This window comes from Phyllostomus discolor, chromosome 10 (genome assembly GCF_004126475.2).
Source record: "Phyllostomus discolor isolate MPI-MPIP mPhyDis1 chromosome 10, mPhyDis1.pri.v3, whole genome shotgun sequence".
Lineage (NCBI taxonomy): Eukaryota > Metazoa > Chordata > Mammalia > Chiroptera > Phyllostomidae > Phyllostomus > Phyllostomus discolor.
In genome coordinates this window covers 80926968-80997014 of record NC_040912.2, presented here as the reverse complement: position 1 = coordinate 80997014, position 70047 = coordinate 80926968, and the positions used below count along the sequence as shown (strand labels likewise).

Here is a 70047-nt window from a genome sequence, read left to right as displayed (position 1 = left end):
GGTTTTTGGTTTGGGGTTTTTTTCTGGTGTAATTTACTCTCAGTAAAATGTGAAAACTTAGGTGTATGGCTCAGTCACACACACAAAACCCCATGTGGTATGCACCCAGGTCAAAAGACAAAACACTTCCATCCTTCTAGAAAGTTCTCTCATGCTCTGTGTCTAAGTAGCCACCTCCCCAAGAATTAACCCCTTTTCTACTTCTGGCACCATACTCTAGTTTTGCCTATTCTTCAACTCATCATATAACTTCATATTATTTTGTTCAATAGAATGTTTTAGGCTCATCCATGATGCATCAGTAATTTGTTCTTTTTCACTGTTGGATAGTATTCCATTGTATAAATGAAGCACATTTTTGTTTATCCTTTCTTCTATTTTTTTAAAGATTTATTTATTTATTTATTTATTTATTTATTTATTTTTAGAGAGGGAAGGGAGGGAGAAAGAGAGAGAGAGAGAAACATCAAAGTGCAGTTGCTGGGGGTCATGGCCTGCAACCCAGGCATGTAGCCTGACTGGGAATTGAACCTGCAACACTTTGGTTCGCAGCCTGCACTCAATCCACTGAGCTACGCTAGCCAGGGCTATCCTTTCTTCTATTGGTGGATATTTAAATTGTTTTCAGTTTGGTGACTGTTATGTTTATTTGATTTTTTTTGTTAGTTTCATGTGCCTTTTTAAATTTCTATTCTGTTAAAAAAAAAAGGCCAAAATGGAGTCTCTTTTGCTAAGTCACCTCAACAAACTAAAACTTAGTAACTAACCTAACTGCAGTATTAGTCTCTCCAAGGGATGAAATTTTAAGCCGATCAGTCTGGAATTTCCTGATCAACACTTGGGAGGTAATGTGTCCCGTAAGACCCCTGCTTTCCCCTAAGACAGGGCCTTCCACTCCTTTCTCTTCTTAGTCCCACTCTCTGCCTATAAAACCTTCCATCTTGGCCCTGGCTGGTGTGGCTCACTGGATTGAGTGCAGGCCTGCAAACCAAAGGGTTGCTGGTTCAATTCCCAGTCAGGGCACATGTCTGGGTTGCAGGCCAGGTCCCCAGTAGGGGGCGTGTGAGAGACAACCGCACACTGAGGTTTCTCTCCCTCTCTTTCTCCCTCCCTTCTGCACCAGCGGACCTAATGCACCCTGTTTCTCCAGCTCCTTCAAATCAAGGCTCACACCTCCCACCTTCCACCCACTTTGCTTTCCAAGACAGGGAGTGAAACTGTTCCTGGGATCCTAGTGAGCAGGTGGGGGTCTCAGAGCTCCCCTCATTCACCCTCACAACAGGAAGGGGTGGTACCTGTCTGTTAATTGGCTCCTTCTTGCTCCTTTCCGTAAGCTGGTCTCAACCTTTTCTTAAAATGACAACACCCTGGGCAATCAGCTCCTGAAGCCTCATCCCACCCCAGTCAGCCCCGGCCTGGCCCCTGGCTGACACAGCGCTGCCGGCGCCATCCAAACACTGCTGTATTTTCCTAACCTCTCCCCACCCTCCACCCACCTCTCATTCTTTCAAGAACAAATTCTTTCCCCCCACATTTCTAAATAAGAGGAAAAGAAAAAAAAAGTCCTTCCATTTTGAAAGCTGTTGAAAATAAACTAGTTGTCACTCAGTTACCAAAATCTGTTTCAGCAATGAAACCAGTCCTGGACTGGGTTGGGCTTTTAAGGACAAACCTGAAAAGGTTTCTGAGGTATTTTTTTTGAAAATTCACCAAGAGTGGCCAGGAGGTGGATTTGCTAAGCTGTGGTTATTGGCACTAGGATCACGAAGGCAGGAAATTCTCTGCATGACTAGCCTGTTCCTGAAGCCGGCCGGGAGCTGGAACCTCCAGCTCGGCCCTGGCTATTCCTCCTGGGTTCCCAGCCCAGCCACCCACTGGCTCTGAGCACAGCGGACTCGCCACTTACTGTAAGCTACAGCTTCACCCTGTAGCTTCGCATCTGGTCATCAGCCCTTCTAGGTGAGAGTTCAGGGGACATCATAGGGTTTGAACAGGCAGAGACACCAACCACTTTCTCCATTAAGTCTCACCAGCATCCTCTCCTCCTGTGGAATCTAGCCAAAGAGCAGTGAGAATGCCACGCTGGAGAATTTTCCACTCTGAGACATTCCTTCTGGAATCACCCACCACCACCTCCACCTCTCTGATGCCTACTGCCACCTCCCCCCACCACACACACCCACAGTGTATCAGCTAGGGTCTGGCTAACCACCGTAACAAACATCCCCAACATTGCAGTGGATTGACATCCTGAAGGGTTATTTGTCTCTCACATTTAAAATTATTGCACGCACCAAATATTGCCTTGATTGTGAGTTTTTTCCTAATTCTATGTCTTGCCTTCTAGGTCATAATTCTTTCAGGAGCTGTGACTTATACATTTTTATGTGACTGAGTTGTCTCCCTTTACAGTTTCTAGTACAAATATCATACTTTGGCCAAGTCCTGAAGTTGAGAGTAGCTGAAAATTCAGTCTGTATCTCCAAGGTCCCAACTCCTTTGCCTTTATATGTCCAGAGATATCTGAGTCCTTATTAGCATGTAGGTAAGGAATGGGGGAGAAAATGCAGAGAAAACAAAGTGTCTTGGGGAAGACCCAAATCTTACTTAGTCCTCCCTAGCTGGCCACCAGCAGTGGCAGGCAGGTAGCTGGAGTGAATTTTCACTTTCCTGGATGTGTAGTCAAGATAGGCCAGTTGCCTCCTGGAAGCCACAGCTGTGATCCCTCAAGGTTATGCCCAAACGAGAAAACTACACCAACGGCCTGAGCTCCTCCCCAAAAGATTCCTTCATCTCCTTCCCAGGGTGAGCCAACCCCAGAGGAACTGGATCAGGATGGGCTCCAGCAAGCACCTCAGGGACCCAGAACCATCACCCCTTTCTCTTCTGCCTCCCTCAGATTGTCTGTCTGTCTGTCTGTCTATCCCAAACTTCCTGGTGACTTCATTTTGGAGATCTAGTTGCCCACCCCTGCAAATGGCCATAATTACAGCCAGCCTGCCGCCAACCCCAACAGGTCTCCCTAATTCTGAAGCTCAGGAGGAAGGTAACTACACTACATTAATGCTCACGAAATAGTTCATTTTTCTGTCCTACGGGAGAATTATCCAAGTCTGCCCTGTTCACTCATTTCACTCCTTCATTCTGGGGCCTTGTTTTCACCATTTAAATGTGAGAGGAATTGAGACGTGGGCTGTGCGCCACTTTGGAGCAGAAATGGTAAGAACCAGGGTGTGGTTATATGACTTTTCCCCTCTGCCATGATGACTAAGCAGGGCTTCCTATAGAAGCTGCTCCACTGGCCAGGCCCCAGAATGAAGGCAACTGGAGGAAAGCCATGGTCAACTCACGATGACTATGCTACATGAGGGACAAACACACCCTTGCTGTTGTTGTAAGCCATTGAAACGCTGGGGTTATTTGTTAAAGCAGCATAACCTTGCAAACCCTGACTCATAAAGTGACTATCTAGCCCTTTCCTCCCAGAACATCCTGGGACTCCTTGTGTAAGCCAGACATTTCCTCCCCAGAGCTTTTTACACCAGAAGAGGATTCTCAGAGAAATCATGTTGCATCTTATCTTCAGGTCTCCTGCCTGCGTTACATCTTATTCACAAGTGAAGAGTCTCCACATCTGCCCTGAGGTGCTGGACTAGTTCTGCTTCAGCATAAACTGACTGGCATTCCTTTTGCTGAGAAAAGGAAACAGAGCAACCCCTCAGAGGCAGGTGCCGCCACTTAACGTTTTCACCACGGAGCCTTGCACGTGGAGGACGGCCGGGACCATCTGTTGTCTAAAGACACCTGAGATAATTCTGAGGCACATGAGTAGCATCACTCATAAAGCTGAAAACTCTGTGGGGAAGAGGGAACAACTAACGTGTAGTCCATCTAAGTCTCTACACGTGCTATGCCCCCGTTTCAGCAACCTACTGAAAAATTAAGTTAAATTTTCAAACCTAGAATCAAAGGGTGTGGTGAGTTATTTTTAGTCTGAGAAACACACACACACACACACACACACATACACATCCCAGGTTAGGCAAGTCAAACAAAAACGCAGCCTCTCTTTTTTTCTGGCCTCCCCTAGACCAGGGACCTGCCTTTGCAATGGAGAGTCCGCAGCCACAGGGTCTATGCGAAGCCAAGCAGCTGAGCTGATTGCACTGCAGATGTTTTAGTGACTTGTAAACCGGCTTCAGAGGCTTGGCCAGGGCAGCCTGACCGGGACAGCATTTCCACTAGAGGAGAGGTCTGGCCCATTTTGTTCACTGGGCCCATCAACCGGTGGGCCTGACCTTTACTCCCCTAAATCCCTGCTCTGGCCAAGCAGAGCTCGCAGCAACTGGATGTTGAGGCCTCACATCAATTGATCAACACAGGAGCTGAATTAGCGGAGTGTCCCTTTCTCTCTGTGCACAGTGGAGCTCCACGTTGCAGGAGGATGTCCCGGCCTGGCCTGGCCCAAAGGTGTATGAACTACTGAGTCACTTCTGCTGGCAACTCTTGAGGGCCGATGACTTTCTGCTCTGGAGGCTGGCACTTCATAATTACAGCTGCGTTACTGTTGTCAGACCGAATGACCTCACTTACAGCCTTAAAATAGAATCCAGCCTCAAGGTGCTGGCCGCACAAAGAGGGAGGCTTCACATCTCTCAGAATGTGGGTGCTGAGCCAGGAGGCAGGGCTCGAAGCTGGACACAAATTCCTAATTGTTTCAAAAAATAAATAAATAAAAAATAAAAATAAACCTAGGACTCCTCTCTTCTCTTCTCAGGCTGGAGACAGAGCAATGCCCTCCAATTGTCTGTTTCCAAACTAGCAACTAGAATTAACCTGGAGTTCTGTCTCCCTCACGCTCCCATTCATGCATTCATTCATTCACTCACTCACTCACTCAACATTGTATTTGCTTACTAGATGGGATCCACTCCACTTGCCTTCCAGATCTCTCCCCCTTGGCTGCTCTGCCCTGCACCCAGGAGCCTGACTTCTGTAGACTGTATCACCAAGCTCCATGGCCCTGTGGCTGAAGGTCTGGGCTAATGGGAGCCAGGAGATGGAAATTAGAAAGTGGGAGGAGAGAGAAATCATGGCATTTATTCCCTGTTCCCTTCCTGCTGGGTCATAGTTGCATTCTTCTACCTGGACCACAGTTCCTGGCAGGTGGCCCCTCTGCCACAGAACACTGCAAAGAGGTCATCGTTCCCTCCCCTTGTCCCTTCAGGCCCAGGAGTGGTATTTTACCTTCCTAGGGCTACTCTCACAAAGTGCCACATGTGAGGTGGCCTGACACAACATACTTGTACTGTCTCACAGTCCTGGAGGCCAGAGTGTGAAGTCACGGTGTTGGCATTAGCATGCTCCCTCTGAAACATGCAGGGGAGAACCCTTCCTCGCCTCTGCTAGCTCCGGGTAGTTGCCAATAGTCTTTGGTGCCCTTGGCTTCTAGACGCCGCTCCCCAGCCTCCATCTCCAGCATCACAGGGCTGTCTGCTCTGTCTGCGGCTCCTCTTCTATTCTTACAAGGACACCGGCCATATTGGATGGGGGCCCACCGTAACGACCTCATCTCACCTTGATTACACCTGCAAAGACCCTATTTCCTAATTAAATCACATTCACAGGAGCTGGGGGTTAGGACTTCAAAATACCTTCTTGGGGGACACATTTTAATCTATAGCAAGTAGTAACAGCCTCCCACCATGGCTAGTCCCTGGATTGGACGCTTAACCCTTCCACTCCTTGATAAACAGTCCCTTCATTGGACTCCTTCCAATTCCTTTTTAGACTGTGCCACCTGTTCCCTGCCGGGACCTTGACCAAGAGCCCTACTGCCTGACTGCCATGCTGGTAGAGCATCTGCTAAGTACCAGAAGGTACTAGGGATACACTGGGGAGCAAAACCTAACATAATCCCTTCCTTCATGGGGCTCACAGTCTACAGTTCAATAGCTTTAATCAAAGCATCACAAAGTTAAAGTGCAGTGGGACTGAGATACAAAGGACAAATTCATGGTGCTACGCCCATGTGTAATCGGGGTAGTCACCGTAGTCAAGGAGCCCAGGGAGAGGGACACCTGAGCCAGAAGGTGAGGGATGAGTGGAGTCAACCAGATAGAGGGGATCTGAAGGCCCCCTCTGGGCCAAGGGAGAAGACCCAAAAGAGTTATGTCGCAGTGTCCATATTCCCCTCCATTGGGGGATCTGTTGTCATTCATATCTCAATCCATCAATGAGTGACACCTCTCTCAGAAATAATGTATACTTCCTCCCACCCTCGCAGCTGCAAATCACAGCAGAGGACCCAGATGCAGGAGAAAGCAATCAATCTAGAGAGCAAGAAGCCATCCCCAGACCAACAGGTCAAGTGAAGCAGCAGGTCACGAAGGGCAAGACAGGGAGCAAGTGCCACAGAAACCAGGTAACAGCGACATCCAGCACACACCTCAGACTCCGTACTTCCAACACTGACGTCACACTGCCCACGCAACCAGCACCTCCTCCTTCTGTGCTGTCTCTGCTGGGGACACCCCAGAATTCCTTGCCTGCTCCCCCTCTCCCAGCTCCTCTTGTGTGTTTCTGATTGTACCTCCTCGAGCTTTCCCAAATCCGTGCCCTCCTGTCCTTCAGCACTAGCTCCTGCCTTGCTTCAGGTCCTAGCCATCTCTCCTGGAACATCTGTAGGTGCTCTGCCCCCATGGCCCAGCCACCTCGGTCCCCTGATGGCCACCCTCCGTGATTCCCAATTCCCAGTAGGGTATGGCCCTGCCTCCCACGGCTGCCTGGCTCCTCCTCCCTGACCTTCCCACAGGGCCAGACCACTTTCACTTCCTCATATCCATCAAACTGCCTCTCCCCTCTGTGCCATCTTTCAGGGTGTCCCATCCCTCACCATACCTTCTCCCAGTCTAATTAAATCCACCTCACCCTTAACAAATTAATGCAGGCGTCAACCCCTCCAAGAAGCCTTCTCAATACCCTTCCTCTCTCAGTTTCTACATGGGATCCCCCACCCTTAAATCTAACATCATGCATTCTAAATATCTGTGGAGGGGTCTATTTACCCATTAGAATGATGATTCTCGATGGCAGGAATTCTGTCTTATTTGGCTTAATATACCTATTGCCTGGCACAGAGAAGATACTGGAACACTAAATGAATGGATGAGCAGATGACAAACAAATGGGTGTTGACTCTACCACCTCTGTGCTGGAGCCCTCGGAATGGACACACTGTTCCCCCCAACACCTATTGCTATTAAGCACCGTCCCCCGCACCCCACACCTGTGACTGTTGTGTGGGGCCAGCCCAGCACTCCCGCTACTGCATCAGGCGCCCAGTGTGTAGGAGAGGCTTTCTTGGTGTTCTGTTTTCATCCCAGCCCCTCTAGTCCATATAGGGGCGTGTTTACCATTTAGTAGTTGTTTATCTCTTCTAAGCTCCAGGTGCCATATGTAAAACGGACTCTGTGATAGTATCCACTGAACAAAATTGCCATGAAAATTGAATGAAATAAAATAAGGTCAGAACTCAGTTGATGGCGTGTGTGCCTAAGCTGGGACATTGTTGATTTTGACGAGAGTATATGCATAGGCGCAGCGGGAGTTCAAAGGTGAAAATGAACTTAAAAAGTGTTGCCTGATGTAGCACATCTCCCCTAAGGTATTCTTTACATAATCCATGCACTGGGGAAGCTCCACAGTCACGGTTGTACTGTGATCTGTTGCGAAAGACTGTGCTTTTCATTTGCTTGCCGGGCTCAACCAGAGCATGTAGCATTGCAGCAAGAACAAGAAAAACACGGGGGAAAAAATCAGTGCACCGAGCCAGGTTTCCCAAGATCCCTTGAGAACAGTAGACATCTGCCTCTGGCTGCCAAGTTCAGTGGTGGAAGAGACAGCCTGGCTTATCATCTTATGAAATGAAATGAGTTACACACACGTTTGTTCCCAGCCCAAATTCAGAAGCTAATCTGCATCCCAGCTCAGTAATTAGTAGGTGACAGTTTGGCGATGTGAGCCTCCAGATGAAAAAGTCCAAGACTGGAGGCCAGCACAGGGATGTCTGGTCCTGGCTTCCCCGTGGCCCGGCGAGCCCGGTCCATCTGCCCCTCCCAGCTCCTCCCGCCCTCACTGGGGTTTGGGCAGAATGGCAGGGGCTCGGGAGCTTTCCCAGCTTCAGCGCCAATCTCCAGAGGGTAATGACAGGAAATTACCGAGGCACACGCTAGGCCCTCTGGGAAATCCTTGCAGATCTAAAAAAGAAGCACACTGAACAGCACAGGCAATAAAATGAAAAGGCAACCTACAAAATGGGAGAGAATATTTGCCAGTTATACCTGATAAGAAATCATGTCCAAGATTTGTAAAGCTCTCATATGACCCAATAGCAGAGATACAAACAACCTGATTTGATTTAAAAAATGGGCAGAGCAACTGAATAGACATTTTTCCAAGGAAGATGTACAAATGGCCAACAGGTCCATGAAAAGATGCTCAACATCTCCAGTCATCAGGGAAATGCAAACCAAAACCACAATGAGATACTGCCTTACATCTGTTGGAATAACTATTATCCAAATGACAAGCGATGAGTGTTGGCAAGAACGTGGAGAAAAGGGAACCCTTGTGCCCGGCTGGTGGGAATGTAAATCAGTGCAGCCACCATGAAAACCAGTATGAGGGTCCCTCAAACATTTAAAAATAGACCTGTGCTAAGATCTAGCAAGTCCACTTCTGGGTGTATATCCAATGGAATCAAAACCACTGTCCTGAAGAGACGCCTGTGCCCCATGATTCTCGCAGCATTATTTGCAACAGACAAGCTGTGGGAACAACCCAAGTGTCCGGCAATGGGTGAGTGGGTAAAGAAAATGTGATAAACATATACACATGCACATACCCACAGTGGAGTATTATTCAGCCATAATAACAAAGAAGGAAATTTTGCGGTTAGCAGCAACATGGATGGACCTGGAGGATGTTATGCTAAGTGAAATAAGTCAGCCAGAGAAAGACAAATACATTATGACCTCACTTACATGTAGAATCCCCCCAAAAAACAAACTCACAAAAACAGAGAAGAGATTGGTGGTTGCCAGGGGCAGGAGATGGGGGATATGGGTAAAGGTGGTCAAAAGAGGCAAACTTCCAGTTATAAGATAAAGAACCTCTGTGGACACAATGCAGAGCATGGAGACTATAGTTAATAGTACTGTATTGTATATTTGAAAGTTGCTAAGAGAGTAGAACTCATTACAAGAAAATAATGTGTAACTATGTGAGGTGGTAGATGTTAACTAAACTTGTTGTAGTAATCATTTCACAATATATACATGCATCAAGTGATTATGCTGTACACCTGTGTTATATGTCAATTACATCTCAATAAAACTGGAAAAAATAATAAAATAAAATAAATAAGAGTAAAAATGCTTGAAGATAACTTTTTAAAGATTTTATTTATTTATTTTTAGAGGGGACAGGAGAGAAAAAGAAGACGAGAAACATCAATGTGTGGTTGCCTCTTGTACAACCCCTACTGGGGACCTGGCCCGCAACCCAGGCTTGTGCCCTGACTGGGAATCAAACCTGCGACCCTTTGGTTCATAGGCAGGAGCTCAATTATCTTTATCAAGGGCTAAAGGTAATTTATTTAAGAAGGAAATACAAAAAGAGACTACAGCAGAAGCAGAGGAGTCGTCGGAGCCTGCAGAACTGACCGTGTGCGGGGAGTGGCGTGCTGGGCTAGCTCAGCTGGGCTTCAGAGAGCCGATTGTTACTAAATTCAGAAATTTTGCAGGCTATTCATTAAACCATCAGCAGCTTGAGATCAGCCCCAGTGGGAGTATATTTGCCAGGAAAATTGGCAAATGATATAAATCAGGGCTTCCCCTGCCCCTCCAGAACTGGTTTATCAGCTTCAAGGCAGGCCAGGAGAGCAGGTCAACATGCAGCCCATGGAATCACTCAGACCCAGGTTACAATCCCAGCTCCATCGCCTACTAGCTGGGTGACCTTGGGCACGTTACTTAACCCCTCTGAGCCTATCTCTTCGTGTGTAGGTAGCACCCATGTATGTGCCAGGTACAGCTCTCAGCACTTTAGACATGTTACATTCATTGATTCCTCACAGCAATGCTACAAAAAAAAAAACTTATAACTCCCATTCAACAGATGAGGAAAATTGAGGCAAAAAGAGACTAAGGAGCCCTGGCCAGCGGCTCCATTGGCTGGAGCGTCATCCCAGGTACCAAAATGGTTGGGGGTTAATTCCCAGTCAGGGCATGTACCTCGGTTGCGGGTTTGATCCCTGATGTTTCTCTCTCACATAGATATTTCCTTCTCTCTCTTCCCCCACCCCCACCTCCCTCCCTCCCACTCCCTCTCTCTCTCTCAAATCAATGAACAAATCCTTGGGTGAGAATTTTTTAAAAAGAGAGAGAGATTAAGGAATTCAGCCATGATCCCACAGCTGGTAAGGGGCTGAGCCAGGTACCAGACAGGCAGTCTGGCTCTGGGTGTCCAAGCTTTTGGCATCTCTGGGCCATGCTGGAAGAATAAGAGTTGTCTTAGGCCACAGATTAAATACATTGCGACACACAATTACAAAATAATCTTACAATGGTTTAAGTAAATTTACGACTTTGTGTTGGGCCACATTCACAGCCATCCTGGGCCGCATGCAGCCTGTGGGCCGCAGGTTGGACAGCCCTGCCGGCCTGCCCTCTCACCGTGCAGCCTGCCCTCTCACCTTGCAGCCTGCGCTGCCCAGCACGGTGGTAGCCACTGGCCACACATGGCTATTGAGGGCACGAAAGGTGGTTGGGCAGAACTGAGATGTGCTGTCAGGTGAAACACACACTGGATTTCAAAGACTTAGTATAAAAAAAAGAATACAAAATATCTCATTAATAGTTATACTGATCACATGGAGAAATAATATTTCAGATATATTTGGTTAAATAAAATATGTTATTACAAATAAATTTACCTGTCGCTTTTCACTTTTTTTCAACTTGGCTACTAGAACATTTTTAATTAATTTTAAATTTTAAACTATAACATGTGACTCACATTATATTTCTACAGAAGAGTGCTGTTCTGTACTGATCTCATAGCTTGGTGTAAGTATTAAATCAATTAATACAAGCAGAGCACCGAGCAGTGTGCCAGGAAAAATGAACAGCCACTAGCTATTCTTAATATTAGTGAGATCATTGGTTTTCAAGTCTCATAGTCACATTTTTTTCAAGCAACTTCTAACAGATAAGGAGGAGTGGTCTATTCACGCTGGGCACCGCCTCCACAGGTGGGAAACCCACAAGGCTCGCCATCTTTTTTTTTTGTTTTATTGATTCTAGGGAGAGGGAAAGGAAAGGAGAAAGAGAGGGAAAGAATCATTGATTGGTTGCCTCTTGCACATGTCCCGACCGGGAACTGAACCAGGCATGTGCCCTGACCGGAAATTGAACTCATGACCTTTCGGTTTGCAGGATGATGCCCCACCAGCTGAGCCACACCAGCCAGGGCCAAGGTTCACCACCTTTAATTGTCCTTCACGTTGTGGCATTGCATGTCTGTACTTTCAGAAAAGGTAAGGAAGTGCTATCAAAGTCAAGGTGTCTACGCCAGTGCTTTGAAAATGATTGTGGATCTTAAATGCTGTTACCACACAAAAGAAACGAGAATTCTGTGATACAGTAGAGGTGTCAGCTAACACTACACTGAAGGTCAGACTGCAAATATACACGCACATCAAAGCCACACACTGTGCACCTAAAACTTGCACATGGGTACATATCAATTATATCTCAATAAAAATAATTACTTCATTGAGTAATTAAATAACAAAACAATTATCACAGAAAAGTACTATGATTTTGCTCAGGAAACTCCAAATACCTTGTTCCCAGGCCTAGACACTGTCCAGAAAGCAGGGGGTCATGCATGTGAGTGGGGAGAGGGGGTCACCTCTGGGACCCTGGATCATTACCTGCACGCGCTGTACAGGTAATGCAGGATGGCACGCGCTGTACAGGTAATGCAGGATGGCACCTCTCCCCACTTCTGCTCCCGACACCCCACTGACTCCCCAGCCCTGCAGACCCCAGGGAAGGCTCTAGCCCTGGCTGTAGGCCCCCGGATCACCAGGTCTGACTCCAGGGAAGGACTTATGCTCAGTCCAGACACGACAAAGAGTTTGCTGTCCTGAAGGCAACTTGGGGCTCCGTCAGCCCGGCGTCTGAGAGACAAGCCTCCCAGCTCTTCCTGCAGCCCTCGCCCTGGCTCTGGTATGTGTGTGGGGATGGGGCCAGCAGCCAGCTCTTCGCCGGGCTCTCTAACAAGTTCCACGAGTCTGTTTGTTAAAGAAAAATTCCAGTGGGTGCATCCAACACATGGAACTCAAGTACAGAATTTATATTTATCCGCCCCACTGCCAAGGAGATCACATGCCCCGTGAGTCACTCCAGATGTGCTCAAAAACAGAGTCTCTCTGTGGCAGCCCAGTCCCCTAATCCCAGCGAGAGTCGGAACCAGAGAGGTCCCCACTCCTGTCCCCCAGGAGGCCGTCTCCGCCTCTACCTTCCGAGGAGGGAGAGGGCATCCCCTCTTCTGAAAAGGGAAGGGTGGTAAGAACGGTGCTGTCTCCCGGGGAGGACCGGTTCGGGCTCACCTGTGGCTGCTGGGCCCCCCCCCGCCCAGGTTTGAGGGCAGCTTCTCTCCCTCCTGGAGGAAGGATGTGTTGGAAGCCCCTGCTGCTCCTGCTGCTGTGCTACGATGCTCAGGCCACTGTGCCCCACAGGTGGAGCAGGGGTGAGTTGCTCTTGACTTATTTGTCTGATGCTCATCATTCTTTTTTAAATACAATTAAGAATTTGGGGGAGGGGTGTCATGAACGGGGGGAAGGAAATTAGAAGCCCCATACCCTCCTCTGCTGATTGCTTTCTGCTTGTTGACGTGTGAGAAGGTGCTAGAAGGTGAGGGGGAGATGATGGGGAAAACAGTCCCCACGGCTGAGGGGACTTGAGCATCCCTCCCTGACGTGCCAGGGAGAAGTCAGCCTTGTGCACAGGCTCCCTCGAGCTGCCCCGGGGCTGCTGCAGCTGGGCCGGGTGTGCCCAGGTCTGATGCTGACACGATGGGACTGTGGGTGCCTAGGGGCTACCTGGAGAGGCTGACCAGGAGTGGACACATCCTTCCAGCCAGGTAGAGCAGGCCCAGTGGCAGGAGAGGAAGGGGAATTCTTCAGCATCCTCATGCCTACCTGCCTGCTACCCCCACCGGCCACCAGTCCTCCCCCATAAAGGAAGGGGCTCCGGCACCAACGTGATCCTCACAGCTGACTTCCCTCCCTTCGGAGGTAGCTCCCCGGTGCTGCTGGCGTGCCTTTTCTCTCTGCCCCAGGACCAGCTCCAGGTGGCAGACGGTGGCAGCGCCTCCAGCCAGTGAGGGTTTAGCACTGTCAGGAAGCGAGGGGCCCAGCGTGCTGGCCGGGCTTTGCTGATCCGAACTGAAATCTTTCCGCCCACCACCTAAAGTCAGCTGAGGTCTCTCTCCCAGGAAGAACGGGGAAAAGAGGTCAGGCGCATAGGTGCTTCTAGGGTCCCAACCAGGCTGAAGACTGGCACGGTGGCGTGAGGGGGAGCCTCCGACCCCCAGGCAGAGGAGTGTCGGGGAAGAAGGAACAACCATGTGGGAGCAGAGTGGGTGGACGGGGAATGGGGGGCGGGGGAAATAGGGCACTGCACTTACTTGGGGGTTTATTCCACCTTTTTTAAGCCTGAGACTGGGGACTTGCCAGTTTGCTGAGCTGAGCAGGGAAGTGACCGTTGCCCTGGGGCAAATAAGTCATGTCGCCTTTTCCTCTGTTTCTGGTGAGACCATTCCTCACCCACCCTCCCTGCTCGTGGTGGGCACAAACCCTGGGGGCGACCCGTGGAAGCAGAGAGCAAAGAAACTCTGCAGTCATGTTCTCCCCTTGACCCCGTGTGACACGGGGGGTTTTACTTAACTCGCCTATAAAAACAGGGGGTGATAAAAGCCAGTCTTCCAACACACAGCTGCGAGAAAGCCAAATGAGGTGGTTTGATTGGTAACGAGGCTGGTGAACGCGATAACCGCGGGGTGAGCTAGGGCTGGAGGAGCTGGGGCAGCTGAGTTCTGCCTCTAACCCGCTGTGTGACCTCTGGCGCGTCTCCGAGCTTTAGCCCGCTAACAGGTCACGTGTTAACGGGACCAGAACTTCCCTTCTCTGCGTCGTTGTGGGGGTCAGATCCAGAAATGTCAGTAGAAAGCTTTGTAAACAATGAAGCGCTATGTATGTGTTGGCCACTTAAAAGTGAAATAATTGCATTAAAGAAAGCTTAAGATCCTCAACAGACATCTCTACAGCCACATCCCAGCCCCACCCGGTCCTGGCTGGGGCAGGTCGCCCCCATAACAATCACAATCTTCGCAGAGACCCGCGGCTGCACAGCTGCACCAGAGCCACACCGCCCCCCCCCCCCCCCCCCCCCCCCCGCACCGCCGCTGATAAGCGCTAGATTAGGGGTCCCGTCGCCATCCTGGTTTGTCAGTCAACAAATGCTACGGAGGCCCCGCAACATAGCCGACTGTGTTTCACGCTTTTTCTCATTTTAAAAGGAATACACAACGGACACCTTATTTCAAAGATGGGATGGGATCACACCCAAGTAAAAACAATTTTTCCACAAGTCCTCCCTGTTCCCTTCACCTTCATCCTCACCCCATCCCCACCCCCAGTGCGGCCTCACTTCGGGGACTTCCCCCTGGAAACAGTCTCGGGGTGACCGCCCCCTAGAACACCCTCCTCCTCCTCCTCTACAACGCCGCCGCACCCCCACACCGCCACCCGGCTTCCGCCTCCCTCTCCCCCTGCGCCCACGAGTGGGACTGCAGAAATCAACCCAAACGGAATGCACCCTGCGGGCAGGCCACCGCTTTTCCTACCGGGCAGGCTCGCTGAGCAGCGCTCTCCAGGATTCGGCCTGAGAGGCAGCTTTCGGCGCGCCAGAATCGCTGCTCCAGCCCCACGGACTTGATTGAGTGACTCACCTGTGGTCAGCGGGGCCAGCCTGGACTGGACACACCTGCTGGCTCACGTCCCAGCCCGCGCCAGCTCCTGCCACAGCAAGGCTCCGGGGGCTGGAAGGAACAAACCTGTCTTTTTTAAAAAAAGAAACCTATGCCTCAATGACTATGTAAATATCTGTTTTTATGAGATACGTATACATTATTTCCTTTCAAAGCAGTTTAACAGGGTAGGGAAGCCCTGCTGGTATGAGGGGGGGTTTAGGTCATTTTCAGAGGTTCATTTCAGTGTGGTGCGAGTTTTCAGTCGTGCGCGAAGGGAAGGGCCTGCCGTCGGTGTTGAGTGAGTACCGCTGGCCTGGGAGCTGTGGTGCTGAGTACACCTCGGCTACTCCAGAAGCAGGTGCTATTCCGCCCACGCACAGGGAGTGAAGAACCCTGGAGTGAGGCAGGAAGCGAATGTGCCCCAGATCGCTCCACAGCAAGGGCAGAGCTGGACTCTGACGCCCCCCACCCGCCCACCCCAGGCCTGTAGCCTCACAGTCTCACTGTCCTTCAGCCCTCCCGGCCCCTCCCAGCCCCTCCCAGCAGCCAGGCCCCCCTGGGTGGTGGGGCAGTCTGGCCAAAGGGAGCTGACTCACAGAAGCCCTTCCAGAAGCACTCCCATTGGACCCCAGCACCCGGGCCAGGATCCTGGCTCGCCCAGAATATCACTGGGTTTCTAAAGGGCTGGCCCAGGAGCCAAAGAGTACATGACATCAGTAGAGCCTGGCAAAAGACCTTTTATAAACCAGAGCGTTTCCTTTCCACACCCACTGCCTTTTCCATAGAGTGGCTGCAACTGATTCATTAAAAATATGGTTGTATTTTGGCCTGAAAAGGCCCACAGTTGGAGTCCTTTTCAGCAAGCTCTTTGGTACAAACACTGTGTGAATTACAGCAGAAATGGTGCTTAGCTTTAATGCTGCTCTGTCATAGGGAACCTACTGGGCGATGGGGGGGAAGAAGAGGCAATTTTTATCCCAGACTATAAAAAGTCAGAGAAAGGCCAGGCTCAAAGTGAAAACAGCTCCTTCATTTAGGAAGGCAGCTGCCTGTATGTCTGAGCAAGAAAGCGTGGACGGGCTCAGGCGCTGGGGAGACAGGTGCTAGCCTTGACCGAGAGCATTAAAAGTGGCTTCTCCCAAGCCCTGGCTGGGTAGGTCAGTTGGTTGGAGCGTTGTCCTGTTACACCAGGGTTGTGGGTTCGATCCTGATCAGGACACACAGAAGAAGCAACCAATGAGTGCCTAAAGAAGTGGAACAACAAATCAATGTTTCTCTCCCCCTCTTCCTCTCTCTCTCTCTAAAATCAATAAATTAAAAAAAAAATTTAAGTAGCTTCTCCCAGGCCAGAACAGGGTCTCCTTGGAGACAAGGGCATAGGAGACATCTACTTTCTGATAATTAGCTGGGACCTATCACTGCAAATAAGTTCTAAAAGTGCCCTGATAGAGAAAGATTAAGTGACACACTCTGTTTGAAAAGGATGGTGACAAATGCAGTTAATGTGTCAGTTAAATGATTTATACGGAATAATTTATTCATTCAACAAACAGTCATGAGCGGGATGCTAGGTCCTGGGAATACAGTGACCACAAAGGACAACATGCCTTGCCTTCGTGGAGCTGACATTCCAGTGAGGGGAAACAGACCACAGACACATACAGTAACATCTGGTTTGTTGGGTGGCAATAAAGTAGGAACAGGTTGAAGGGTATCGAGGATTATAATTTTTTCATTTTTTAAAAGATTTCACTTATTTATTTTATAGAGAGGGGAAGGGAGGGAAAAAGAAAGGCAGAGAAACATCAGTTACCTTTTGTGTGCCCCCAGCTGGGGACCTGGCACACAATGCAGCATGTGCTCTGACCGGGAATTGAACCGGTGACCTTTCAGTCTGCAGGCCATCACTCAATCCACTGAGCCACACCAGCCAGGGCAAGTATTATAATTTTAAATACAGTAGTTAGGGAGGGCCTCCTTGAGGAAGTGACTAAAACTGAAGGCAGAAGGAACAGAAGTGCAAGGGCCAGTGGCAGAAGATGCCTGGGGCACCCGAGGGACAGTAAGAAGGCCCGTGGCTGGCGTGGCATGAATCAGGGGAGAGGAGCAGGTGAGTTCAGACATAGCGAGGACTCAGGTCACATAGCACCTGGTGGCCGTTTGAAGAACTTTGGCTTCTCCTCTGAATGAGATGGAAAGCCGTGGAGGGCTCTGGGCAGGGGAGTAACACAACTGACCTGTGTTTGCCCAGAAGCACTTCAGTTGCTGTGTTAAGAACAGAATGAAGGCAGGAGCCAAGGATGGAAGCAGAGGCACCGTTAGGAGAGGGGCTCCAGGCGTGGACCAGGGAGCCCACAGGGATGTGGCCAGAAGGAGCCAGGTTCCAGCTCTGCTTTGAAGGTGGGACCGACAGGACATGCCCATCAGTTGGACGTGGGATGCAAAAGGAACAGTTGAAGGTGGCTCCCAGGCTTTGGGCCCAAGCAACTGGGAGAGATGGGGAGGCTCAGTTGAGATAAAGCAGCAGATATGTGCATGTGGGCACACGTGTGTGCCTGGATGTGTGTGTGCATGGATGTGTTTTGGGAGCTGGGATTGGGCTGGGGATCAGGAGAGATAACTGATACATGTCCAAAAGGAGATTCCATAGGCAGTTGGACGTGTGCGTACAAAAGTCTGGCCTAGAAATAAAAAGCTGAAAGTCAGCAGGGAAGTGAGGGTGTCCAGCAGGGAGGAGGCAGCCCCAGGTGAGGCCAGAACTCTGCAATCTGAAAGGGGTCGGAGGAGGAACAACAGCCAATGAGGAGGGATTTCTTTTTTAATAAAAGAAGGAACATGTTTTCATGTTAATGTGAAAGATCCAGTGGCGAGGGGGAAGTAACCGTGTAGGAGACAAAGGTAGAGAGGTGAGTGGCATTTTTCTTGGGGACGTCAAGCACGTGGAGGAGCTGGGTTTGGACAGGAGCATGCGCACCAGAACAGAAGTCAGCACCTGCACTGGGGCGGTGACGGGTCAAAGGAGCAAGTAGAAGGGGTGGGATCATCATCGTCCATTTCACGGTGAAATAGACAGAGAGGAATCGGGAAGGAAGGGAAGTGCCGGGCAGTACGGAAGGGCCCGTGTGAAAATACCACCCGAATTTCCGTGAGACCACGGTTGCGTTGGCCACCAGCCACATTCAGGTGTGGGACAGGTAAGGAGATGGGTTGCACTTCATGCCGGGTGATCGCAAAGGAACACAGAGGGGCAGAGGAGGTGTGGATATGGGTAAGAGTGTGACCCCATTTGACCTGGCACATCACACGATAGATCCAAGTTACAGGTTTGTTTAAATATCTGTGCCTCGTTTGAGAATATGATTCATGCCATGTTTATTCACTCACTCATTCCCGACTAACACCATCCTTCCTGTGGTTACTCAGAACTGAGGACACCCAGTGTCGGGGCAGACGGGCCTACGAAAAGACAGCTCTGCTCGCCTTATTGGCGAGATTGGGTTCTGGGCCTGTGAGATCCGGGTTTTAACGTCAGCCCCATCGCAAGCCCAGTGGACGGCCTAGGACACGTTTCTCGATCTCCAGGTCTCTCCATGTCTAAAATGGGGTGTGAATAGTTACCTCACAAGGTCCACCGGGAAGCACAAACGCTTTGGCGGGTCACAGGGGGCTCTCAAGCCATCGTCACATCTGACCTCCAGGTTTTAACAACTTCCGTCGGGGGTCCAAACGTGGCTTTCAGCAGAAGACACGGGCAGAACGCGCTGTGACACATGATTCCTGCTTGTCTTCGTCCAATTCCAGGGCTAACTCAGTGCATGTGGCATAACCTTTTGCCAGTGAATCATTTGTTCTGTGCTGGTCTGTCCAAGGAATCGCAAACAGTCCGTTTCTGCCCGGGGCTCATCTGTCCGGGGTCTGGAGGAAGAGGGAGGGCATCCTAGTTCTCCACCCGAGGCCAGCCCGTGCAGCAGCCCGGCATGCAGGGCGACGTGGGAATCTGGCGACGTGGGAATCCCCGCTGTCCCCTGGGGACACTGAGTGGCCCGAGTGGCCCAGTCACATCCTGCAGAAAGAGCTAGAGAGTGGGCTGGGTGTGGAGCACTGAGTGGGAAGGACACAAATCAGCCCAGCTTTACACCAAAAAAAGTATGCAAAGTCAGTGATTTCGACAAAACCATCCCAGCAATCTTCTTGCCAGAGGCTTAATGCTGGGGTCGTGCCTGGGCAGGCTTGGGGTGCTTCTGCCAGTCCCTGGGCTCCCCAGCCCACCCCCTCTCTCCTCCCTCAGGGAAGGGGTCCTCGCCAATGGCAGTCGGTGGGGGCGGGGCACGCGGGCCCTCCCTCCTCTCTGCCCTGTGCTGACCCATGGCTGCTGAGAGCAGGGAGCCGAACTTAAAATGACCTCCATAAATCTGGGAGATGGGACAGAAGGGAGGGGAAGAAAACCCAGCAAGGCATGAGTGGAAGAGTCTCCAGGGATGTCTTATTTTGTTGTTGCTTTTTTAAATAGCGGATGTTTTCAAAATCATTCTAAAACACAGCTACTGAGCCAGCACGCGGGGCCCAGCTTCAGTGGACACCAAGGTCAGGGATGGGAAGCACGACGCCCACTTCCCCCCAGGAGCTGGCGAGAGCCAGCAGGACCTGAGACGTGTGGGGTGACCCGAAACCACAAGGACAGCGAAGGAGCAACAGCAAGTGACGGGCTCCCCGGGGACGGCTTCCTTGGGGAACAGAGCTGTTGTTCTCACCAAGTGGGAGCGAGCCTAGTTTCAAGCTTTGCATGCATGCCTCCCGGGGCTGGTCGGCCCATGCTTCCGCCATTTGTGTTTCTGGCAGGGTCCTGATGCCACCTTTGTGGGCAAAAATACCTGGGGTGACTGTATGGTTGACTTTGTAGCCGACTGTTTGGACGTGGAGCAGGCACGACCTGCAGCCTCTCTGGGGGAGGGGAATTCATCCTCATCCCATGCCTTTAACTCCGCAGTAAGAGAGAAATTCTGGAGGAGAATTAAAGAAGTTGCTCTCAGATCCCAAGAAGAGGGTCCCCCTGCCCTTTTGCAAGAGGGACCCACATCCTGGTCTTGGACCAGTTCTGGTCCTTGTGCTGTCCCCCAGCAAGGGGAAGGCAGGATCCAGGTACACACTCTCTCTCAGAGTCTCTGGTGTCTCTACTGGCTTGCCTTGGTCTCTTTGGATGGCCTTGTAAGGCCTCAGAGGAGAGTGAGCTCTGCATTTTGGCACCACGTGTTTGGCTGCGGCTCTGGGCAGCCCAGTGGTTACCAGTCCTGCCTGCCCATTATAATCACCTGGGAGCCACAAAAAGTCCCAATGCCTACATCTACCCCAGAGATGCCCATGAACTGGCCGGGGAGGTGGCGTTCGGCATTCAGGTTTTTAAAAAGACTCCCAGGTGGTTCTCCTGTGCCGTCATGGGTGAGACCCGCTGGGCTAACCTGAGCATGGAGGGACAGCTGAGGCAGCACCCTCTGCTGCTCAGCCGTGGCTGCCGTTGGAAGCACCTAGGAAGCTTCTGACAATCTTCCCGGCCCAGTTGTCCTCTAGTTCAATCAAACCCAAGCATCTGGAGCTGGGACGCAGGCATCAGCGTGTTTTAAAGCCCCTCGGGCGTCCAACGTGGGGTTGAGGAGGAGACGCCTCACTCTCCAGAGTTCCACCTAAAACGACAGGGGGAGGCAATCAGTGAACAGAGGCAAAGCCCCAAAATCTCTGGTTCTGTGGGAAATGGGCACTTTTCTGGCAAAGAGACCAATTCTCTTAAAATGCTAGGCCACAAAATGTCGCCCTGGAGAGGACTGGCTCCTTCCCCACAGTGGTCTGGGGAAGCAGAGGTCCCCCACCTCGCAGGGCCTCCCCTATGTGTGGATTTGGTGCCCCCGGTGCCTCCCGCACCCCCGTCCCCAGCCACACAAGGCCTGGAAGCCTGCCAGGATCTGGTGGGGGTGCAGAAACCTAAGACCGTGTTTATGCTAACCGCAGAGGGACCTGCGGTACAGATAATAGATGAGCACAGAAAAGCAACATTACAGCAACGCCCCACCCAACCGGTTTTTTCCAGGAAGTGGGAGATTCCTACCACTGAGCTTTTCAGGAAATGTCTTTCTATCAAAGACGTGTCATTGTTATCACTGCAGCTGGATTTTTTTCCTAAAATGCTAATGCAGTTCCCTGCCTTCTAAACACAGCACACTGGACACCCAGGGGCCCCTTCTTGATGGCCCCAGGATCCCGTCATTAAGCTGCAGAGCTGTGGTGCCTGGTTATGCACGTTGTGTTCTGCACAACTCCAGGGGGCGCTGTTCAACTCAAAGTCTCAGATTTTTTTTTATAGTTCGTTGCCCAGTTTCCTGGCAAATCACAATGCAGTGTCTTGAAGAAACTGTACTTTTTTCTTTCTTTTTTTTAAAGATATGATTTCTTTTATACTTCCAAGACATAAATTTCTCAAATGGTGGAATGTGTCCATTCTGCTTCTGGGCCCAAGGTACCAAGCCATATAGAGAACCTTACTTCCTTATTTATGCCTTTGAAAGCATCTCCTGTAACATGAGACTTCACCCCAGTCACTCTGTACAATTCTTTATGTTTTGCTTTTCATTGCTGCGCTGGTGGTTCGAGCCCAGTTGGGACTTGAAGGGTTGTTTTGAAAGGCAGCAGAAGAAAGAAGAAAGAATGGTCATCTAAGATTAAGGGAATCTGACTTACGCTTTACTATTTGACAACTACGTTACCTGCAAGAAACTGTTCCTTTTTCTTCCAGCTGGCAGCAGGCTTGCCGATCCTGTCTGCACAGCGACCAGGTGCACGGAGGGGCACCAGGGGTGGGCGGGGCTCTTTGCTCGCAGCCTGATAGGACCCTGGGAAGCTGCAATTTGTAATGATTATTTCTCCACTTGGCACCGTTCTGCATTCTCCCTCACTAGTCTGCAGTAAGGTCCTAATTCTCGCTACCCTCTCTGCCGTAGCAGCCCATCCATCTTCCTTCAGCTACTGTTTCTAAATGCAACCACGAGCAACAGCATCTTAGCAAGTCCCTGCCTGCCCCAAATGCATTTCTGAGTCCCCTGGCCCTTGCGGGAAACCCTGAGCCTGGTGCCACATACCTAGAGCCACGTGTCAGAATCTTTCTTTTTTAATCTTCACCTGAGGATATGTTTATGGATTTTAGAGAGAGACAGGAGAGGAGAAAGAGTCAGGGAAGGAAGAAGGGAGGGAGGGAGAGAGAGACAGAGAGAGACATCCATCAGTTGCCTCCCTTACTCGCCCCTGCAGAGGTTCAAACCTGCAGCCTTTAGATGTTTGGACAGCGCTCCAACCAGCCGAGCCACCTGGCCAGGACCACGTGTCAGAGTCTGGGGCAGCTCTCTTCCTCTTCACCTGTGTTCCTATCCTCGGCAGCCAAATTTCAGAGGGCCGGGGAATAGCCAGAAGTCTCACCCTCTGATTAAACGGGCTGTCATTGCACATAAACCAGCACTTCATATGGATGAAATGCTAACAGGTGCATTACTGTTAGCGAACAGTATTGCTCGGGAATGCATTTGTTGAATTTGTAGGGGTTTGTGGTCTGCTCATTTGTGTTTTACTTTAACATGAGTGCCCTGGACATACAGGGGTGGGCACAAGCAGGCCTCCAGTTGTGAGCGCTTGAAACGCAGAGTGCACAGAGCTGTTGTAATCATCGTAACCCGCATGTCTTCTTCCACGTGGACACTGTAAACCTGCCTCTGCCCACCCCTGCACACTGTACAGGTTTCAGAGCTTCCTGGGATGAGCCATGTTTGAAGTCACTGCTCTGAAGTAGTACCACCTGCCACGCCCGGGAGCTCTCTGGGACACCAGAGGTGTCCGTCATCTCCCCTGCTCTATGACCCCCGCAGCTTCGAATCATCACTTTCAAGACTGGCTGGCTGACCTCAAGGTTACGGGAGGGGAGGCCAAGTGCGTGCAGCCCCCGGAGCTCATTCTCTTGTTCCTTGCAGCTGTGCTCTTCCCTGCAGCCCACCGGCCGAAGAGGTCCTCCTCCATGGCCTTGAACCCGGTCCTGCAGAACTCCCTGGAGGAAGTAGAGCTGCTCTATGAGGTAGGCAGAGGTGCCAGTGGCCACACCACTTCAAAGGCGTTGCAACTTTTCTGTTTTTTGGAGACGTGACCAGAGCCCCTGAAAATGAGTGTCATCTGCTAATGTAGGGACCCTCCCAGACTCCCCTGTGGAGGCCAACACATCCTGGCCATCCCAAAGTGAGGTGTCCCTCATCTCTCCTCTCCTTCCCCACATGCCATAACCAGGGATGATGGCTGTAAGAGGTGATGGAGGCCAAGTTAGATTTAGGTCTGGCCACTCCCAGTGCCCCAGCAGCAGAATGGGCCGCAGTCTCAAGTGAAGGCTGTGAGGCCGGACCCGTCACAGGGTCCTGGCAATGCCACGCCCGATGTCTGAGTGGAGAGCCCCGTCTGCAGTAACCACCTGCTGTGACAGCCCAGGTTCTGACCGTCTGGGGCCATCCCAAGGGCTGTGTCCCTCTGCCTCTCACACCTCCCCCACGCAGGCCCCGCTTCTCTACCCACAGGTCATTTCCCAGGGCCGCTTCGTTCGGTTCGGTGGTAAAATTCCAGGTTCAAGATCAGAGTGTTAGTTCTGGTTCTGCCCCCCATCGGCTCTGTGACCTTGCAGAAGCCCCGTGTCTCTCTGGGCCCTAATCTCCTCCTCTCTCCCCTCCTGCCTGGATGTCCCCCATGCGCCAGAGGTGCCTGGCTGAGAGACAGCCTGCTGCAGCCAAGCGGTGGAGCCTGGGGGAGATGGCAAGTCCTACCACAGGGAGCAAACGGGGAAATGCACAGCCTTCCCCAGGCCTTGCACGCGGAGGTCATGTGGACAGATCTGCTTTGGAAAGATAACAGTAGGACAGAGACAGACAGGAGCCGGGGGAAGCTGAAAACGGAGGCAAGAGTTAGAACCCCAAGTCCAAGAGGATTTGCTAGGTCCCTGACGTGAGCCTGGCTGAGCAGGGGATGCACAGGGCAGACCCCACCCTGACTCTTAAAGAACAGGTGAGGCACGAGGATGAATCTCTGCACCTACTTAATTCCTGGCACAGTTCTCTGAGTCCTTTGATCCCCAGCTTCTGATTTAAAATCATCCAAAATAGTCAGTTCATGTTTTAGAACACCCTCAGTGGCTGGGAGGGGGAAACAGAAGAGTGGGTTAATCTGTGACACTAGACGTAATAAGTAGTCATTCAATAGTGGCTTTGTACCAGGGACAGTGTTAGATGATGTCCGTATTGGCCTTATTTACATCTCTCAAGAGACCAGTGAAGTATTCTGTTGCTAACCATTTCACAGAGGAGGGAAATGAGGCCCGAAGAAGTCAGTAGCTCCTCCAAGGTCACACAGTTGGTGGGAAGGGCGCACCTGGACCCCAGGTCCCTTGGGTTCTGAAGCTCTTTCCGCAGCTGCCTCCCCATGCAAACACAGGTGATGCCGAAAACAGCGATGAACTCAACAGTGCCCAAATGCTTCATATGTTTCCGCCTCTCGTGTTTCTCACCAGTTCCTGCTAGCCGAACTTGAGATCGGCCCCGACCTGGAGATCTCCATCAAGGATGAGGAGCTCGCCTCCTTGCGGAAGGCCTCGGACTTCCGCACCGTCTGCAACGACGTGATCCCCAAGCGCATCCCCGACATCCGCCGGCTGAGCGCCCACCTCTCCAGCCACCCCGGCGTCCTCAAGAGAGAGGACTTTGAAAGGACCGCGCTCACCCTGGCCTACGCAGCCTACCGCACAGCCCTGTCCCAAGGGCATCAGAAGGACATCTGGGCCCAGGCCCTCCTCAGCCTTTTCCAGGCCCTGAGGCAAGACCTGGTGCGGTCCTCAGGCTCCAGACTGTCTCCCTGAGGGACCCGCCCGCAGCCGGACTGCCCAGCAGGGCCCAGCACGCGCCGCAATCCAGAAATTCTTCATTCTCCACTCCATTTACAGAAGCCGGCCTCAAAGCACCCGCCTCCGCCTCAGAGCGGCAGAGATAAAATAATGAAGCCCCGTGTTCTTTACCCACGTAGCTTCCTGACAAGCACACCCGACTCATGTCATACTGGGGACCTGGGCTGGAAGAAAGGGCTGGAGTGAGGGGTCATTCTGGATGTCCTCAGAGGCCAAATGGTTTGCCCGGTGACATGCAGAGTCTCAGATACACACTTTGACACTGAGTGGCTGCCACAAACACGCAAGAGGGAGGACAGAGCTGGAGCAAATCACAGAGGTTTGAGCACAGTGGAGAGATGAGGGACAGATTTCTTTGGTCCGGAGAGGTCAGGGGGCTGGGTGGAATGAACATCTCTCTGGAAGTTCTGTAGTAAGATACACAGGAGCTAGAGCTGCAACCAAGCCAATGCATTGTTAGCCAAGGAGCTACCCTCAACTTTTCTAAAGGTCACCGAGAAGGATCAGGTAGAACGTTGGTGGTTGTATGACCCACATGTCCTATGTCTTCCTATGTGAAGGCCGGTCCACGACACACAGGCTGGCCCAGTCTTCTGAACGGAGAAGCCAAGCTAATGCGGAGAGGGTCATCCTCCCAAAGCAGGGCCTTGCCCTTCTGTCATAATGCTCAAATTGTTTAGTATCATCAGAGAATTATGTGCTCCCAATAAAAAATGATTTTGAGATGACAGATTTTTACCCTTTCAAATGCCAATTTTTCATCTTAGCGATAATGACTTGATATCTTTGAAAACTACGCATAAGAAATGCCTTAAGCTTGCATTTGGTATCTGTGAACCACTGAAAAGAAGGAGCTGGATAAGACAATTTCTGAGACTCTTTGACTTCTGAGGTTTTCACAATCATTGAACTACCTGGGAGGTATTGCAGGGAGGATCCCTGGACCCGAGAGGTCTGCCGGGCCATCTGTAGCAACCCTGGGAGCCCCCAGCCTTGGCTAATTCTGTGCTGGGGGTGAGTTCTTCTGCTGCCTTCCTCGCCATCTGGCTTACAAAAGTGCACTTTTCTTGCCCTTTGCTTTTTGCCTGTTGCCCTTTGCCTTTTGTTCTATGCTAAATGAGAGTTACTAGATGAAGACCTCTGCTAGGAGTGAAGTGCCTGCGTTCTAATAAAGATCCCTCACTGCTCTGGCCAGTGTGGCTCAGTTGGTCGGAGCGTCATCCTGTAACTGAAAGGTTGTGGGTTCAATCCCTGGTGCAGGTGCACATGGGAGGCAACCAGTTGATGCTTCTCTCTCGCATCAATGTTTCTCTCTCTCTCTCTCTCTCTCTTCTCTTCTTTCTAAAAGCAATGAAAAAAATGTCCACGGGTGATGATAAAAAAAAATTTTTAAAGATTCCTCACTAGCTCAGAGATCTTTCTGGCTTCTCCTAGGTTTACAGCCTAGTCCAAGAGGCTAATGTCACAAGTAGTCTGATCTTTGAATGAGTGAGGTTTCACTGGGCTCACCTTGATTTTGAAACAGGTATTTAACAATCATCATTGAACGATGGCAAAAGCTGGCCTGGACTTCTTTAAAATCTTTGAACAAGTGAGCTCAGCTCAGCAGCACTAGCTGCGGGGTCTTTTTGGAGAAACACTGGAATACCAGGAAACCACAGCTTTGCACCCTGACATTCTCAGGCTTAGAAGATTCATAACATGCTCTCATTTATTCCCTAATCAAACTGCTCATGCACCTCCCTCCACTGCAGGCTGACACATGCTTTTTGCTCAACTTTTTCCTTTCTAATGTTACCTGTTCTCTTTGATGGTCACTGTGCTGGTCTCCCTCTGTTTTTTTCAAGTGTTAGTTCGTGTCTCTGCACTCTCTCTCGGGGCCTGATTCTGCTTATCTTTGCATCCGTTTCTTGAAGCCTCTCCAAGTGTCTGGTGACTGACATCTGCCAGCCCGCATCCATGCTCTGAGCTCACTGGCTTTCGGTCTCCCTTGGGCATCACTGTCAGGCTAGAACAAAGGTCAACGTGGAGACACAGCTGGGATTGCCCAGAAAGCAGACTGGCCTCGTAACCTGCCTTCGCTGTTTGTGCTTGTCCTTGCTGGGGAGTGGGGAGGGGTCAGCAGAGGGCCTCAGTCCCTAGACGCTGGACAATAAACACCCAGACAGCCAGTCCTGCACCCCACCCTGGGACCCTGCCCCACTGGAAGGGCTCTGAGAGCCTTCAGTCACCAGCTGGAAGGAAAAACCAACCCTGTGGTCCCTGGTCCCCATGCCCTGAGATGCATGGCTGCTCCCAGTGGGTAGAGATCCATGAATGGCGGGGAAGGTTCCCAGACCAGGGACAGCAATCGTGGTTCATTCACCCTATAATGAAAAATTAAAGGCACTTTTGTATTTGTAAACCAAAACCCACATTTATGTGGTAATTCATGATGGAAAAAACAGAAACAAGAAAGGCATGGCTTTTTTTAAAGACAAATGAGAATTTCAATTTCAGTGACTAGATACTTTAATAACACTACTTTAGTCTGACTACAAATTAATCGTGCACCCACAAAAAGTCTTATAACAATAACTTTATTTACATGCAAAATCAAATAGCGTGCTCACAATTGCCACCCAAAACCCCGCCTCTCTGTCCAATGAACAAGAAGGTAGAAGCCTGGACAGAAATAGAATCTTCCATTTTGCCTCCTGAGTGCTACTCTGTACATAACACAATCACAACCAAGTCACATGTCGTCATGTTTACTCACAAACAGAATAATTTCGGGTGTGATGTTTGTAGTGGAAACTTGCCTGTGACTTAGGGAACCAATTCTGCTGTGTCTATATTGCTGGGAAATTCGAGGATCTAGAAATCCTGGAAGTTTCCTCTAGAGTTGGCATCCTCAAGGTTACCTCTGGTGGCACTCAAAAGAGACACTGAAAAACATCCATGTGCTGAAACTTTCATCACTCTGTCGCCTCACCTTGAATCTCACTGAAAGAGAATCAATTAAGTGGCAGATCAGCCAGAAGGTATTTCCGCAGGTAAACTGATCTGAAATCAAATGCTGGTTCAATGACTTCACACCGCACCCCTTACTTTCCTAAACCATTTCGTGTCTTATTCTTTTTACTGTAGTAAACTCGAGCGTGCACGCATGCGCACACACACACACACACACACACACACACACACACACAAATGTAAATTTACCATTGAGCCATTTGTAAGTGCACAGTGGTGTTACTTATATGTACATCACCCCGTGACAGATCTCTGGAACTTCTTCATCCCTGACACATGGCGCCTATGGGACAGGAACTCCCCTCGTCCCTGTCCCCCCAGCCCCGAGCAACTACCATTCCGTGTTCTGTTTCTAAGAGTTTGACTATTTTCAACACCTCCTCTAAGTGGTATTTGTCCCCCATCCCTTAAGCCTTGTCCTCTGGAGAACGTTTTCTTCATCTGAGAAGTGGACAGAGTTCTGAGGAACTACTGGCCCGACTGTGTCGTTCACTTTACCTAATTTTATTTAACAAATGTTTACTGATGGTGGAATAAATATGTCATGATGGAGTTATTGGGCGTCAGTGGAAATCTTTTGTTATCTCGGATGACCTCACCGAGGAATTTGAAGTGGTTCGTGGGCTGAGCCGCAGTGTTGATTCCCACAGCCATTGGTGACTATCTGGTCTGTTTCATATCTGCCACCAAAACCTCACACATGTGTCATCGCTCATTGTGCGTTTCAAAATCATCACAAAAATAAGGCCCCAATGTGGTAAACACAAGAGTCTTTAACATGCATTTAAAAAGATAAGTCATCACAGCCCATCCTGTAACAGCAAGAGAATTTCTAAGGGGACCTTGGAAGTCCAGAAGAACTGGTTTTCTGGAGTTTCTTCTCCAGTCGCTTTCATGTTAGCCTGGGGACTATTTCCAACCAGTACAGCTATAGACCTTGGAACGCCATTCCTTACATTCCGTGAATTCAAGAGGACTTGGGTTGCATTACCCTTGACGCTGTTCAGCCTATCTCAGATCAAGGCAATGCCGCGAGGGCCCCCCCACTTACAGAACATTTAGATTTTCTCTTTCTTTTTCTTTTCTTCCTTGCCTCAAACCCCCATATCCTTTCTGAGAAAGGCCAACTGTTGCTCCTGGTCTGCAAGCAACAGAGGTCCGGTTCCCAACCTGCAGCGAAGGCCCTGTCCCTGAACTTGTCAGCTTCTTCCCGGCCCTCCCATCTCCCCCTTGCGGCCCAGCCAAAGGAAGCATTCTGTTTGTTTGGTTTGGTTTGGTAAAAAACCTCCGACAGAGAGCATTTGAGCACTCCAGCCAGAAAGACCACTGACTCTGCGATCCAAGGACCCCTAGACTTTTCCAGAGAGGCAGGTATCCTTCCAATTCTCCCTGAAGAGCTCTGGTCTTTCTTGCAGGTTGAACCCTCTGCTGATTCAAGAGGACTTGCCCTTTCGCAAATGCCCTTTGCTACCAGGAAAATCTGAAGGGTTTAATAGTGTACATTCTGGGGCAGTTTACTCCAGAATTAAGGTTTTGTTTTCTCCCTGCCACCAGACACATCATCTTCCTAAGGACTAGATCAACAGTGGCCCTCCTGAGAAAGTTCTGTGTCCTAGGGTCTCTTGCGACATGGCCATGCCTGGGGCAGTGTGATTATGCTCACAGTGACGGCCATCACTCAGGGGCCCCCAGGATGCTTGAGAAACAAAAATAAGCTTTGCAAGTTGCCTAAATTCTGCAGGATCAGCAGGCCCCTGCTGGCACCAATCAACAAGTGCCTTGGGAAGAGATACGGACTCATTCTTTCCGACACGCTGATTGGCTGTGGAAAGGGGCGGGGCTACTGCTTCTGTCCGGCTTCCCATAGGTGAATGCAAGTTAAGGTGGGTCTCCAGCAAGATTTTGTCCCGTAACAACTAGGAATGTCTTAGGGACTTTTTTTTTTTTTCTTCTGCTCGGGAGGCCGAGGCTCAAGGCAAATTATAAGTGGGAATCAATTTGAAGGAAAGAAATTTGAACTCAGTTGAGGTGCCAGGTCCTGGGAAAGGAGCCCAGTCCTATCTGAAGTCTGCATCCTCTGCTGACAAACTCCGAGGGGGGGCCTGGTTTAAGGAAAGGGGGTTACAGTGAGCACAGGTAGGAAGTGCAACTGCCTAAAGCAGGCCATCAGAGAGAGGAAACATGATGGACGGCACGCAGTACTCTTGGTATCTTTAATTTTTTTAAAGCCTTTGAATGACTTCAAGGCCGAACAGCTACAGCAGAGGTGGCATTTTGATTGATTAAGGGGGCTCCTGCTGGCCCCAGAATGAAGTCACTCGATTACTAATCCAGCAAAGAGGGAACCCACTATGCCCCGGTTTGCCATCCTCTCCCGGTTCCTTTTGGCTGGGCATAAAACCATGCTCGCCAATCCCACCTAAAACAGGAGGCGAGGAGCGCAGCCTTCTGTGCAAGCAGCGGCTGTAACTGCCCTCCTATTCTGCCCCAAGAAGAAACAGGACTCTGGGAAGCCGAGAGAGGTGTAAGAAGTCTTTCTGGACCGAGCGCGAGCGCGTCGCCAGGAGCAAAGACATTTATCTGGCCAGCCCGCGGGCTCCGAGGGGGCCAGAGCGCGGAGGTCCAGGATGGGCTTGCTAAAGGGCCTCCTCCGGGAAGGAAAACTGCTGCTCTCCCTCTCGGTGCCTTTCCTGCTGCTGCCGCTGCCCTTGCTCCACCCCACCAGCGTGAGTACTGGCCTGTCCCCTCCTGGGGACGCTGGGTCAGGAGGGAGGTCAAGCAGGGGAGGTGGGTGGAGGGGAGGGGTGTTCATGCTGTTCCCAGAGGTGCTTCTCTGTGGGTGTGAAGACATGGAAGCAGTTTCCTGGGGTGGGGGTGGGGGCTAAAATACTTCCTAAGCACTGCCATTTTCGTCCCTCTATCGCATCCTAGTCCCCCTTCCCAGCGCCCCCAGCTGGGAGTGAGACTAGAAAAGAGACCGCTGAGCTGGCTGCTGTGTGTCACACACGTCAATGGGCCAGCCTCCCCCGGTGACAGGGCTGGGCCCATGTGCTGATAAGAAGGACACCCTTGTCCCATAGTTGTCGGGGCTCAGCAGGTGATTGTCCGTATGTGACAGCAACTGGAGAGGCAGGGAGACCTCGCCTCAATGGCACTGAGGAGTGCCTGGGGGACAGCAGGACTGGGGTGGGGTGGGGTGTGGCCCCGAGGGGGCTTTTGTGCACGGAGCATGGGCCGGTGGGCGGGCCTGGGGCTCTGATAGCCAGGATTTGAAAGTTCACCTCCAAAGCTCCCTTGGAACATTGAACTGAAAGCAGAGCTCAGCCCCTCACTCTGGTCCCCTGCGACAGCCCTCTCCTTGCTTGTACCCTCCGTGTTTTCTTCCCTGTGTCCTGGAAGGAGAAACACCAAATGACGTGATAAGAAAGAAACAAGAGCCCCCACTTCGAGACCATGACCTAGTTTTTGACTGTGAGCAGAAGCGCTACAGCTTTGACTCTGCACTTGGCTTGCTTCTCAGACCATCATTGGACTCCCTTTCCTTCCTTGTCCTCTCCCCCCTCCTCCTCCTCCCCTCTTCCTCTTCCCCTCTTCCTCCCCTTCCCCTTTCCCCTTTCTTTCCCTCCTCCCCCTTCCCCTCGTCCTCCCCTTTCCCCTCCTCTTCCTCATCCTCCCCTTGCTTCTCCTTCTTTTCCTGCTCTTCTCCCCTCCTCTCCCCCACCCAGTGGCTTTACTTTTTGCCTCCCCTCCAGTACCCCTGAGACTTTAGGAAAAATAAGCTGAGAGAGGTTATCGTGTTTGTGGGAGGGAGAGAACACCCCCCCAACACACACACACACACACACACACAGCTCCCTGAGTAACCTGGTAACCAAGATTAAGCCGTACAGTTAAAGAGAGGGGATTAGGATGCTTCTTGAAAACAAACTGGCCGAAATCTTTAGTAGAATAAATACTCCAAGTGCCAGGGAGACGCTGATTAAGACGGGGCTGGGATTAGCAGACAGTGATGACTGCTGACAGTTTCCTGGGCTTGCACACCCGTCCGTTTTCTGCTTTGTCCAAATGAGCTGATTTTCCTTTTCCTTTCATGGTTTTTCTTTTGACCCGGTATCAGATGGATTTAAGGGAGTGCCGACCGAAGACTCATTGCCCTCCCCCCCACAGCACTATCGGGCACCCTCTGCGTCCCCTGAAGTCAGTCCCACCCATGGGGACCCTGACTGTAGGATGCCGTGGTCCCCTCATTTCACTCTAGGACCTTGTCTTTGAGCATCTTCGTTACCAACGACTAGTAAGAAGTACCCACAAAATAATAAGTTACTGAAGTAGGCAAAATAACCTATACATTTGGGGGGAAGGGTATGGGGGGAGTACCAGAGGAGAGAAAAGGAAGGATGGGTGAGCCTCTGCTTGGTTTGGGTCCATAAATAATTTTTGCAGATTTTGTTGGGGTTTTTTTTAAGATTTTATTTATTTAGTTTTAGAGAGGGAAGGGAGGGAGAAAGAGAGAGAGAGAGAAACATCAATGTGCGGTTGCTGGGGGTCATGGCCTGCAACCCAAGCATGTGCCCTGACTGGGAATCGAACCTGTGACACTTTGGTTTGCAGCCCACGCTCAATCCACTGAGCTACGCCAGCCAGGGAGATTTTGTTTTTTAAGCTGGACTTTTAAGGCCAATGGACAGAGCCCTTTCTTGACTTAGCCCTTTTTTTCAGACTCAGTTTCTCTTTCCGTCGGGACGGGGTTTCTCAACAGCCGCACTAGGGGTTTGGGGCCAGATATTCTTTGTGATGAGGGAGCTGTCCTGTGTGCTGTAGGATGTTTAGCAGCATCGCTGGTCTCTACCAACTCGTGCCTGTAACACACATGGCGTGCCCCCCATTATGACAGCCAACAGGGCTTCCAGATATCACCAAATATCCCCCATGGGGGCGGGGCAACAGCACCCCCAGGTGAGAAGCAGAGCCTTCAAGAACCAGAAATATGCTACCTCAGAGCTTCCCAGTCAGTGCGTGTGGGTTGGTGGAGGGCAGATGTTTTGACCCCCATATCCCTTGGGGCAGCTAGATGGAGCCTGGGGTGGCAGATGCCCTGGGGTGGCAGCCCAGCCTGCGTGCCACCCACCCCAGCGTGACCTGTAAAGATGACCTCTGTGTGTATCATGGTCTCGACAAGGACCCTGCTCTTCTCCCTCTCTGAGGCTGGAAAAGCACTTGGAGGTCACCGTCCTTCCTACCTTGCACCAGACTTTTAGATTCTGATTATAATCCTGAAGGGTCCTCGGTGGCCTGCTTGCTCCGAGCTGGAGCTGAGGGATGCGGTCTGGGACGCAGCTCCTCGCCCGCTGGGGGGGGGGAGGGGGTTCTGCGGGCTCTTCAAAGTGACATTTGAGGGAGAGTTAGAATGCCCTCCCTTTTTCCTGCCCAGCTCTCTCAAACCAGGGCCCAGACTCAGTTTACCATGTTGCAGAAGAGGGTCTCACAGGGGGATTCCACAACTGAGCCCTGCTTCGGTGTCCCGGGGGGAGGATAAAAGTAACACCCAACCCCCAAGGTAGATTTCCAAAAGGCCTCCGGGTCATTCATGACAGCGGAGACCCAGACCACAAGCCCCTCCCAGTGAAGCTGGGACGGTCGACATTGCAGCATGAAAGGAGCAGAGGCAGCTGTCCGATCTGGGGAGATGCCCCCCGTGAACTCTCTCCCCAGTGTGCAGCGGGAGCACAAAAACAATGGACGGCACTATCCCTCGAATGTCACTGCCCAAACACTGGCCGCGCCCTGCACATCTGTGACCAGTGGCGGTGATGAAGGGCCTGGGATTCTCCGAATATTTTCTCCAGTAGGTAACAGCGAACTGCCGGCCAGCAGAGCAGCCCGGTTCAGTTCCGCCCACATCGACTGAGCTGCCGGCCAGATACTGGCCAGCTATGGGGGCACTGGCCCCTGTCATCAAACCTCACAGAGAGTTTTGGGGTGTCCGGATGTAAGCTGCCCTGTTGAGGAGGTTGTGAAGGGACAGAAGGAGGTCCGTGTGAATTCCATGGGTAGACTGAGTGAGGAGGGGGCCTCCCGGCCTGTCGCCTGCTCTAAGGAAAGTCCAGGTAACAGCGACGGTAGCTTATCTGGTTCCTAATGCTGCCGGGTGGAGGCGGCTCAGTGACTCCCTCCAGTAACCATTCTAGTTCTTAACAACAGTTACAGTCAAAAAGTCTGCCTTGTCTTACCCAAAGTGGTGCCTGGGACAAGGAAAGTTTCTGCCTCTCACTTACAACCCCTTCCTGTCATGGGTCGCCCTGTCCTAACGAGGACAAGAACAACCGAAGGTTCTCAGGAAGGGACAGTCCTGTGTCAGCGAGGGAGGGACATGCTGTCCCCTTTGTCTGCAGCTGGAGTCCAGACCTGCCACTCCGTCTCCGTCAGAGGACAGGGTCGGGAATCAGTGAGCTCGGCGTGTTAAGGGCCTTTGAACTCCTTCTGGTAGTTTTATTTCTGCAACCAAGGGGATATTTCTCTAAACTGCATTCTTTTCCAAATGGAGCCTTTTGATTTTTTCCACTGCTGATTCTGTTGCCTTATCAGCACTTCCAAAAAAATGTTAACTTCTCTGCGATCTTTTGGCCCCAGAGGATTGTCAGCGGGAGCGACAGCCAGCACTTGCTGGCGTCAGTTCCCGTTTCCCAAGCCCCGGCCCCATCACCCGTGGGTGCCCGGAGGGAGCCAGGGCCCCTCCAGCCGAGCTGGGCTCAGCTCTCCTGATGACTTTCGCTGGCCACGCGACCTTTTGTAACTTTGTGCAGGAGAGCGAGGACACGAGTGCTGAACCCAGGGGAGAGATAAACAGAACAAGACTTGTCAGGTTCCTTGGCCGCCAGCCAGCCTCAGGGCAGGGCAGAGCGGAGCCCAGATGGCTTAGAACTGCGTGTAAACGGAGGAACACACAGCCAGCTTGGATCTTCTGTACTGAGGCCCCCTGAGTCCATCCTCAAGGATGGACTCTTGGACAGTGACCTCCCCCAATAGCACACCAGTGACCATTCATCCACACTATTTCAGGCAACCAGCATTACTGGGGGCCAAGGTTAAGAAGGGCTAACTTTTTATGAGGATGTTGTATTAATTTATTCTTTGCACCCAAGAAGCTGTGCAACCAGTGAAGTGAGTGGCCCTGGGGGAAACGCTGGTAAATTTCCCTGCCTTCCGGGTGACAGCGCTCAGGACTTCCTTTGTCAAAAGAATGCTGCCCTGTGCTCCCAGCAGGGGGACTGGGGTCCCAGAGCGAGGACAGCCAGACACTGCTTAGGGTGCTGGTTTTCCCCACAAGGGACATTTCGCAATGTCTGGAGACATTTTAGGCTGTCACAGCTGGGGAGGTACTCCTGATACCTAGTGGGTAGATGCCAAGGGTCCTGCTAAACATCTTACCACGCACAGGGCGGCTCCCCACGGCAAGGACCTGGTTGGCCCCCAATGGGCCGGTCTCAGAGCTCACATGTGAACGGATCACACCAATTGGTTCCTTCCTTCAGGTACCCCAAGAACATCTAGTGACTGCTCAGCTTGACAGAAAAATGTCCTGCCCCAGTCCATGTTAAAGCTGGGAACGCCACCTTTATATATGACCTTGGCCCTGAACACCAGAGAGCTATAGTCCCTGCCCCACACAGTTTCAGGAACCAGCAGAGCTGTGATGTCCCAACAGTGTGGGAGCCACCCTGGCGCCAGCCTGTGCAAACCACATGTCGGGCATCTGTTCAGCCAGGAGCAACCACTGCTTCACACACCAGTATAGGGGACCCACACGTCCCCACCACACTCCCACCAGGGCCCTCCTTGTGCCTGCCAGGGCTGCGTCCCAGTGCTCCTGTCTGAGTCTGGGTGCCCGCTTCCTCTGTCCTGGGTCTCGTCTGGATTCTCAGTGCCAGTGGCCACCCCTGTGACTAACTGCCCCCTCTCGTCCCCTTCCAGGAGGCGGCGTGTGCTTACGTGCTGATCGTGACCGCTGTGTACTGGGTTTCCGAGGCAGTGCCTCTTGGAGCGGCAGCCCTGGTGCCCGCCTTCCTCTACCCGTTCTTCGGAGTCCTCCGGTCCAGCGAGGTGAGGCCCCTTGCAGACCAGCCCCCTGCTCAGGTCAATGCCAGGCCAGCGAGAGAGGGTCCGAGGGGAAGGGAGATGCACAAGGCACTTTAGGGGAAGGCTCCTTCATCCTCCGGAACCACCCCTGAGCACTGGGCCTTTGCACCGGCTGCTCCAGACCCCGTGTTCCTCTCCCTCTACCCTTGACCTCATCTCCCTCATGGCCCCTCGCAGTGGTTTGCGAGGGGATGTGACTTTGAGAGGAGAGAAGGAAGTTAGTCGTCGTTACTGCTGGGGCTGGAGAGGGGCAGCACTGGGGGAGCCAGAGGGCACGTTTTATTGTTTGGGGTGAAAACTCCTACGCCATCTGTCTGCTAAAGGGGCAACTGGGCTACAGGGAGCAGTTTAGGCCAAACAGAGTCTGTTTAATTGGACTTCAAACTCAGATCCAAAGACAGTGCCAACAAGAGAGAGGACATGGGTTACAGCTCATTTCGAGCCAGTTAACGCTGAGCCGCAGGTGCCAGCCACCACCCCCCTCCCCACGCCAGCGTGTGCCATGGTCACTGGGGAGAGCCAGCCTGGGTGTCAGCAGGAAGCCCCATTCCAGACGGACCACCCCTTGTCACACAGCCCCTTGCCATGCGTGACTCAGGCCGTTCTCCCACCTTGGAAAGTTCTCTCCAACTCCTTCAACCTTTAGAACCCTACCCATCACCCTCTTCAGTGAGGCCTTTCCAAAGCCCTTGGCTACAAGTGTGGCTCCCTTTAGCCTTTAAATGGTACGTGAGATGTACCAGATGTCAACTTTCTGCAGACATATTCCCTCTGCACCAAGATTCCCGCCCTCCAGGACATATAACACCTATGGCTGGTGGGCCCTCAGTTGATGCTTCTCGACTGCAACGTCTCTGGATGGTGTGTCCATAGTGTGCTCTCCACACGGAGTCAGGCACGGGAATAAGGGGGTCAGTGTGACCCTGGGACTCTGGCTTTCGTCTCTCATGTTATTCACTCAACTTTCAGAAAAGTATTTTCTGAGTTTTGTGCCAGCCACGTGCCATACAGGATGTACAGATACCCGAGGGTGACAAAAGTGAAACCTGTCATTTCTGCTCTCTTAGATCTCACCACTGATGCTTCTGAGTTTCCCACTGTCGGCTCGTTGCGTGCTGGCACGGGGTCCCTTTTATGGTGACTTGTCGGTCCCCAGGTAGTAAGAGTTTATTGTGCACAAAGTGTAGACTGCCTTCCCTGTGCAGAACTCGGGAGCTGGGAAAAGACGTGAGCTGATAGAAATGACGCCTGACCTTGAGAAGTTCCTATTCTGGCAGGGAGAAAGCATAAAGCGCGTGGAAAAACACAGCAGACCCGAGGCGAGAATGCCTCATTTTCTGGCATTGCAGAGGATTTACATAATTCCCCGTGAAGGAATGTTGTAGATAAATAAAATTCATTCTGTCAAGTACCCAGACTTCATGTTGACCATTTCTTTGATTAAAGCCTTTCTCAAAGGCTTTCTAATTTCCCTGGTCTTTTAAACAGAAGTCGCTGCACAGAAATTAACTTTTCCTTTGGATCCTTCACAATTTCCAGGGAGAAAAAAAAATTCTCAATCAGGGGAGCCAATGTGGGCCGGACGATCGCACAGTTGAGCAACTTGAATGCTGGTTGCACAGCTGAACCTAAAGAGTCTTGAGTAACATATTGGCGTCAGACTGGAGAGAGAGCCCAAATGAAAATAGAAAAGGCATGTTATTGGATTTGCAGATGACTCAGCGATGGGTGGTCTAGCTACTGTACGGCGACAGAATCAGTGCTGACAGATGAGACAGTGAACCCGAGCTCACGAAATGAGGCTGAATAAGGATACACGTCAGCCGGGCACGTGAAAAGGACCCTGGCTCTCAGGGGTGCATGGACTCGGCGAGAGTCTTCTCTTGGTGCCACGTGGCTGCCAAAATCTCTGGCATTTCCCATAGGCCAGGCGCTGTGGGAGGCCTTTGACATGCATTCGGTCATTGAGTCTCTCTAAAGTGGCTGTTATTTTTACCTGCACTTTACAGAGGAGGACACGGAAGCTCAGGGAGGTTAGGTAACTTGCTGGAGGTTGCACAGCTGTGCGTAGTGAAACTTGAACCAGGATTATATGATCCCAGACCTTTGCTCTTCCCCACTGGCCAAAATGTCCTGAAATGTGCTGAATTGATAAATGCATATGTTCAGAGCATCTGGGTCTGGATAAGGAGCTCGTTCAGGGGTAGGTGGGCCAAGACACCAACCACTTAGAACAGGATTCGCATGAGGAAAGAGAAAACTTGAGGGGCAGGGTGACTTCTGGTTCCTACAGCTCATCACACCAGGCTCACAGGTCAAAGCCGAACCAAAGACCCAAAGCGCTGTAAGGGAGATCCGCCCTGTGGAAGGGGATCTGCATGTTCCCATCCTCCACGTGTAGGCAGGTGACCGTGTCAGGGAGGCGAGAGTGGGCTTTGTGTGTCGGCAGAGGGTTGGACACTAAGGGCCCTTGGGCTTTAGGATTCCGTGATCTTCTTGTGGGCGTCCAGCCAGTACCTTCCTGCACTGGTATGCAGAGCTCGGACCCGTATTTTAGTTTTTAGGGTTTCGTTTTGTTTTGTTTTGTTTTGCCTCCATGTGACTCTCACCACTGTCATTCTGTCTGCTTCTGAAGTTCTGTAAGCCCTTCTGATGTGTTGCCATAGCCTGGGCCAGTCCCCGTGTCAGTCAAGCCAGCTCAGAGTTACTGTTGAAGGGAGACTGGCATAGAGGAGGGGGCTGAAGGGCTCTCTGGGGGAGCTGACAGCGTGGTTTGAACGCTGGAGCTTGGGACAGTCCCCAGCACGCCCAGGGTCCAGACTGCTTCTGGGAGTGGTTACCTCTGCTCTCTATCTCCACCCACCCCCACATCGCCCCACCCCAGTGCACATGCACGTGTGCACACAGACACCCCCCCCCCCCACGCCCCGTGGCCCTCCCTTGCAGGCCCCCGGCAAGCCTTGCTCAGATCCCAGCTCCTGCCACGTGGAGAGAGGCAGAGAGGCAGCTCTGGCTGGGATAACGAAACCGCCGCCGCAGCCCAGTGCTGTGTGAGTCCTGTGGCCTGAATCTGCTTCCCTGTTTGTTCCCCATCTTCCTGGCCTCGCCGCACCCTGCAGGCTGCCTGCTCTGCCTACAGGCTGGGGGGTTGTAAGCTGAGCCTCCGGGCCCAGCCACCTGCCTGAATCCAGGCTGCCCGTCACCCACAGCTTTCCAGGCACAGCACAGAGCTGAGCCCCACACCCAGGCCTCACGTGGGGACTGAGCAGGCACCTCTAGAACCCACAGCCTTCCGAGGACAAGCTCGTGTTTCTGTGGACAGGCCTGCTCCCTGACAATGAGCCGCCCTTGGCCTCTGGGCCCAGACCCCGGCCCGGTGTCCCCCACTGGGCAGCTCAGACAGTCCCCGAAAGAACTGGGGGCTCTTTATGTCAGCACCCCCAGCCACACCGGGGCTGGGCCCGGTCGGCACCCATCTGGACTCTCTGCTTGAGACTTCTCTAAGTTACCATGTGCAAAGAAATATTTTAATGAAACGTTTTCTTTAGTGCAAATGTTAGGAGACCCAGCGCGTACCATGGATGGGTGAGGAAGACCCACTCAAACAGGGGACGGGGGCCCAGGCTGCTAGGGCCCTTCCCACAGGCAGCGAGTGGGATTCGAAAGCCTCTGCCCTCCAAGCAGGTGACCCAGGTGATCCGGAGGAGCCCACACACCCTGGCCCAGCAGAGGCTGCATTCCTGCCCCCGGGCCAGGCTGAGAGCCAGGCACTCCAGGTTTGGCTGTGTGGCTGGGGCACCAGAGGGAATGACAGAGATTGGGGTTCCGGCAATGACAGGGAACCGTCCAGGCGCCCCCTTCTGGGGTCTACAGGGTTTCACTGCAAAGTTGTGTGGGTGAACCATAAAACCCTCCACACGGGTCATCGCCAGAGGCCACTGCAGGGCTTCTGAGGGCTGGGGACCTGCAAGGAGAGCCTGGGTCTGTGAGGCCAGCAGCAGGACGCTGGTGGCCATGCTTTTGAGGGGACCTGCCCAACACCACCAGATGCCCGAGTCGGGGGATGGAAACAGTCAGACCCAACACCTGGCCGGTCCCTGGCCGCCCCCAGCAGGAGCAAGCAGAATGGCCGTGGGGATAGGGTCGGGGTCCACGGTGGGAGCAGGGGGTGCCGAGCTGGAATCAGCCTTGCCACTCATTAACTGGTCTTGAGCAAGTCGTGTAACCTCTCTAAACTGCCATTCACTCGTCTGAAAACTGAGGATATTAGGAATTCCTGCCTCATGGGGAGTCGTGAGGATCTGAGACAGTTCTGAGTGGGAATCTGAGGTTAACAGCTAGCCTCCCGTTCTCCTTGAACTTCTAGGAATAGAGCCACAACTCCCCTTCCCCCTTTTAAAAAACTGTAAAAAAAAAAATTAAAAACCTATCTCGAGCACAATCTGTAACTGTGTCCAAAGAAAGGAGGGCTCTTGGAAGCCCATCACTAACCGATGCCACTGGCAATTCACTAACAAGGAACGGGTGAGATAACGGACTTCGTTCACCAGACATCTGTCCGTCTGTCCATGTGCCGCTCAGTCCGGGCTGGGCCAGAGTGCCCTGGCAATGCACTTGCCCTTCACTTAAAATCCGGAGGAGTCTTTGTCTTTTAGCTCCACGTGGCTCCTTATTTCATTTCTTTCCCTTATTCCCCCATTTGATCGTGCTGGAGCACCTGATTCCTCACCCCCGATCTCACCTGGAAGCCTGTCGTCTTTTCCCGCCTCTGTGATGATTATGATGAGCGCGTACCGAGCACTTCCTGCGTGCCAGGCACTGCTCGAAGAGCCCACCGGCGTGAGCTCACCGAAGGCCCCTGCCATGACGGATTAGACGAGCTGTGTGTCATTGGTCACCACTGCAAACAGAGTGACAGGTCACAAGGAGGCTGCAGTTTGCTCAACAACACACAACTCATCCAGCCAATCAAACATGTCGCCAGTAAAGCAACCACCAAGCTCTTTGTTTTTTCAACCTTCACCTGAGGATACCGTATTTTTCAGACTACAAGATGCTCCCCCTGACCTCAATTTGGGAGGAATAATGGTTGTTAATGCTGCTGTTGAGTTCTGTTTACATTTACATTGGTGAAATATTATGTTACTTGTGTTTTTAAATATTTTACCACATTTTTTGCTTCAAAATTTTTTTTTCCTATTTTCCTCTAAAACCTAGGTGCGTCTTATGGTCCAAAAATACGGTATTTTTTTTATCAATATTAGAGAGAGAGAGAAACTGATGTGAGAAACATCAATCAGTTGCTTCTTGTATGTGCCCCCACCAGGGATTGAAACTGCAACCTAAGTATGTGCCCTGACCAGGAATCGAACCCACAACCTTTTGGTGTACTAGGTGATGTTCCAATTCACTAAGCTACCCGGCCTGGGCTGGAACCCGAGCTCTCAATTGCTATACTTGGCTCCACCTTTTCAAAGCAGCCTCGCTGAGCCCAGCCCTTCTACAACACAGTCCAGAAACACCTCTGCTCTCCAAACCCAGTGACTTGGCGCACTGAGAGAAACCACAGAGCAGAGAAGCAGAAACGGCCATAAAACCACCCACGCCAATGTCACAAAACCCATGCATTCTGCTCGTGGGAGGAGCACTCATTTCAAAATCTATTTTCTCTGGGCAAATAATTCTAACAAGCTTCATTGTGGTGTTTACCAACTCACAGAATATTAATCTGGGAAATTAGATAGTGGGGGGAGAAGGCTTAGTGAGAACGTGAGTTCTAAATGCCACACGTTTTAGAAAACGATTAAGATAATCCTCAAGAATCCTAGAACTCTGGTGCTCCTGAGGGGTTTTATTGTAAAAGAAACTCAGTGGGTTAGACGGCTAACAAACACCATTGCTGGAAGGGATTTTAATTATCAAAGCGAAAAGGCAGCTTTGTGCCTGGGCCCACTCTGCATGCTAATGAGGTCCGCCTTTGTGTGGCCCGGCTTAGTGTCAGGGAGCACCTCCAGGGCCCCCGGTGGTCAACTCGGGGCTGCCCGCTGGCATGCATGTGTCATTTCATCTTTACAACAGCTTCACAAGAGGTAGAAGCGCACATAATCCTCATTTATTTTTACTTTTTAATGGTTTTACTTGTTTTTAGAGGGAGGAGAAGGGAGAGAGACAGAGAGGGAGAGAAACATCGCTGTGGGAGAGAAACACGGATAGGTGGCCTCTCACACGCCCCCAACCAGGACCTGGCCCGAAACCCAGGCATGTGCCCCAACCAGGAATCCAGCTGACGACCTTTCCCTTTTCTTTTCAGGAGGATGCCCTCCCCCTGCCCTCCCTGAGCCACACCAGTCAGGGCCTCATTTGTGTTTAGATGAAAGAAATGAAGCCCAGAGAGGTCGAACAGCTTGCCCGGGTCACACAGCCAGGTCCTGGCTGACTGCAGAGGCCCCATTCTTTACAACTTGCCTGCGTTACTTCCTAGTCACAGACGACACCCAGGCTCGTCGCCCAAGCGTGTGGCATCACTTCCAGGGGCAGGGGAGGGCACGTGAGCAGACACGAGCCCTCCAAACAAAATAAGAAAACAGCACATCCTGCTAAACAGCTTGTCCTGGCTCCAAGTATTTATTTTGGAGCCAGCACCAGGACTTCCCTCCTTGGTAGACAGAGGAACTAAAAACACTGATTCCACCACAAAAGCGACCTCCTAGATATCCTGGGAAGGCGAGGGGAGGGTGCCGTGAGCGGGGTCCTAGGTCCCCAGCTCAGCGCTTGCCCTCCCCTGCAGGCTGCCACCTCCCACTAGGGGGCAGCATCTCCCCCTATAGGACCCGCCCATCTGGTGGCGTTCTCTGCCCTCTGGGAGCACAGGGACAGTGTTAGTGAAGACTGGGGGTGAGGACATGGACTAGGTTGACCAGAGCAGAGGGCTCGTCCTCCAGACAGTGGTCACAGAGAGGGCACATGTCCCCTCTCCTACGCAGAACTCATCGAGCAGGCACAGCAGAATCACCAGCACCAGGGCCAGAAGGGGCAATGGGCGCCGGCTGCCTTTATTTTGACTGTTATGTTATCAAAGTGGCCCGTGCAGCGTGTAAAGATCAGAGGACACTGAAAAGCTCACAATGGAAAACCAGCAGTCTCCTTCCCTGCCCTCCCGGCTGCACGCCCCTCCCCCAGGTCCACCTCTCCCACCCTGGGTCAGCAACTTCTAAGTGTTTTAACTGCTTCTTCTGGTATTAAGCTCCACATTCCTGTATGCGTTCTGACTTTAATTCTTGAGTTCTCACTTTCAGACATTATTATCAGTGGACTCCCCATGAGGGCAGACAAGGCTTTTGCTCTCTTCCGTCCCCGTGTCCCCTCCCTGCATCCTCCCCACAGGTCGTGAGTCCGTCATGACCTTTGTCACTTCGACGATCCGTGTGTAACCGTGTGACTGTATGAATATCGTTCACTTCAAACACAGTGGAATCTCACTATTCACTTCCTCTTCTATCAATGTTTAGTTTGCCTACCATTAAAAACATTCTTGTTTCCTCCCTGGAAGAGGGTTTCTAAAGGAAAAGTTAAACTTTTTTGTATATCTTCTCCTCTCAACCTCTGTCATGGTCCCACAGTTGGGAACAATTCTCATGTCTGTGACAAATACTTAGGGAGCATCTACATTTGCCCTGTTATTCTACTAGGTGTTAAGAGATACAGAAAGAAGCCCTGGCTGGCGTAGCTCAGTGGATTGAGTGCGGGCTGCGAACCAAAGTGTCGCAGGTTCGATTCTCAGTCAGGGTACATTCCTGGGTTGCAGGCCATGACCCCCAGCAACCGCACATTGATGTTTCTCTCTCTCTCTCTTTCTCCCTCCCTTCCCTCTCTAAAAATAAATAAATAAAGTCTTTAAAAAAAGAGAGAGATACAGAAAGAAACGCAATATAAAAAGAAACATGGTCTAAATTTAATGGGCAAGAGAAGTTCACACAGAAAAGCAAAGAGCACAAGCATGAAGCAACAAGTCGAGCACTGCCCGGAGTGCTCTGTGGTGGGTGGAATTAATGGTGCCCTGAGGGAACGTTCTGGAGTCAGACGGGCTGGCTAGTCGCCAGGGAGTATCCTGGAGGGCACCGGCCTGACCTGGGCTGCGGAGCCCGACCAGCACAGACGAGCAGGGAGGAGAAGGCGGCATTCCACTCAAGGGGAGACCGAAGCAGAGCTGGCCCTCGGACCCCAAACAGGCCTAGGTCTCAGTTTCCTCATCACCTAAAAGTGGGAGGAGCTGATGCCTGGGGCTGTGGTTGTGTCTTCTTTGGCAACATACATATAATATAAAGCGCCCTTTACCCCTGAAGTATCCAGGGGTAAACGGCCAAAATGTATGTAACTTACCCTCAAATGGTTTAGGGGAAAAAGCAATTATGTACACAGGTATTGTGTGGGTAGTCTTTGTACTATCATCATTTTGGAACTCTCTGGAACTTTGGATTATTTAGAGTTATTTAAATTTGAAGATTTAAAGCTAGTTATAAAGACACCTTAAGAGCTCTATCCTAAGGAAATAAGCACAATTATGCGAGGTTAACAATTTAAGGATTTGTAGTAGGAAAAAAACCCCTAAATATTCAACATAGAGCAAATGGCTGAATAAATTTTATGGCACGTTATGCTACCATTAACTTGAATTTTCCCAATAAATGTAAATCTAATAAGAAAATGATCGGGGTGTGCTATAAAATGAAAAAGAAGAGCAGGCTACCAGACTGTACATAGTGTACAAATCTAATGATGTACCAGCACAGATGTTTTAAAAATGGAAGAACATATACCAACATATTGAGTACTAGGATTCAGGGTCATTTTATCTTTAAATGTCTATATTTTGAAGTTTTCCGTAATGAGCATGTATGGATTTTCTAATGAAAATAAACATAGTTTCCTAAAAAGCTAAAGAAAAATGAGACTTGGGGGGCAAACCCAGGGTTACTTAAATAATTTTTTAAAGATTTTATTTATGTTTAGAGAGGGGAAGGGAGGGAGAAAGAGAGAGAAACATCAATGTGTGGCTGCCTCTCACGCACCCCCTGCTGAGGACCTGGCCCACAGCCCAGGCATGTGCCCTGACTGGGAATTGAACCAACGACCCTTTGGTTCACGGGCCAGTGCACCATCCACTGAGCCACAGCAGCCAGGGCTACTTAAATAATTTTTAAGGACTAAGATAAAATTATAAGTATGTTTATTCTTTGGAATCATATTCATAGAGTTTTTATATCTAAAAAGTAAAGAAGACTATTGACCTCATGCAGTTATTGCCAGGATGAAAAGAAATCATCTTTGTAAGTTCTTAGTATACTGATTGCTCAAGGTAATGTGTGTGTGTGTGTGTATGTAAATTTTCAAAAAATTTAATGTATATAGCAATAGGCTATTTTAATAACCCTCACCCCCTGCTCCTTGTTTGCCGGTCTTTGCTCGAGAATGGGTTTTAGCCAGTCCCATGCTCCCTCCCGGGGCAGGTGAGGGGGCGACCCCGGGCAGGGTGGTGGGTGACCGTGCTGCCCCCTGCAGGTGGCGGCGGAGTACTTCAAGAACACCACGCTGCTGCTGGTGGGCGTCATCTGCGTGGCGGCCGCGGTGGAGAAGTGGAACCTGCACAAGCGCATCGCTCTGCGCATGGTCATGATGGCCGGAGCCAAGCCGGGCATGTAAGTGGCACTTGGGGTGTCCAGCCGCAGTGGGCCACCTGTACAGTGGGCCACCGGGGCATGTCCACTTAGGGTTGTGTCTCTACCAGAGGGGATAGGAGGCCACACCAGGGCCACGGGGATCCCACCTGCCCCTCCAACGACAGGACATGTAACCATGGAGTCGAGATTGGAGTGTGTGACTCTGGTGTCACTTGCTGTCACAATCTAAATAACTTACCCGAGCAACCCAGATAGCAAGGGCAGCAGGTTACCAAACAAGGAGGGGTTCATCAGGTAAAACGAGGTGCACCAACATAAGTTGTTTCTCCTCCTTTTTCTGGTACATCAGGGAACAGGCTGGACGGGAAATGGTGGCTTCTCCTCTGTCATCTAAGGAGATGCAAGGGTTCCCTCCCATGCGCCCCAAGTTTCTGTCGTCCCTGACCAGACCCAAGCATGTCGGTGTGTTGCATTTAACCCGGCACCTGCTGTGCCCGCCCACCCTCAGCAGCCTCCTCTTCTCTCTCTGCTGTCAAGAAGTCCAGTCTGGGAGCAGGGTCTGGGAGCAGCCTCGGGGGAATATGCAGGAAAGTCAGCACTGACCGTCCAGGCTTAACCGTGCCCCTGCTCCGCTGGGTAGCCCTGCCCCTTCCCTTTGGAGAAGCTTCTCTCCTCCTTTTAGGGCCCAGCATTCTCGCTGTTTTATGCAAAGTGCTGCGACTGCTTTGGGAGTCAAACAACCCCTTTGGGGTCTGAACAAACACTGTGGGGTTAATTTGCAATGTCAGTCATTAGATGAACACAGGTTTTGCTTAAAAGGATGTCTCTGTCTCCCTCTTACCTGCAGCTTCATTCGGCACCGCTCACGCCTCACTAGTAACACTCGCACCCACCTCCCAGGCCCACAGTGGCATTCCCTTACGTCATCTTGAGGCTCTGAGGCACTTTAAAACCCCTGCGTACTATCTTCAGGAACCTAAATCCCATTGCATTTCCACTTGTCTCTTTAGTTGCCTCAAGGGCTGCCCGTTTGCAGCCCCTGTGGTGTCCTCTGCCCTTGACAATCCAAGGCAGGCGGACTCATGTCACTTGCAAGCTAAACAAAAACACAGTCAGGACTTCCGCCCACCGGGACAGGGACCACGTGATAGGCGTGCGGGGGGGCCCCCCCAGTTGTGGGAAGTCAGTGGTTCCTCCCACCGTGATAAACACGCTCCTTCAGGCTGGCTTATCTCGGGGGAAAGAGAGCCAGGTCTGCGCAGACACACTCTGTGCGTGTTCAAAGTCAAAGACAAACGCCTGGGGAGTTATCTTTTGCTTTCCTCCAAGCCGGGACTCTTTAAGATAGGAGCTGAAACAGGGCGCTCAGTGGCCTGGACACTTCTGTGACTTCCGCAGGCTCACGGTGGGACAGGAATGGGCCGAACTGTGAGCCCCAGGTTGTGGCCACTAGTAAGCATGGTGACATGGCTGCAAAGCAAGGAATGTCATGGGACTCATAGAACCGCTGGCTGCAAGGGCAAAACTAGAGTTCCTTTCTATGCAAAACATACACATCATCACCGAGCTAATGTCCACAGAGCCAGAGAGCGATCAGTCAGTCCGTGCCCTCTGACCCCACTACCACAGCTGTTCTTTGCCTAACTACGGGCTTTTTTCTGGCTTAAGGCCGCTAGCCCATAAAGTGTGAGTCATTCATTCAACCAGTGTTTATTTACTGTTTACTCGGTGCGGAGCCCTGGGAGGACAAAGCTGAATGTGAGACCTAAAAACTGACTTTCTGGGTTAATGCTGGGCACGGCAATCCGGGCCAGCACCACAGGGTTTGCAGGGGGCCCCAGGAAGCCCCCCTGTGAGCCCACAGTGGGACGGCGCTGGCCCTGCCACCGCGCCCTGCCCGGCCCGCCCTGCCTTCCAGGCTGCTGCTCTGCTTCATGAGCTGCACCACGCTGCTGTCCATGTGGCTGTCCAACACGTCCACCACCGCCATGGTGATGCCCATCGTGGAGGCCGTGCTGAAGGAGCTGGTCAGCGCCGAGGACGAGCAGCTGGTGGCCCAAGACTCCAGCCCCGAGGAGGCCGAGCCCACCGGTACCGTTTGCAGAATTCATTCATCCTTGGCCCCTCTGCCCTCCGCCAGTGCACCTGCCCAGCTCTGGGCCTCATCTGCTCCTTCCCCTTGCCCCTCCCCACTCCACCCCATACCAGGCCTTGTAGCCTGAAGCTTCCCTGAGACAAGGCCCCCCCAGCCCCAACCATTGCTAGATCTTCCTTCCTTCCCTTCCCCACTAACAGCAGCCCCCCTGCTCCTTTCCCCAAACGCTTAAAGGGTGGGACATGCCCCACGCCCAGAGTAGTCCCGAGGGGAGCTGGGAGTTGTCTTGCACCAGCCTCCAGCAGAAGCCTCACGCTCTGTCCCCACGCAGCCCGAGCCCGGAGCCTTGCCCTACGGGGGCGGGTCGGCCTCCACGTCTCACCTCCTGCTTTCCCTTTCTACCGTAGGTCTCGATGTAAACTGTAGCCAGCCGTCCCTGGAACTCATCTTCGTCAGTGAAGAGTGAGTATGACTGCCCTCCTCGCAGGCAGAGCCCCCCAGGTCCACTCCGAGGCCTGGAAGGCTGGGACCAGAGCCCTCAACGGCTCTTCCTCACGTGTGGGCCACACTCACATCTTGCCACGCCATCCCCGCCCCTGCCCCAATTTCCTCTCCATCCCTGGGAGCCACCTGCTGAGATCTCCAAGGCAACTCCCTTCAGCGGAAGGTATTGCCGTGATGGGGCGAGAGATAAAAAGACCACTGAATCCGAGGGGTATATCGATGATGGTCTATGTATCTACCGAGTTGAATTTCTCTAAACTGACGTCCCTCTTAGGAGAGTAATACGTTCATTCTATTAATGGAAAAAGACTCACACAATAGATGTCACCGGAGGTTCTTAGAGAATCACAAAAGTTTATAGATACGGTCTTACTAGATCTGGTCTTCCTAGACATGGCCGAGAAGAGCTAGGTGGCGGGTGGGGATTAGAGGACGGTGGTAAGAGGGCCATGGGACGATGGGGAGAAGGAACCAGAAAAGGAGAAACAGTCTCGAACACTCGTGGGAGGTGGATCCATTAGCAGCGGGTTTCTTTTGGAGTTTCGATATCAAAATGTGGACTTCAAGGTACTCAGCGATGAACGTCACACTTTAAAAGCTGGATTTGTGCTGGGGTGCAGATTTGCATTTTGCTCTTTTCACAAAAAAACGGCCTGCTCACCTGAGTGAAACCAGCATGGGGGAGGGGAGAAAGGCCCCATCAGAGTGTATTGGGCCCCTCCCCGAACCCTGAGGACGCCTCATGCGAGTCCTGTGGCCCTTCTGGCTCCTGTCCGACATTAGCACACTCCCGTGTTCAGATCTTCACCAGTCTGGCCCGGACTCCCCTGAAAATGTCCGTCTGTCACCCAAAGCCTCTCCTCTTCCCCTCTCACACTCACACCCGCCCCCTCAGCCCAGGTCTGCAGAACAAGAGGCAAACGTGAGTGGGGGAGAGTGGGCTCCTCTCTCTCTCTTCCTCCACCTGCTCTTCTCCTCTGTCCCCCAACTCACTCTGCTGCGCTGACTTCTCCAGGGTGCGGGAAAGATAAAGGGGCAAAAAGGTGTGGACTGGAGGTGTCATAGGGGCAGTGTGTCTGAGGCCTGACAGCGGCAACACCCCCTTGGACCACCACTCATGCTCCCCTTGGTTCTGTGTGCTGATGGCTCCCCGCACACAGCCACCTTTTCTCCTGGGGTCGCCTCTGCCTCTTCAAGATGGGTCTAGCCCAGCTACCTGCTGCGTGGGCCCTGCTGCTGCCCCGAGCCTGCCGGGCACTGAGAGCACAGGCTGGGGCATCCCCCTCACACCGGCCGCCCAGGCAGCACCCGCTGGCCTCTGCCTTTGCTCTTTTCCAGATGAAAATATGTGTCCCCAGACTCCAAAGGAAAGGCTCAGGTTGTCCGTAGAACTCTCTGGCGTGAGGGGTCCTCTCTTGGGGAGAGCGTCTCCCATGCTGTCCGAGGGGTCCTCGGCCACCCTTCTCACCTGATTTGGGGAGGAAGGTGGCCGTGCAGGGGACATTGCCACACTCCTGCAAGGTGAACGACTTTCTCCAAAAATCGATTCCCTCCGTCTTCACTTCCCCACTCACTCCTTACCCTTCCCTGAAACAATCTGGAGCTGAGTGGCGACCACAGGACCCCAAGTCCTGCACGTGGGCTCGGCACCTCTCATTTGTCTGCACAGCGGGTGAGGTCACAGCACCCGCTGTTCTCAGAACTAGGACAAACCGGAAACATGCGTGTACTACTCAGTGTACGTCAGTGACAGGTCAACGCTCGCCTTCCTCACTACTCGAGGCCAAGGTTGGGGACCACCAGGCGTGCGAGGGGCAGGCACTGATCAGAACCTCGCCCCCATCCCCGCGTGCACCGCAGGCCCTCCCGTGCCTGTCCTCTCAAACAAGCATTTCAGCAGTTTCTCCTTCTGGAGAGCGACCTCCGGAGTCAGGCAGTGGGGTCGGGCGGTGACAGGCAGTGGTGGGGCCCCAGGCAGAGGCAGGCCCCCACCCAGCACCACCTCTCAGCACCCGCTGCCCCCAGGACGTTAGTGACCCTCCTCTGCCTAGTTCTCTACCCCGTAAGTGCAGGTGGTGATGCCTGCACCAAGGATTAACAATGTCTGAGGACTAAAGTCCACACTGAATCTGTGGCACCTAACCGACACTCCATGCTAGCTGTTATCAGGAGTGTCAGGTTCTGAGAAAATGCCCTGTGCCTGCCCCCAAGAATTGCAACAGCATCCCTGGAAGGTGGGGAAGACTATGGTGAGGTTAGGTTCCCTTGTAGCCTAGAAAAAGGCATCTGGGGGGTCACCTGCCCATCGTAGACGTGTGGGGAGGGTTCCCATCCCGTGACGTCCAGTCCACTGTTAACTTCCCCACTTCCTCTGCTCTGTTCCAGCACCTCAACGACAGACTTCACTTCTCTGATGCAGAACAAGGTATGTCCTTGGGGTTGGGTTTTGTTTTTTTTTTTCCCTGTGCTTTGAGATACTTGAAAGTCTCTAAGATAACTCACAGACAGAGATGCCCAACAGCCTGTCTTAGAGCCCCATGGGTCCCCTGATGGGAGAACAGAGAGGCATTTCCCGGGCCTGGACAGGGAGGTGCTCCCGGGCCTGGACAGGCTCCTGGCCGGGGCCTGCCTGGTTCTGCACCCCGGCCCTGAGTCCTGGGCTTAGCCACACACAGCCTTTTCTGTTTTTTTTTTTTTTTCCATGGAAACCCCAGACTCAGCTATCCAGATTTTCAAGACCCACAGATTCATTGTTAGGATTTCTTTTGGGGTGCATCCCATTCACAAAAACCTCCTCACCACGAGGGGCGCGTTTGGAGGGGGAGAGAAGCTGCCTACACGCTGCGGCCGGCCTCTCCCTCCCGCAAGGCCCGTTGTGCATCTCCTCCTGCATCGGCCCAAACTGTGGGCTTTTATGTGGTGCGATTTTTTTACATTATGATAAAAATAAATGAAGGATTCTTCACGAGGGAATGAAGTTCCCGAAAGCCAAGCTCTCTGTTATAAAGACAGAGCCATATTCTGCCAAATGTCAAAAGCCTCTTCAAACTCGGTGCTTGACACCAGGCTGGATGGGACCTGAGATGGAGGTGGGCACAGTTGGGGTGGCCATCCCCTGCAGGCTGTCCCTGGCCTCTGGTCTCCGGTCCTCATAGGACTGGGGTGTGGGGCGCCCCCGTGATGACAAGGGGGTCCTTCTCAAGGACCACCACACCCTCCTCCTGACAGTATAATGGTCTCTGTTCCGACAGAACCTGAATGGTGCGCCCACCATCGCCAACCCCGTCAGAACAGCCAACCACCAAGATAAGCCGCACCCGTCCCAGGTAAGCAGAGCACCCGTCCTGACCATGTTTGCCCCCCGTGATGCCGGGAGCCTCCCCAGGGGCACTGGTCTTGAAGTTGCAAGGGCGTCAGGCTAGTGAGCTGTCACCAGACCCTCTTTGCCCACATCCCTGCCTGGGATCCAACGCCTGCCTCACTGTAGACGGGACGAGTCATTCTCTTGAGTCCCGGTGGCTTCAAGTATAAAAGCTGAGGACGGGTCCAAATCAGAAGGTGTCCAAACTATCCCTCAAAGGTGTTCCAGGGACATTGCAAATATTTTATTTAATACTCAGAGATGTTCAGGCGACTGTTTCTCTGTGAGAATAGGATTTTCCTGGTATTTCCCAGCGAAACAAAATGCAGAAGGAAATTAGATGCCGAAGCTGGTATGAAATTGCAACTGTCACTTACAACCTTGATTCAGATTTGTGTGCTCATCAAAATGATCTCCTTTAACTTAATATCCATCATCATCATCAGTAACCACCACCGTTTATGGAAACACCTATGATGCTAAGCATCTTCCCTCTTATTTTGGCTCAGTGAGGTAGGAATTCTGAGCCCCCATTTTCAAATGAAGAGGAGAGAGGAAATCATGGCCTCAAGTCCTCGAGCTACTGAGGGGAACACCTGGATTCGAATCCAAGTCTCCCTGACCATGTGTGTCTACACTCGGTTAGAACATGGATGCGTGCCACTTCAGTGCTGCATTCACATTTTATATCATTGGAGGCCGTGTGAGAAAATCATTGGAAGGAAGGATCCTGGCAAACCACTGGACCAGAGACCCTGTGAGGTCTCTTCCAGCTCTGATGACCAGTGAGTCCGTCAGGAAGGTTTGGAAAGGTCCAGACCTCCCTGGGCCCTGCCAGGAAGACAGGCAAGCAGTTAAGGGCTTTGAGAAAGGTGGCAAGGTGGCCCCTTCCCCATGGTCATCCTATGACCTGGCCTGACATTTGTGCCAGGCTGTTCCTGGTTGTGTGAGGACTCATAAGGGGTGGCCAGGCCTGGAGGGGGATGGGGACCCTTGCTTCTGTGGTTCCCACTCGAGACCAGAGGTCAGCAGCCTCTGACCCTGAACAGCTCTCCTCTGGACCGAGCAGGGCCTGAGAGGACCACAGCCGGGCTGAGGCTGACGTGCACGGAGGAGGGGGAAGGAGGGGAGGAGGAACCAGTAGGCGAGGGGGAGACCCGAGTGAGGAAGGAAAGGAGGACAGAGTCACACACTCCGGCCTCTGCCCAGGGAAAGCCAGACGCCTTCTGGAACCCGAGGCCGATTTTTCAGTCACCGCCCAGGCAGGGCTGCCATTCCAACTCCGTGCAGATGGACCATCGTGACCGGCTCTACTGAAGTTCAAGTGACAGACGGCACAGGCTGTTTCTATCAATAATAACATTAACAACAACAAAAATAGCAATAGCTTATCATTCATTAAGTGCCAGGAAGTGTTCTAATGCTTTATGCACGTATTACTTCATCTACTCTTGACAACGATCTGGCCGAGAAAGCAGGATTTTCCCCTTTTTACAGAAGAAAGTGCGATCCGGAGGGGCCGCTAGGTTGGGGGATGCTAGACCTGACGTTGGCATTTGTCTCACGGACCCCCCAAAGTCAAAGCCTTCCCCACGGCACCACAGTGCCCCTGTTTCTCATGCACTGTGCGCCGGACAGCCTGAGCTGCGTTGGAGAGAGTCACTGATTTTCCTTTGGCAGGAAAAGCCACCGGTCCCGACGCCCGGCCCCAGGGACCAGGAGCTCAACAGGAAGTACAAGTCCCACCACGACCAAATGGTCTGCAAGTGCCTGTCTCTGAGCATCTCTTACGCCGCCACCATCGGGGGCCTGACCACCATCATTGGCACCTCCACCAGCCTCATTTTCTTGGAACACTTCAACAAGTAAGTAGCTCACTTGGTCAGCAAACATCTGCTAAGCTCCCACCGTGTGCCAGGAATGACATGAGATGCTAAGAATACAGCAGAAGATGGGGCCAGAACGGTTTCTGTACCAAGAGGGGAAAGAGACGATCAGGTCGCCACAGGTCAGTGTGACCGGAGGAGGGCAGGAGCCTGCTGGGAGAGCCCCACCTGGTCTGGATGCCTCCCCAGGGAGGCAGCAGCGCAAGTCGGAGACCTGCAGCATGCGTTGGGGTAGACTAGGTGAAGGGAGAGGCCCCGGCCAAAGCCCGCAGTGGGTAGGAGGGCTCAGAGCAAGAGGGCAGGGCACACAGAGGAAACAGAGAGGGCGCGAGGAGGCCGGCAGGTGCACAGGAGGCCCTCCCAGGACCTCGCCGGGCCCTCTAAGGCAGCAGTCCCTGAGCTTTCTGGCACCAGCAGCCGGTTTCGTGGAGGACAATGTTTTCACCCATGGGGAGGCAGAGAAGTGGGGTGGGAGGACAGGATAGGGGGCCCACGTGGTAATGGGCTCATCTGCCACTCACCTCCTGCTGTGCTGCTGGTCCCTAACAGGCCTCTGACCCACACCAGTCCTGGCCCAGTGGTCAGGGACCCCTGCTCTGAGGAACCTTCATTCAAAAGCCCAGGAGAAGCCTTTGAAGGATTTTAGCCTTAAGGTGTGAGGTGATGAGATGTATAGTTTTGAAAGCTCATTTTGGATTTTGTAAAAAATGGAAAATGGACTAGAAAGGAGAAGGCAGGCAGCAGGAAGACAATGCAGGACGCTGCCCAGGAGAAGGCGGTGGCAGGGATGACGGTGGCAGGGGGAGGAGAGTGGTGGCAGGCCCGACGGGCCTCGGCAGGTGGAGGGAGGGGGAGGCCATGTCTAACTGTCGGGCTCGTGGCTTCAGCCGTGAGGGCAGACCTGCCCTCCACCTGCCTGAGGGGCAAGGGGAGCAGATGCTGGTGTAGAAATTGACGTGTCCAGCTGGGAGAGATGGCTCTGATTCTCAGGAGAAATTTTTAGGCTCACAGCATAGATTTGCTATGGCCTGTGCAGCTGTCTGCTTGGGGGTGCGACCGGCACAGTCACAGGGCCACCGCTCTCAGAAGGGCCCCGTGCTTGCCTAACACTCCGCTGTCACCATCTGGAAATTTCTTTTTATCCTCACCTGAGGACATTTGTTCATTGCTTCTTAGAGAGAGGGAGAGAGAGAGAGAAACATCGATTGGTTGCCTCTCATACAAGCCCCAACCAGGGACCGAACCCACAACCTAGGCATGTGCCCTGATTGGGAATCGAAACTGCAGCCTTTCAGTATGCAGGATGATGCTCCAACCAACTGAGCCACAATGGCCAGGGTTGGGGATTTTTTTTTTAAGATTTTATTTATTTATTTGTAGAGAGGGAAAGGGAGGGAGGAGAAGGAGAGAAACGTGGATGTGCGAGAGAAACATTAATTAGTGGCCTCTCACACATCCCCAACTAGGACCTGGCCTGCAACCCAGACATGTGCCCTGACTGGGAATTGAACTGGCAACCTTTGCAGGCCAGCACCCAATCCACTGAGCCACACCAACCAGGGCAAAATTTTTAATCATATTTGAGTGAGGGGCCCCACACTTGAATTTGCACTGAGCGCCGCAGATGAGACGGTAGTCGGTCCTGGCGGTGTGCACGTGGGAACTGAAGCCACTAAGGGTGGAGGAGATTCCTCAGGCTGAGCATGTGGAGTAGTACGGAGGGCAGGGGGCACAGATGTGAAGCTCGAGCATCGAGAGTAGACTGCGAACGAGAGAATAAAACAGTATCAGATGGGAATGAGGAAAATTCAGTGTTTCACGGAGGAAGGTGTCCGTGTTTCCGAGTTGCCTGAATGAATGATCAACAAAACGAGGACAACACTGTATCCACCTGCTGTGGTGGCATGGAGGTTACTGGTGACCTAGGCAACAGCAGTCTGGTCCAGTGATTGGAAAAGAAGCCACCTTTCAGTGAGTGGAGGGGTTAGAGGGGGTGAGGAGATGGGGAGTCAGCTGTGCAGGGAGGAGAGATACGGGACGATGATAAAGGGAGAGTGAAGTAGGATGGAGAACGGGGTTTTAAGATGGAAGACATCTGAGTGCTGATGGGAAGGATCCAGATGGGAGGGGCACTAAAGGCTGGGAGAGAGGGGTCATTGACAGAGGGGTGTCCCTGGGAAAACAAAAAGGGGCGGGGCCCAGAGCAGAGTGGAGAAATAGATGGTCGTCAAGAGGAGAAACACATCTTTCCTGTTAGCAGAGAGGGGAAGAGAAGAAGGAAGGAAAAGGGAGAGGGAGGAGGGGGGAGGGAGGAGGGAGGACTGATGAACGTTTAGGACCTGACTCCTCAGGATCCGAGCTTCATGGACCCCTCCCACCCTGTTCCTCTGCCCGGGCTCTGAGATTTCCGCTCTTTCGTTTCTGCGTCACTTTGTGGTTGGGCCCACTCATATTCCCTTCGTCCACTTCTTGGGTGGTGAATGGTACCCTTAGTCACAACTGTGGCTTACCTGGACAAGGGGACTCTGGGACAGGAAGGTGGGCTCCCTGGCCCCCACTGGCCTGCAAGTGCCACAGTGTGTTCTTGGCACTGGTGAACAGACCACCCCCAGAGTTCATCTCTAACACCTACAAATTAGTTGTTATATTCAGTATATGTATTCTCACTTTTTAAGATGCTATCAACAATATTAGGCCCTTTGATTTCTCCATAAAAGTCTATTTAATCTATTGCAAAAGTCCATTCCTTTCCCTGGGTCCAGGGCCTGGGCTTCTGCATGCAGAGAAGAAATGACACAACAGACTTAGGCCTGTCCGCCCCGGGCAGTGAGCCACTGAATGATGTACCAGTATGTCTCGATCCAAAAGCCCTTCTTCCCAGCACCCACTATCAGTGGCCCACGCTGGCCCTTAGGGACGGCACAGCCTGTCATAACTTCTCCGAGAGGCACACAGGTATTAGTAAAGGTAGGTCCCTGACCAGGCCACAGTACAAAAAAGTGGATGTCCCAGTGATGACAGGAGATTACGCACACTTCCACCCTGTGCTTCCGTTGCATTCTCTCTGTGGGGAGCCTGCTCTTGGCCCTTCTCTTTCCCCATGCAGTGCTAGCACGAAAAGGGGGGGCACAGTCTGCTCCCACCTCAGAGGTGCTCTGTGCCCAGCCCCAGCAAGAAGGGTCCCAGGGTAAAGAAACATGGGTGTCACTAGGCTGCCAGGGCTCACATCCCAGCTTCCCAGGAAACACCACAGCTCTGACCCGGGATGAACTCAGAGTCCTGGGCAGCCTCCCCGGCATCCAGAGGCAGCAGCAGATGTAGTGCTGGTAAAGCGTTTGCAGATTCCAAGTCCTGGTTCTCCACTGGGCACAGTTAACACCTGGAACCTTCGTGAGGCTCTGGAGTCCAAAGCTCTCCAGCACTGATGCTTCGCATCCCAGAATCAAAACTCCTAATGTGCCGTGGCTGGCGTAGCTCAGTGGATTGAGTCCCGGCTGTGAACCCAAGTGTTGCAGGTTCGATTCCCAGTCAGGGTACATGCCTGGGTTGCAGGCCATGACCCCCAGCAACCACACATTGATGTTTCTCTCTCTCTCTCTATCTCCCTCCCTTCCCTCTCTAAAAATAAATAAAATCTTAAAAAAAAAAACTAATGTATACCTGGCTGCCCTCCCCATTCTCGGTTGTCTTGGAAACCAGATAAGTAAACTTATCAGAATCTTTACAGAAATTAAAAGCAAGCTGCTCCTGAGCATTTTCCCTGAGTACAAAATATATGTACTTCACTGACATCAATTTTGGCTGCTTAGATGCCTTTTTCAGCATCCTTCCTAATTCCTGACCTGGCTCTGTACAGATGAACTGTCCAATAAGTGAGTTCTGGGTTGCGTTTCACCATACTGTTATCACTGTCTCCATGTTGGTCCCGCCGTCTCCTCAAGGGGCATTTAGCATGTTACCCCACAAAATACCACAGGGAAAGCCACTTTTTCTAATCGCTGACCTGGTTCTGTCCCCTCCAGCCAGTACCCGGCCGCCGAGGTGGTCAACTTTGGCACCTGGTTCCTCTTCAGCTTCCCCATCTCCCTCATCATGCTGGTGGTCAGCTGGTTCTGGATGCACTGGCTGTTCCTGGGCTGCAAGTGAGTCCCGGGCCCTGCCGGCACGGCAGAGGCCCTCCTGTCACCCAAGGTCGCAGCGCAAGCCCTGGAGGGCGCCCACCACTTGAGAGGGAGCTGCCAAGGGACTGAGAGGGTGCCCCTGGCAGACCACGGTGGACTAGTGGCACGTCAAGCGTGGTCTGCTCTCCATGTGCAAAACATGCGTGAGCTGTGCACCTCACCATGAGCTCAACGATGCCATGTTGTTAACTATAACTTATTGGTTAGAGGAGCTGTCAGTTTATAGAGAGTCTGGATTAAAGAGTGTTTAATGTAGTTTCTTTGCTCTCAACGCATCGAGAGTAATTTCAACTAACTTCTAAGGAAATATGACTCCAAGGAGAAGGTGCCTTAGACGCGAGTGATTCATATTTGGTAGTCGTATGGAAGATGCTCACTTCCCTCAATGTAACCGGACGCTCCTCTTGCCATGTTATTTCGCACATCGATCTGCTTGACAAGCCCCTTCTTCAACACCACTGGCCTAGGTCTACTCCAGACTTGACCAGGGCTGCAGGCCTCCAGCACGTAAAGGGGAGAATTATCACATAGGAAGTTCTGCTATTAGTCCATGGAATTCAATGTTCCCATCGGTCAGGGAGTGTTCTCTGAGCTGACACGTACTTTATGACTCAGAGGCTGCTGTCAAAGCAAGGACAGCTGAGCACTACTATACATCCAGTGTTGCAAATAGAAAACCAACACTCTGGGCAGATAAACACACTCACACACACACATATATAACACACAAGTATACAGAAACGACCTCACATAAATACGCCTGCATAAGTCCACAAGGCGTAACTTCACGTTGATTAAGCACTAGATGGATAACCCAAAGGCTGGGGAAGGAGGTTGATGGGAGGCTATGGAACTTGACATTTAAAGCCATATGGTAGGTGGGGTTGCGGGGGCAGCGTGCCCACCTACTGTACGGTTGTGGGGGGAGAGACGTGTTCAGAGCAAGCCAGTCACGTAGCGTTTGCCTAATACTTGGTCTCCTGCGTTTATGCTTTTGCTCATTCCCCCTTCTCAGTTTTAAAGAGACCTGCTCTCTGAGCAAGAAAAATAAGACCAAAAGGGAAGAGCTGTCAGAGAAGAGGATCCGAGAGGAGTACGAAAAGCTGGGAGCCATCAGGTACGAATCCGCCATTCGCCTCCTGTCCTCCAGGAGACAGAGCATGGCCCGGCAGCCAGCACAGAGCAGCCCTGTTCCCAGCGTGCCCTGGAGCTGGGTGGGGGTGCCCCACAACCATGCATCCAGGCATTCAGAGGTGCCGTTTCTGGCCACAGTCCGGCTGCCTCAGATTCCGGGTGGCCGCCCTTCCCTATATTCCAGGCTCGGGTATAACCGCAGTAAAGGGGTGCAGTGTCACAGACGGGCGGCCGGGGGACAGAGACCAAGGCGAGGCAGCTCAGCCACACTCTCGCGGCATTCTGGCAAGTCAGGCCTCCCCACATGGCTCAGGATGGGCCACCGCAGGTCCAGCGGCCACTCGCAGGGAGCTGGGGGCTTCGTGCGGTATTTGAGCGCCTCAGGCGGCATCAAACACAGGCCTGAAGACACGGCGTCAGAGAACCCACACTCACTGACCCTCAGCCATGTCCTTCCTTCTTTCTTTCTTACTGTTTGATTTTATTGACTTATTTTATTCATTCATTCGTTCCACAGTGTGGCTGTTTCAGAGCCATTTCTACCGGCTTCCCCACAGTGGCCGGAGGTCCTATTCCCTGCTGTTTCTCCCTCTGTGGCAACTGGCATGCTCGACTTGGGGTGAAAGGGTACAAGTTCAAGCTGTCTTTAAAAAAAAACAATTTATAAAAGGAATACATATTCATTGTTGAACACTTTGAAAATACAGAAAAATACAGAGTTAAAACGGACTTGTATTCCCGGCATCCCAGTGTCCACCTTGTACAACGGTTAACGTGATGTCCTGTCCCTTCCCTTTCTTTTCATGCATGTGAGCAAAACTGTATGTATTTTTGGTAACACTCCGTCCATACTGAACAGTTTCATAGCTTGCCTGGTTTCACGTGGCATCAGACTGTCGCGTGTGCCCAGGGGGTAACTGCTGTGCAAACACCATTCACAGGGGCCTCTCATCGTAACAAACAGCTTTGCTGAAAGGTACTTGAGGCCAGGGAGTATCAGTGGATACGTAGGTTGTTTCCCTAAAAACATGTAAATGCTTTTAAATGGATAATGCTCCGAAGTGCACTTCTGGTTCTTAGATAAAAGGAATGACCGAACTGAAGGCCCCTGAGAGTTATTGTCAGGTTGCCTCAAAAAGGTTGTGTCAATTCCTCCTCGGACCTGCAGTGTCTGCGGGCTGTATTTCCGATTATCTCATAACCGTGTGATGCTGTTATCCTCCCCGCACCCCCACTGAACGTCTCTAGTGAGTGTGGTGACGCCGTCTGGCACGGTCTGGGCCTTCCTTCCGCGGCACGCCAGTGTGCGGAGCGGCTCAGCAGTAACTGCGTCCTGCCCCCCGGCGCTGGAGCTTGGGACACGGGAGCACCACGAGGCAGGTGGCAGCTGCCAGGAATTGTCCTGTTTTATCTCGTAGCTACCCTGAAATGGTGACTGGGTTTTTCTTCATCCTGATGACTGTGCTGTGGTTCACCCGGGAGCCCGGCTTCGTTCCCGGCTGGGACTCTTTCTTTGAAAAGTAAGTGACAGCGTCCCCTCCTTAAGAACAACCCCGTCACGTAAACTCTCAGGGCCGCTGTGTCCTCCGGTGCTTCCTCCAGGTTCTCAGGGACAGGTGTGAAGCCAGGAAGACACTCCGTTCCCAGGACAGTCCCCCCTTTCCAAAGGAGCGTCAGGAAGAAGAGGGAGTCCGTGGAGTCTGAGTCACGGGCTGGGACCCAGTGCAGCCACTTCTCCAGCTCTCTGAACTTGGCCTTGTGATTCAGGCTCTTAGGACCTCAGCTGTCTCCTGGGTTGCTAGGCGACTTAAAGGGGAAATGGCCATAAAGTAAACCACCAAATGTAAAGAGACTATGGCCACGGAGCGGCTGAGGCCCAGGGAGGGAAAGGCAAACGGGGGCTCCTCTCCTGACCTGGCATCCTCTCCCAGGGGCCAGGGCCACAGGCCTCAAGCCCCCGCCCCCCGCAGGTTCCCATTTGAGGAAAGACTCACAGGGAGGTGTGACCCCCGCAGGAAAGGGGGCCCACCCTTGTCTATTCTCCATCCTTGCAACTCCTCATCACTCCTTCCAGGACTCGCCCCGATCCTCGGGCCCACAAATTCACACTGAGTCATCTCCCCTGGCCAGGCCCTACCTCCAGACATGAACCTCTGCCCACGAAATCCACCGCTGCGCAGCCAGCAACACTGGCAGCGAGGACGGGTGTCGTCCCCTCCAGACTGGCCCACAAAGGGGCCTGTGTTCAGACTGCCCCAAGACACCGTGCTGCCCCCGGGGCGTCCTGACCCTCCCGTCCAGCTTGCTTGTCTCTTTGCCAGGAAAGGCTACCGCACCGATGCCACGGTCTCCATCTTCCTTGGCTTCCTCCTCTTCCTGATCCCAGCCAAGAAGCCTTGCTTTGGGAAAAAGAAGGATGGTGAGAGAGTTTGAGGGGACACCCTGGGGCTGGCTCCAGTCACATGACACCTAAGTTAGGAGCCCGGCCAAGGCCCTTTGATCCTGCCCAAACACAACAGGGCAGCCTCCCAAACCATCCAGTTCCTTAGTTCGGCCCCCGTCTCCACAAATCACACCCGTTAGGGTGCACCTGGCTCCACCTCCCTGTCTACCTGTGACCCAGGGGAGGACCAGGAGCCCTCGCCGAGGGTGGAGCCCATCATCACGTGGAAGGACTTCCAGAAGACCATGCCCTGGGAGATTGTCATCCTGGTGGGAGGAGGCTACGCTCTGGCTTCCGGCAGCAAGGTAGGTCTTGAACTCTGTTCTTTCTTGGCCGGGTATTTCTCCAGCTACCTTGCCCATCGTTCCGGTTCTGGGCCGGAAGATTCAGAGGAGCTGACTGAGAGGTGAATGTTCACCCACGTCACTGGGAAGGGAGGCAGTGCGGCCAGGAACAGCTACGCTGTCCTCCCCGCGCTTCTAAGCTAGCGCTGCCGGACCAAAGTCACACATCAGCTGTGCCACGGAGTGTGGCACATGGCACTCACACCCCGTTGATGGGCTTGCGCTGTCACAGCAGGTTCACTAGATTTTGTAGCCATCTCCTTCTGCTGACGTGACAGTTGGTGACAGGAGATGTGTCTGTAAGGGCCCAGAGACACCCCCCCATGACACACAGCAAACTGTCCCTCAGTCAGTCCGTAAGCATATAGCGAGCCCCTTTGGAGAAGATGGGCTAAAGCTGATGCAAATGCCCCCCAATTTCCTGATTGGCAGGATTTGGGATGAGAGCTTTGGGGATGAGATTTTTGGGGGGAGATTTGATGGGAAACAGTTGAATGTCCTACAGTGCTAGCCCTTCCTAAAACAGCAAACAACTTTCGAAGGCTTACACCGGCCCTCCCCCAGCCTCTCTGGGCACATTACTCTGTCCTGAACTCGTGGGCCACTGCTGTCTGCATCGTTACTGGGCCGCAGAGTGACCTACACGCACACTGAGTCCCATCTCCACCCCCAGTGAGAGATTTCCTTCCCAGACGCCCGAGCCTGAGCCCCTGCAGGGACAGGGTGCTGCTCCGGCAGGGAGCAGAGAACCGGTGACTTGTGTTCAGCTCTGACCTTCTGGGGAGCGTCCCCTGGCGGCTGGCTCTGTTTTCTGGGGGGCTTCCCCTGGCAGCTGGCTCTGTTCTCTGGAACCCTCTTTAGGTGATAACTATTAAAGTAATAACTTACCAGTCCTCCTAGATCACTGTTTTCCAACTGGAACTCCTGAGCCCTTTTAACTATTCCTCATAAAAGCAGTGACCCCTTACCACGCTGGTTTGCTTCTCAGGGCTCAGCGGCTTGCCCTTGGCCTTCCTCAGACACGGTCCAGGGTCAGTGAGGATAAAGCGGCTACACTCCCCCAGCCCGTCTCTCACGTCTCACCCAAGCACCGTCCTGTATCTGTAGGGGAGATTTTACAAGGTTTCCCTTTGGCTCTCATGTCAACATTGAGGTTGGAATCGCAGTCAACTAAACTCTTCATTCTCTTCACTGTCAGCCACTGTTAGGCCTCGAGTCCTCCAACCAGTTCTGCCTATACGCTGTCACTATTTCTAACTCCAAGTTCGGGATGCCGCATTTCTCTTCATTGAGTTTCAGTGGTGAATTCTGGCCTCCAAGCCTAGCCTGGCAAGATCTTTCTCTTTTTAACCAAAATTGGGCATGTACGACAGATAGTACAGTTTACATTTCTGCAAAACCCTAATTTTAATAATTCAGGTACAATATATGTAATTTACACTGAGTTTGAAATAATTTCAGTCTTGACATTAGTGAGGAAAATGCAATGCAAACATTTTTCATACCAAGGGCTTAAACTACGAAGACTTCCTTTGTTGTGTCTTTTCCTAACTTTGTAGTCTCGTTTGTCAGTTTATCTCAGATTATAGTATAAAATAGTTCTTCTGGGGAAAAACAACTGCCATTACATTTTTTCACTTTACTTACAAGTGCTGTTTGGATAACATGGTAAGTAAAACTCCATTTCTTTATATATATATTAAAAAATGTATGGTTCCCTCTGCGTGAACTGCCCTCCCTCCCCCACCTTTACCCGCTGATCAGGGTTTCATGCGTTACAAGAGCTCCAGTTACACACTTCCTATAGGCCCCCAGGCTCTGTACCAAGCATGAAGTGGTGTAGTCCATTGGATTTGCAACAGGCAGTCAGTTGAGAGGGGAAAAAAGAAAGAAAAGTACGCCAAGGCTAAAGTGGCTGGAACAGAGAGAATTCTGAAGGTCTGGCCACCAGCTCTCTGCGAGCTGGCCACGAGGAAGCCTGGGCGCTGTGGGGGTCAAATGAGCTTTAGAAGGAGGCAAAGCAGCCTGCTGACAATGCAGAGGGGCTGTCTTAAGCTCTGAAACACAGACAGAGCTTGAGGAGCCACAGAACGTCTCACCTTGCTTTCTGCCCTGCTCCTCCTTTCTCTTGCAGTCTCTTGAGTAAACAGAAAAAGTCAGAGCGCATCAACTGTAGGAGAGGAGGGAGGAGGTGGGAGGTTGCATAAGGCAACCTGGGGTTTTTTTTTTAGCACAAAAACGAAACACTGCTCTTCATGTTTTGGGGAAGAGGCAGAGCCCTCCCCATTGCCAGACGAACAGCTTCCCCCCCAATGAATCACTCCAAGTGGGACATTAGTTTCTTGGAGTGGCTATGTATAAATGTTGCTACTGGAGAAAGTTCAAGATTGGCAATACGCTTTCGTATCCGGTATCCTCAGAAAGCACGGGCAGGCTGTAGACCCTGATGTCAGCCATGATGGGACTTGAACCTACGACAGGTCGAGGCCAAATGCCCGTGCTTGCAGGCCAGTGAGGAGGCACCTGCCCCACTGAATGCAGATGGGCTAGCGATCCTCCTCCCCGTCATTACTCAGGTGAAACTCCTAATGTTCAGTTCAGCTCAGCCTGCGCGCTCCCCCTCAAAACACAGGAATGGTTACTGTCTAAAGAGGTTCCTAGTTTTTCTCTCTCTTGGGGGATGAGAGAAGTATTTCAAAAGCCGAAGGATCACACCTGGCACCGTAAAGGCCACTGCTGACTGGCTGCAGCCAGTGAGCACGGGTGGCAGAGGCTGGGGAGAGAGTGATGAGAATGAGTTTGAGGAGCCCATTGCCCCAAGGATCTCCAGCCCCTGCCAAGCCGTCAGGGCCGTTAGGGTGGGTGGCTCTCCATTTCCGTGACTGCAACTGAGCAGGAAACCCTAGGGCTGAATGTTGTACAATCATAAAAAATATATATTATGGGCTACAAAAGTGATCTAATAGTAAAAATCAGGAAAGCCACTGGGTCCAGTCTGCCCGAAAACAGGGAGGCGAGTTGGAGCACTGCTGTGGGTCCTCGGCCCCCGACAGCCCCGGCCCCCGGAGCCCCAGCTCCCCTGGGAACGTGCTTCCCCTCCTTTCTCCTAACGGTGCCTTGGCCCGCAGAGCTCTGGCCTCTCCACATGGATCGGGAACCAGATGTTGTCCCTGAGCAGCCTCCCGCCGTGGGCGGTCACCCTGCTGGCATGCATCCTGGTGTCCATCGTCACCGAGTTCGTGAGCAACCCCGCCACCATCACCATCTTCCTGCCCATCCTGTGCAGCCTGGTGAGCAGCGCGGGGCTCCCGGATGTCCGGGCGGGCAGCCCAGGGGCCGGCAGGGGCAGGCCTGGGCCCAGGGGCAGCTTCCACAGCCATCTTCTCCCTTCTGGTCATTTCCACAGCCTTCACTCATTGGTGCTCACACTGTAGTTTGAAAACTTACATTTTTCCAAAAGCAACTGGTAAGGAAATACATAAATTAAAAAAAACCACAGCAACTGTTCTAGAAACCTTTCCGAAAAGACTAGGATTCGTTCAGGGGCATCCCTGAATGGAAACCTCACAACCCTAAGGTTCCAGTTCCCCAGAATCATCACCATCCTTTCTCTCCTGTGCTGAGTGAGACCTAAGAGCAGGGCTGGAGAGTAACTACAGAAAATGGAGACAAAATGCTCCCAGAAGTACTCAGGGACAACAAGGACCAAGACCACAGCTCTACCACCACCTCCACCCTATTCCAGTGTCCAGAAGGTTCTGAGAGTCGGGGGCAAGACCAGCCTCATTCCACGAGCTCAGAACAATGCGCTATGAATGGAATAGGGCAGGGCAGCAGCTGCCAGCTCTTAGCCTGGCGGGGCGGCCCCAAAGGTAATGCATTGCACACAATACACCCATCCTGTGAGGCAGAAGCTATGGAATGAAGGCTCTTCCCCGTTCCCGACACAACAGTGTCCCCTGCTCTTTCTGACGCCCAAATCTTGGCTCATCGTGCAGATGCCCCCCCTCTGCCCCCCGCCTCCCACCATCTCATTAGTGTGAGCACGGAGAGTGCTTAGTTAAAACTTGGCAACGCCGAGGGCCAGCCAATGGGTTCACATCCATGTAGGGCAAGAAGCTCACCCCGCAAAAAAGGCCCCTTAGTTCTGTACCCCAACAGTGAGTGAGGGACCTCTCCTTCAATCAAAGCAGCCTATTGCTGAGAGCTGTGTTCAGAGAAAGAATTTCTCAGCTAAAGAATAAAATTTAGAGACCACTTCCTTCGGCCAGCACTGAGAAGGGAAACACCCGTCCTAGGACTAAGTCAGAGCCGTGTCCCTGTGGGGAGGGAGCGAATGGCGTGAGCACGTTTGCATGTCCTGAGGGCAGTGATTGCACGACCCCTGGAGTAAGGGGTCCAGCCGAGGCTGGCCAGCACCAAGCCGTTGTTTCAAGCACATCTTCGACGTTAAGCCCAGGAAACGGCAGTCTCGCGTCCACGCTAATGCCCCTGTGCGTTCTCTCCTTTCTAGTCGGAAACGCTGCACATTAACCCGCTCTACACCCTGATCCCCGTCACCATGTGCATCTCCTTCGCGGTGATGCTGCCTGTGGGCAACCCCCCCAACGCCATCGTCTTCAGCTACGGGCACTGCCAGATCAAAGACATGGTGAGTGCCGGGCCTCCTCCCGCCGGGCCGGCTGCCGGTGGCACGGGGGCGGCTGGCTCCACGGCCTCCTCCCGAAGTTTATTCTTTGGCAGCAGTTGTCTTCGGACCCTCCGTACTCAGTCTAGCGTGGGAGAAAGAATGAATTTGGGGCGGGGGGCAGGGGGGTCCGTCAGCACCAAGAAGGGCGATAAGGGGCTCCTGCCAGCCCTTCTCTGGGAGCGAGGGGGCCGGGGACGGAGAGAGCGGGAGCACACAGGCGTGGCCCAGGTCCCGAAGGCGTGCGTTTGTGCAGTGTCTGCTTCGGTTTCTTCACGGGACCCGTGGGCTGTCCATTCAAACAGCTGGCTTAGCGCTAGAAGGCGAAGTTCGAGAAACTGTATGGACCTAAGGTAGAAGGTCTCTTGTGAGAAGAGGGTCCTTTTGTTGCACTCTCCCCAGGCAGGAAATCCCTGAGGCAACATGGCAAAAGGAAGCACCCACAGCTCATTTCCCAGTGTTCAGCTGGGCTCGCGAAAGATGCCTGAGAGGAGGCATCCTACGGCTGGTTTTGGAGCTGCGCACACCCACCTCCCACTCCTCCGTCCCTACTCCCTGCTACGCTGCTTCACAGCCAGGGCTGGGGGAAGGGTGAGAAAAGCTAGCACAGAGACCTGGGGCCCATCTGTCTGAAACAGGGTCCACTCACCCTTGTGAGGGTCCCAAACATTTTTTTCACTAGAGTCCAAACTCATTCTCAGCAGCCCTGTTAAGTACCCCTCGGAGGAAAGCAAGAGTGAGCGTCAGGCTGGTAGCAGATACTTGGGTCCTTCGACTGTCCAAACTGCTCACCCAGCTCACCTGCAATGCTTCGGCAAGGTCACGGCCACCCCTTTCCCCGTCTTACTGCACAACCCTCGTTCTCATCCTGAGCTCTGCCCCGACTGTCCCCTGCACCGCCGCTGTGTGCCCCCGCCGCTCACCACAGCCCTCTGCCCTGGAACCAGGTGGTCAGAGGCAGTAACTTTCAAAAACACCAGACGACAAGTGAGCCAGTCCTCGGTTCTGTTTCCCGCTGGGGCCCTGACTGGAGACTTCAGTTCCCTTACCCGCACGCTAATGCTCTACGTGGTCCCCTTCAGCGCTAAGTGACCTCAACCTCGCTCCTTTACAACCTCTCACCTGCTAGGAAACGTGGGCAGCTCTCCACCCCAAAAGGCCCAGGGGGCGAGAATGATTACTACGTCCAGGGCTTGTGCCAGGAAGCAGAGAGGGGCCACGCCCACTCATTTGCTTGGGACAGTTCCCTGGCATTCCCCTTTCCCTTGCACCCTCCCCAGGTGAGCGCCAGCTGGTGGGCTTGCTGAGGCTGCACGCTGGGCCTGGCCACGCCCTGGCCGGCAGCCAGCTAGCCTTGCCGTGCATTTGCCCGTCTGGCCCTGGCTGTGCCGTCCACCACGCCTCACAGCCCCTCACCTGGGAGTCCCAACACCATGGCAGAAAGGGAAGGGCCAGTCACTGAGGTGACAGTCCCTCAGAAGAAAGGAAAGTTAGCACGCCTGTGTCCCCTTCCCATGGAAGGGCTGAGCAGACGCAGCTGACCCGTTCCCCCAGGTGAACCCACAACATACAACTTCCACGAGCCGCTCCTTGAGGAAGGAAAGGAAAGGGTAACAGTGGCGAAGGCTCTGAGGAACACAGCCCCTCCTCCGGGTCCCCACACCTGTCAGCACAATAACGGCTCTGGCCAGTTCCTGCCCTAAAGAGACCTGGGCGATTGTAACACGTCTCACCATCGTGCAGCTGCAGGACCCTTTTTTAGTGTAACTCCTGATGTTCAAATCTCTGGGCCTCCTCTGGACGGTGAGGGTGCTCCAAGTGGAGAGGATTCCAACAGCCTCTCCCAGCCCGAGCCTCCCCTCCCCGCTGCCCTTTCTGTGCTTCCGGTCCTCTGCCACCCTGTACGGCAGCCGTGGAGCACCACTGGTGGTGCCTGGTGGTGCCGGGGACAAAGTAGGGTCCAGCGAGTGGGCTGCAATTTCGGGGGAGGGGGAGGCACAGATGGGGCGCACTCAGGATGCCGTGCAGCTGCCTGCTCAGAGTGACGAGGGTGTGCTGGTTTGTGTCCTGCAGGTGAAAGCTGGCCTGGGGGTCAATGTCATTGGCCTGGTGATAGTGACGGTGGCTATCAATACCTGGGGAATTAGCCTCTTCGACCTGGACACTTTTCCAGCCTGGGCCAAGGTCAGTAACGTCACTGATCAGGCCTGACACCAGCGGGCAGGCGGCCAACCAAGGGGGCGGCCAACCCCAGCAGGATCTGACCGATGAGCAGGCCACGAAAACGCCAGGAGCAGACACCCCCCACCAGAAGATTCTGCCACCTACCACCTCGAGTGCAGGGCGGGACGCCTCCCGCACACAACCAGAGCTCAAGAACACAGACCACTTACTCACTCCTTTGCATCTCGCCTCTGCTCTCCATCCTGTCCATTCTTTCGGACCACAGGAGGAGAGGGCCTGCCCTAGCCGCCCCTCAGGGGCCGAGCCTCCCTCACTGGGTTTGACATTACTGTTCATTTCTCAGTCCCTTCTCGGGAGTGGAAGAAGGAATCCACATCGTCCTGCCCAGGCGCCGGCAGTGACACCAGCGACACCTCTCTTGTAGGCAAATCTCACCGAGAACTCGAGACCCCACATCAGCTCCTTTCTCTTAAGCGTCTCTGTCCTAAGTTCTCGCCACAGAAAGGCGATTCTTAGTGAGTCCTCTCTGTGGCGGTCAGAACCCATTTCACCACTACCCTGACTCCCTTTTAAGCATCTCTCTCTCTCTTCAGTGGCTTCTCTCTACCTTGGCCCCAAATCCCTACAAAGAAATACTGTTCCCCTTTCGAAAAAGGCTGCTGTCCTCTCTGCCAAAGGAAAAGGAAGCAGAGGAACAAGGCACACTGCGATTAGCATCTCTCTCTTCACACATCGCCAGCCATCAGTACCCCTGTGCCGGTTACGTGTCGGGAGGGAGGGGAGTTTTCATACCTGTCTTATGCAGGAGGCCAACACTAGAACTGAGACCATGGCGCTACGCTGGTATGTGACTGGCTTTCTTCTGGGTGGAACGAGCAGTTCGCTCCTGAGAAGGCAGGCACGGAGAGGGCCCCACCCAGCAATCGCTGTCTGGGAGTCGGCGAGCCCTTGGCGGGGAGAGATGTCGCATGTCTCTGCAAGCCCCCAGCGACTTGTGTGATCTGGTCAACTGTAACTGCTCAATAAACGTTTCCTTGAGAAAGACCACTTCAGAAATCACAGCCTCCTTCTTCCTCCTGAGAACCCTGCCATTTGCTCCAGGACGGATGTCCTTGCTATGTGACTGGATATACGAGGGGGGACCCCCCCCAAAAACAGAATTTATGTTTATTTCTAAAAAATTGTGCATTTATTCTTACATGTGTAAACTTCAGTCACCTTTAAGGTACTCTTCATTTGATGCAGCACACCTATCGAGACGTTTTCTCCACTGCTCAAAACAGTTTTTGAACTCATCGATTTTGATGCCTTTTAGTGCTTCTGCCCTTCTTTTC

At 52.5% G+C, this 70047-nt stretch overlaps 2 protein-coding genes across 2 annotated transcripts; both read left to right on the top strand.

Moving 5' to 3' along the window:
- Positions 1–12494: 12494 nt before the first annotated feature.
- FAM180A (family with sequence similarity 180 member A) lies at positions 12495–28633 on the top strand. Its single transcript, XM_028526208.2, has 3 exons — positions 12495–12819; positions 23106–23206; positions 24677–28633. Exons 1-3 carry the CDS (start codon positions 12744–12746, stop codon positions 25019–25021), a joined length of 522 nt encoding a protein of 173 aa, XP_028382009.1. The 5' UTR covers positions 12495–12743; the 3' UTR covers positions 25022–28633.
- Positions 28634–30013: 1380 nt separating this feature from the next.
- Positions 30014–69755, top strand: SLC13A4 (solute carrier family 13 member 4). Its single transcript, XM_028525882.2, has 16 exons — positions 30014–30807; positions 36053–36181; positions 45776–45912; positions 47813–47985; positions 48397–48451; positions 50879–50918; positions 51745–51819; positions 53535–53719; positions 57763–57882; positions 58937–59038; positions 60474–60575; positions 61377–61474; positions 61679–61803; positions 64971–65132; positions 66356–66493; positions 68603–69755. Exons 1-16 carry the CDS (start codon positions 30709–30711, stop codon positions 68738–68740), a joined length of 1878 nt encoding a protein of 625 aa, XP_028381683.1. The 5' UTR covers positions 30014–30708; the 3' UTR covers positions 68741–69755.
- Positions 69756–70047: the final 292 nt, after the last annotated feature.

Coding starts and splice junctions, on each gene's coding strand:
- FAM180A (XM_028526208.2), top strand. CDS start 12,744: ATGTGTTGGAAGCCCCTGCTGCTCCTGCTGCTGTGCTACGATGCTCAG. Junction 12,820..23,105: donor GCCCCACAGGTGGAGCAGGG/GTGAGTTGCTCT, acceptor TGTTCCTTGCAG/CTGTGCTCTTCCCTGCAGCC. Junction 23,207..24,676: donor AAGTAGAGCTGCTCTATGAG/GTAGGCAGAGGT, acceptor GTTTCTCACCAG/TTCCTGCTAGCCGAACTTGA.
- SLC13A4 (XM_028525882.2), top strand. CDS start 30,709: ATGGGCTTGCTAAAGGGCCTCCTCCGGGAAGGAAAACTGCTGCTCTCC. Junction 48,452..50,878: donor CTCATCTTCGTCAGTGAAGA/GTGAGTATGACT, acceptor GCTCTGTTCCAG/CACCTCAACGACAGACTTCA. Junction 61,804..64,970: donor CTCTGGCTTCCGGCAGCAAG/GTAGGTCTTGAA, acceptor CTTGGCCCGCAG/AGCTCTGGCCTCTCCACATG.